We start from the raw sequence: 72089 nt of genomic DNA, 5'->3' as shown, positions 1-72089 counted from the left end.
GCTCGAAACATCCATTTCCATGAGTCATTCATTATACGACGTGAAAAAATGTCAATTTTAGCTGCGTTTAGCTCTTACTCGAACTCATTCACCTCTATAAAATATTTGGAATATACCACAATGTCACATGTTCAACAGGAAGTTAGATCATCCACATTTCCTGACGATCATGAGAAGAAGAAAAGCAAGTCCTCTCATTTTTATTTGTCTTTTTCATTTTCAAAGATATTGCAACATCGACTGATGAGATCACTTTGAATGTACATCCCTGTTAACCAAATTATAGATTTATTCATTACAGAAACAATTTGAAGTAAATCATGACATTCTTGCTGCTTTAAGAAAAGCTCGTGTCATCGCTTTTGTGTGTGTTTAGTATTATGAACAGTGATATTTTTGACTATTGTACATAAAACGTCAGATATCTTGTTTGTAAAAACTGTTACAGAGCAGCTCAGCCCCTGCAGCACGTTGGCACGGTTAACCGGTCCTCTTTTTATTTTTTATAGGCTATTACTTTTGTTCTATTTAGTCTTATTTATCTTAATTTATGGATTTGTTTAGCAAGAAATGGTTGAGTTCCGCAAAAATTCACAGTTCTCAGAAGACCAAGAAAACGTGACGGATTACACAAGGGGTCGCGACCCTACATGGGTTCGCTTGATTTACACATGGTGTCGTGAGAGAAACTCACAATCTCCTCTTTTGTTTCATTTATTTATTTTGCAAATTCATCTTAGAAATGTCAAAGTCGGAATTTGCGTACTGATATTTTGAAATTCAGACAAGCCACATTTAAATGAATATAGTGCAGGTTATTTTAGTCTTTTTCAGGTTCCTGACACGCTGCAGTTCAGCGATAAAAACGGACAAATTTCCCTTCCGCTAAACAATCTAGTGTTGTGTCTCAAATCACATATTTATATACAATTTTAGACTAATATTGAATTTTAAAAACTTGCCATATCACCTTCAAACGTACCAAAAACCTCCATTTTGTGTGCCAGTCTTCCAGATTTTATAGCTAAAGTAAATACTTCTAAATGTAAGGTCCGAGTTTTCAATTGCAGGCCATGACAACAATCACGATGACAGCGGAAAGTTTTAAAAGAGACAGACATTTTACAGTTCTAGTGAATGTCACTTTTTTAAAATCTTCCAGATGTGCTTAAATCTTCCAGATGTGATACATATGATACGCAGACAGTGTGTGAACAATGGCTCTGCTGCTTAAATTATGCAATTTTATCATTTCTAAATGTCCAGTATGGACGAGTTTACAGTTACTAGATCACTAATTACGCTCATTGAGCTGTCAATGTATCTATCTCCTGCTCTCCACGGCGTCTGTGCTAATCCAGATAAAATGTGTGTTTTAGTTTAATACAGCCGCCGCCACAAAGCTCTAATACATTAATACACCCACACGAAGCCTCCAGTCGAGCTGCCGTCTCAGGAGATTAACAATGAGCACTGCTGCTAATTCCACATTCATTTACAACTGACTCCGTCCGTGCCAACTGACGGATCTGCCCACCTTTAAAAAGACCAGTATGAACCTGCTCTTTCAGACAGCGCTCCTTTTCACGGCATTGTATTCATGTCTGCTCATTAATGCATCAGCAACCCGACGTTACATTCAGCTTTTTATCCGCCTCATAGCGTCGGGTTTATATCAGCTCTATAGCTGTATAGCTCTGCAGGTCTTATAGGGGACACAGAGATATAAATAAGACACCCAGTTGTAGGAAAAAAGTATTTTCAGTACTTTTTCTTTTTTAGAGAAGGTAACGTAGGATGCTATACATAATACAGTAATGCACTTTGAAGGCTGGTAGGCATGAGCCAGTCTTAAAATGTTCTCCATGCTAGAATCGCATCAGTATATTCACTTGGTTGTGCTCTTCTGCTCTGTATCTGCCCACACCATTCCCTGTGTGTAGTCTTGTTTTATTTACGCTACCTCGCTAGCCTGTTTTTGTGATTATGCGCAGCTTTGTTAACATAAATATGCTTTAAAAGTGCTTGGTTTATGTACATCTGTAACACTGACGGACATCACATTTTACTTCTAACATGCTAACATGCTGCGTTTCTTCCTGCCATGTTGGAGAGCAAGCTGAATGTCTAGCTAGCTAGCTATTTTTCATGTTAGCGTATTAACCAGAGGGGTAAACTTTAGTCACAGAAGTTGGACTTGAGTTAGTCTTGAGCTAAAATCCGTGTATGTCGGTATTCAGTGCGTAACTACAGACTTGAGCGCTATTCAGAAGTCGTGCAAGAGTTGCACATGTGGGCGGAGTTTGCCAAAAACAGAGCTATGTCTCAGTTAAGCATGATTCTGACCTTGGACTTAAAGCCATTTTTTCTTACATGAATGATAAGTTCAGCACCATTTTCTGACATTTTGATGTAACCACAATCTCTCTCACTGAACTTGATGTTTTTGGGCTGTAAATACACTCCAAAACCTCCGTTTGAGGCATATCAGATGAAAAAGATTCACACAAAGGACAGCATCTTCATTAGAGACACTGCTTATCTCAAAGCCTAGATAAAATTATGAATTAATTTAAAGTGAGCCAATAGCGTAGCAGATAAGCGCTCGGTCAGATTATCCTTTAAACTGTTGCCACTTTTCTTGGTTATGATTATTTTCTTAATTCGACAAATCAAAATTAAAAGCGAATTAAAAGCGTGATTAAACAAGCAATATCCTGTGCATAATCACATTATGATTTCATAACCAAAATTTGTTTTCATTACATTGAGTGCGTGAGTAAATGTGGATAAAAAAGATAAACCACAACAAAAAAAGGATGTGCTGGATCAAGTGCTATTTTATAATCTGCTGAATAATGAAGGTGGAAGTTATGTTGGTAAATTTCCTGCGAGTGTGATTACAGCTAGGATTATTCATGCAGCAGTATATTAGAATCCAATTAGATGTTTATTTCAGTGTCTGCCATCTTCTCGTTCATACAGAATATCATTTTTAATTGTCGCTTGTTACGTTATTGTTACATCGTATTATAAGTATTTGCTAGAAAAAAGCTATTTTCTTCTTCACTTTGCATTTTCTATTTTTTTAGGTTTCAGAAATTCGAGTTAAGCAGGTGCTTAGAAGAAGTCTGAATACGAACTTTTACCGTGTAAATATTTACGTAACTTTTGCACGTAAATCTCGAACTCCAACGTAAGAGTACAGCTCTAGTATACACTTCTACTAAACAGGCTTTCAGCACATTTTCTGACTTCTACACCTGTATACTTTAGAATCCCACTATCCAGTGTCACTCAGAAGAGACTCAAGGTTTCTTCCTCATGCTGTCTAAGGAAGTTTTTCCTCTCCACCTCTTCCTTCACCTCTGGCTTGCTCATTAGGGATCGAAATCTACATCTGGATTTCTGTGAAGCAGTTTAGCGATCATAAAACTATACAAATAAACTTGTACTGGATTTTAACTGAATGGAAAGTGGATCGTATAACCAGATGTATATTACGCTTATTCAGTTTTTAAACACGGACACCTTTCTTGCAAAACTACGGCTGTTTATTAAAAGTTGTGACCAGTCCCCAAAGGCACGGCGGTGTTCATGCTGTGCTGGATCGTGCTATCTATCATGTCACACTTCCTGCTTTACGATATTGGGTTGCTTTCGATTTGTCTGCAGCAGCGTCCTTGGAAAGCACAACGTGGAACCGGGCTATGATTACAAAGCACTATATGAATAATTTGAATTGACTTTTGGAGTCTTTCTCTATTATGGGGGATGAGCACTGAGTCATTTTTTTAAGCCCTAGTGCAGAGGAGTGTGTGTGTGTGTATGTGTGTGTGTGTGTGTGTGTGTGTGTGTGTTATGGGTTGAGATTGGATGTAGGAACAATGGTATGCGTGGTCCTTAAAATGAACTTCTCTGATCAACAGTGCAGAGAAATTAATTAGGCTTAATGAAAGTCAGGCAGCAGAGCGTCCTGGATGAACGTCTCCTTCCCTCTCTCCATCACTTTCTCATTATACGTCTCTCTCTCTCTCTCTCTCTCTTTCTCTCTCATATCTCTGGAATACAATTACAGTGCATTCAGTGATGGCCAGTAGGCCTAATCGCTATCCAAAGTCACTCAGAAATCTGTAAACAAAGAGCTACTGTGACGTGTGGACAAAAGACAATCTACAAACAGCTCACACACCTGATCTTATTACCTCCGAGAGTTTTCTTTGGAGCTTCTATCCCTGCCAAATGGACAGCATCTATATGCTAAGCACCTCAAGCAATCAAAGCTGTTTTTAATTCTCTTTGCTTGTTTCTTTTTCTTTCTCTGTATCCGTGTCTTTATAACACACACACACACACACACACACACAGAAGTGTAATCATGGACAGCAATAAACAGAAGGTTTAAACTCAACAGTATATTCCAGATAGAAAAGTGCAGTAATCCATGCAAATAATATGATTTGAAGTCGATCAAGTCGAGGTTTATATTAGTTAGTGTTCTTCGGTGTAAATTTACACACACTCAGGAGCACGAGTAGGTTACGAACGTTTCTTCTGAAATTACGGGATTTCGTGTAAATTTCTTGTGTAAACACGCGTACGAACGATCTACGCGCAAATCTGTTTGTATCCAGCTTGATAAATGAGGCCAAAAGCCTGTGTGTGTGTGTGTGTGTGTGTGTGTGTGTGTGTGTGTGGGCATACAAAGAAAGGACTGAAGTTACACTGCAGTAAGTGTCCTTGTCCTGAGTAATCCAGATTTCTGATGCATGATAAGTGACACTCCATAAACACACACACACACACACACACACACACACACACACACACACACACCTGTTTCCATTGCTGGTTCACTGAATTTTAGGGCGTGCACTTTCTGCTCTTGCAGATTATAACAATGAATCCTGCTGCTGTTGTTTTTGTTGTTGTTTTTGTTGTTGTTGTTTTAAATAAATGACTATCTTAGATGCTTCATTGCGAAGTTCAGCGTAGTTTAGAATTCAAATTAAATATTGAAAGAAGCAAACATTCTGATCTAAATTCTGACTTTATTCCAGCTAACATGATATTAATTACTTTTTTTCTTTGATTTCTAGGATGGTACTTTATCTCATGCAAACAAAAGTCGAGGGGAAAAAAAAGAAACTTCACTATGATAAGAAATTCAGAATTTTTTATATGATCTTGCTAATGCAAAATGTTTAAAATTAGCAATCGTGGTTCAGTAATATTTTGTTGTAAATATGTGCACTTAGGGGGATTTTTTTCCCCTATATAAATAAATTAGTTATTATTATTATTATTATTATCATTTATTGCTTGCACTGGTTACCCACCACTTATTATTTCTTAATTTAATGTTATATTTCTGTATTATTTTTCCCCATTTTTATATTTCGTACTGTAGTATTTTGTCTTTACAACATATTTTACTTTTCATACTCTGTGGTCGATGGTTCAATGGATCTTAATATTACTACTTGATAATTTTGTATATTTATTTATTTTAATTGAAATTTTATAAAGTTTGTTATATCTCTACAAAATATTGATTAAATTTTACTGTCATTTTTTTTGTTAAACTTTCTATTTCTGTTTTTCTTTTTTTTATTTATTGCTTATTACTATTACTGTATTTAATTTATATATATAAAATACTTTTTAATGTATTGTTTTAAGAAAGGGCTTCCTTTTATAAGTAAGAGAATGAATTAATCAAGCCATCTGCAGCACAGTTGTTTGATATAACACCTTATTAATTGGTTTTCTTCAGGAATCGATGCTAATCTTTACCAAAACCTCTCAAATGAAAACTTCTGGATGTTATAAATAGTAAAGAATTGTGTTAATTGCATTTCTTTGTTGCATGCTGCTGCTTTGCGATTATCTTGTCCAGCGTTCTTGTAAATAAATAACAGAGGAATTCCATCCAGGATGCATTTATGCATCACTTCCAGTATTCCCAGGACAGACTCCGGAATAACGCAGGATGTCGGACATTTTGCTCTGAATCCTTGACCAGACTTTCAACAAAGAGCTTTCATTTCTCCATCCACAGTGAAGAGGTCAAAGTTCATGGGTCGCATAATTACCTTTGTGTACTTGCACAAAGCAAGGCTTTTTGCACCAAAGATAGGCTTGATTATTGCTTTGACCTTTTTTTTTTTTAATGTGCTTTTGTCCACATCCCGGCCACAGAACAGGTCAAAGTGGTGTATTGTGACGAGAGCAGTGTAGCTCGCCAGGTTTATCTCCTCAGGTAGCTTGTTTCAGTGACCCGTGACCTCCTGAGGCCACACACGCTCGCACACTGTCAATGACTCCTCAGTGCCATCAATCTGTCAATCCCTGGTCAGGAAGAGGCATTCAGCTATCTTTTGGCAAGATACACGATACAGTCTCTCACACACTATCCCTCCCCTAGATGGACAAGAGGATGTTCCAGGTGATTGGGTTTCCTAATCTGGGTCCATTCCTTTGTGCACTGAAGCTTATTTCAAGTGTCATATTGTTCAGACGCAACCAAATGGCAAAGTTCTTCGAAGAATTACAAGTTTCCTTCCGCAAAGGCTGCTCGAGCATAAAGGGTGTCCTACGACGCTCATGAAGTCGTAATCCAGCAGCTCAGAGGAAGCTCAATCGAGTTGATGGGTTCATTTAGCGTCTACCATCTCTCTCTCTCTCGATGTGTGTGTGTGTGTGTGTGGACTAAGAGGCTCAAGCTGGGCAAATGTGAAAGAGCAGCCCCAGGGTTCAGCTCTGTCACAATCCCATATTTAGGGCCTGCTTAAGGATCTCTCATATGAAGAGGATCCAGCTGTCAGTGCTTTTCAGAGCTATTCACTGCATCCATGTAGACAAGAGCAAATGTGTGCTTTTGTGTGTTAGTATCTTAGGTAACTTGTGCAGAAATAACAGTGGGGGCTATTTCTATAAAACATAAAAAAAACCCCAACCATTTCAACCAATTGCTACGAGCGCACTGAGACACAATATTATGGATAGTTTTGAAAACAAAAGTTCCTGTTCACATGAACAGCTTCTTCGAAAATATCTTCGTGCAAACGAATACGCAAAAACGTATGTGCATGCCATATCAAACTGTTTAACACCACAACACTGCTGAACTCTTGAATAAGAACATTCATTTTCTATAATCCAGCTCTGATAGTAGTTCCAGCTGCAACATAAATGACAGGTTTATATTAATGCACTCGCTTAAATACGTTATTGTTTCTATAGTAACAGATCATTCACAGGGACTTGTATGAGAGATGCTCCACATACACTAGGGCTGATAATAAACAAAAAAAGTGTTGTTATTTAATAAAGTAAAAAAAAATGATATATATATATATATATATATATATATATATATAAAAATTGTATGTTTATATGGTGAAGCTCAATGTTAAGAGATGTGTAGGTAACATTTATGTAAGGAGTCTCCAGTGTCAGGGATTTGGAAATGTTGGTAAGTTTCCAATAATGAGTCTTTAGGACACAGGACTTTGCTCTTTCCAGGTTTGTTGTGTTTTTTGGCTATACAAAAAAAATTGCAGGAAGGAATGTCCATAACATTAAATGTAACTATAAACGGTTAAAAAGTGTGACAGTTAAAAAGAGTTAAGAGCATGTGTATTGAGCAGAAGAGAAAACAAAATGCAGAAAAACACCAACATGGCCAAGAGTTTTCAGAGCAAAATTGACAAACACAAGGATTCATGTGTGTACACTGACAATGAGGTACAGCTACTGCTTGTGGTTCCACTTGAATACAAAATGTATACCTGGGTCTTATTCAAAATCTCCCCAAACATGTTATCAAATAAGAAATTACAGAGCACAAAGTAACAACCTGGTCAGCAGCCATGATAAACAGAGTCTTCGCACATTCATGACACACAAATAATGCAATAGGCATACAAAGGTTGATGCTGTGACTTTTCCAAAACGTACAATTTTTCTGTCCACAGTGAAAACAAGTCTGAAAACTCCTCCACCTTGGACAACATTTTTGAAAAGCTTCGGGTTCAGTGACCCAAAATGCCATTTTTGAAAATATCCGTCTATATGTGGACGGTGCCAAGGAAGAGAGTTGTGAAGCTCTTGTAAAACCTCTACTTTCAAACTCCTGTCAGGTCCGAAAGCTTTTCATATGTTATGGGTGAATGACTTTCTGTGAGTTATGAGTACTTCCACGAGGGAGTGCAAATGTGTGCTTCCACATGTGCCTTAGAGTGTGTGTGTCTAGATATCCTTGGCAGTCCTTGAGGAAATAACCATGTGTGACAGTAGGGTTAACCTTGCGAAACCTCCTCTACTTCCCTTTTATCCTCGATTGCAGGCAAAGAAATAGGTAATCTAATCCTGCTATGAGCTCATTGAGTTGTCAAAATCTCAAAAGAACCCCCCGAAAATATCTAAACCTTACGTCCGAAAGCCCCTCGCCTTTTGTGTCCACCCGTGGCCGGGGTTGCTGTGGGAACACCTAAAGATATCCGTGAGAGGTATTTAAATGAGAATGGCATCCTCAAAAGTGGATGAGGGGATCTTTTTTCCCCTTCAATCCCTCACTTCTTGCTCTGATTTAGCTGGTCAGCACGCATTTGGGTACGGATGACTGCGTGAAAAAAGGCACCCCACCGTCACCCCATGTATCAGTGCCTCAGAAGATTAGCAGATTCTTTTGCTAGGACTAATCTGGGGATGGAAAAGGGACAATGCCTTCCCAGAGACAGAAAGAAAAAAAATAGGAAGGGAGGAGAAGAACAGCTTCAGTTCTAGCTTTCCTATTCATCAGGAGCAGTTCCATCTCGTTTTGCCCAGCCCGCAAAATTGTACGAGAATAAATTCGGATCACAAACAAGAAAAATGGACTAAAAATCGCATACTCGTATAAAGTTGAGCGTGGTATGAAAATGGTTAAGGGGAAAGTAAGGGCAAGGCAATGGCTTTGGAGAATCGTAGCTTTTCTTACTTCATTTGCATGAAATCTAATGATGCTCTTGCTTGTTACAAATTTCATGTATGACTGGGTTCAAGGGGAGGTTGTAAGTAAAAGATTTCAGATTTCATAGAGAATTCAGGCAAAATGTAAATTCTGAAACCAAAATAACACCACAAGAAAAGAATTTTTATTACACACCTTTGTGAACACCCTGGGTGGAAGAGCTAGCCCAAAGAAAAGAATACTTTGCACAAGGAATTGCTTGTATACCACAACGAGTGGAATGTGGAAATGCATCCTTTTGGACTATGGTCATAGCTCAGTTGTGTTTGTTTACCATTCACATTACATTTTTTATGCTTAGTATATAGGAACAGCAGTTGTTTTAAGAAAACATTTTAGGTTTCTAAATGCATGACGATCCAGAATTGGATGGATCCCACCTCTCTTTTCTGGAATAAGTAAATATCTTAAAAAGAACCTGGCCCTTGTTCTATCTCTATTGGCTGTTTCTTTAGCACCAGCTGGAAGTCTGCAGTCAGTATAGCCAGTTGATGTGGGTCTTACACCTTTAACCACTGTTTGGTGGTCAATGGAAAAATACTAACGGTAAGTGACTTCCTATTTTCAAATACAGTCCTGATATGCTTCAGCAGTTTTGATGAATCGCTGTGCATCATGGTGACACCCTGATCCGGCATGAAGCTGTTTTAGTGTTTGCATAGCTGCATCAATGAAACAGATGCTATAATCTGCATAACTGTATCCAACTGCTGTTGCGGTCTTATGAATTTCTTATGAATATTGTGATGGCTAAATATGTTTACAAGTGACTCAGTCTAATTGAGTGAGTCACTAAGGTAAATAGATCACTGCCATGCAATGAGTTCAACAAGTCCTGTTCATTCAGTCTTGCAGAGCACCAAAGACGTGTCCAGGTACTAGTGGCAGGTGGCACAGTAGGTCCTTACAATGGTGTTCGAGGAGCAACTGTGCCACCATGCTTGAAATAAAGCCTACATATACCACATTCACTACCACTGCAGCCAGCATGCCTGTTCTTTTATCAGGTCATACCTTCAAAGTGCTTTCGAACACACCTAAGGATCCTTAAATCAAACTGTAACTTGTGGAATAACTCAATCATGTTCTTTGGCAACTGTACTAGAAAATAGTTGAGACATTTTGGAAGTTCGAAACCTACAGCACATTCACTGCCCTCCTGCATTATGTTCTGATCATCCACAGGCGAACTGAGAATACATCAGGCTCTGTCTCCTTATGCAAGCCAGCTGTACTAAGATTCTCCATGTTCTGCACGCCATGTTCTTGCTGTTAACCATTCTATTTTATGTTTCCAATGCAGTACAGGCACTCATCCTTCCCTTGGCATAGACTGAGCAGCCGAGCTATCTGCCTTTTTCTGCTCCTGCTGCAACCTTACAGCAAAGGAGCTTACCTTTTATTTCCTAGACGCTCAGCAATATTTCCATAATCTGCAAGCTTCACATGTTGCTATCAGCATTATGTTGCATTATCCGAATTAGGGCAATAGCTTTAATTGCTTTTTAAAAAATGCTCTAAAACAATTTAGCCAATGATCACGTTCATCATCGGGTTCCATCAGGACCTGGCAGAGCAAACAGCTTGCCACTGTGCCCTTAAATACAAGAAGTTGGGAAGTATGATTCGCAAGAATTTATGAAATAGTAATATTATGAAATTAGTCAGACCATGTGTCTTTTAACAACAAAAATTCAAATTACTCATTTGACAGTGCAGATTTAACAAAATTAGCCAGAAACAAAGGATTAAAAAGGATATATTTAGCGTCTTTATATCCTCAATTCCTTGGCAAGATGAGAACTGGAAAGAGGATGAATGTGACATAGCGGGGTACTTTTACAGGCTACCCACATGGGGTCACGGTCACGAGGTGATGACTTTGCTATTTGTACTTGGCAAGTAAATAACTACACAAGAATACTCCAGTAGCTCTGGAAACCACCCTGAGAGGTTGGAACATAAGATAGTACAGCTGAGGTATAAGAAAATGACAATAAGTCATAAGAAAATGACAATAAGAAAAGAATGAAATAGAAAACTTTCTATAAAATAACAGTTTGTTCATCTGTGAGACTTACAGTATTAACTAGGTCCAGGCTTTCAATAATATGCAACAACTGTATTAAAAAAAAAGGTCTGAACTTTTTCTGTCACATTTGCAGCAGTTCTTCTCAAATGGTGGGTGAAATTTCACTACATTTATAATTTTGCTCTATTTCAGAATGACTCTGCTGTGGATAATGGTAGTTCTAACCACTTTGATATCTTTTTATTCCCTCTGCCAGCACTGAGGAAAGTCAATATTTTCTGTTTTAGGTCTTGACTGCTCGAGACTGTTTGAGCCTGTTTGAACCTGCCTTGAAAAAGATTTGCGATTTCTTTTTTTAGTCATTAGATACCATAATGAGGCACAAAAATAAATAAGACTGCTAATCTGAACTCAATTGCTATAATTAAGGCCACGTTGTAACTGGTTTTCAATGGGAAGACAGTTACATGAATATGGAACAAGTTAACAAGTTAGAATGTTCATGCATGTGCTTGGCCATCCTCCTGTGTGGAATACCTCAATAAAAATACTCTTAAAAATTTGGAACACTTGAGTTGATTAAACACTGGCCTTCCAATGTTTCTCTGTGTCCTGTTCCATCAGCATCAAACTATGAGTCTGGACAGAGAGAGAGAGGGAGAAAGAAAGACAGAATTGGTGCCAGGACGTCATAACAAAGCAGGCAGAGTGAATGCACACTGTGTCTAACGTGGTTAAAGGGATCAGATCTTCAAAGCTGCCGTCCTCACACCCAGAAGGCAGTGTTTCAGCCTCACAGTGGTCAAACCCAGCGTCATATGGTGCAGCTGTCTTTGTGTGTACGTTTCGCTGCCACTTTGTGTGTGTGTGTTTTGGATGGCATGCAAAGGAGCCACTTCTCAGTGGGTATCAAGTTCGTTTTGGCTATGGAGCTTGGAGACTCATTTGCTTTTGTTCATGGCTCATTGGCAAATGGGGTGGATTTGAATACTTGACCATGCATTATTTGGGTCATCTTTACAGCATGGCTGCACCATTTTTTTTGTATTTGTTCCTGCCTTCTTGAGACAAAAAAATAAGAAACCATCTCGTTCATGATAATTACAATGCTGTCTCAGCCTTATCGCAAACCATATGGCCGCATTAGGTATCCAACAATCTGTTCAGACTTCCACTGATGTTTTGATCATCTGTCATCCTTCCCAGGCCTCTGCTTCACTTATTTGTATAAAGAAGAGGAAGGTGAGAAACTACTCTTTCACATGGCCTGTAACATTGGTTCCAAGGGGGCCAAGCACTCAAAGTTGCACTATTTGGCACTGATCATCAACTTGCATTCCAGTGGCTACTGAGAATTTTGTAATATGAACAGGAAGGTGACAGTCTATTCTCTTTCTCAGGTATAAATCATCAGTTCCAAGGGGCCCAAGCACTCAAAGTTCTACTCTTTGGCACACATCATCAACTTGCACTCCAGAAGCTATGAAGAATTGTCAAGTCAGTTTTTATAGTCATAAGCTTTCAAGCCATTACTCCTCAGCATGATGCTGGGATTGTGTTCTCCCTCATTTCTTTATTGTTTATCTTGTAGGGCCTGAGGTAGAACCCACCTCAGCTGCTTTGCATGAAAGCATCTGCCACATGACTATCACATGCTTCATGTAAATGAACATGGATGTATGCAGATGAGGATTGTCTCCAGGACTATCCTGAAAAAATGCAGAAACTGCATAAGCAGGGCAACATAAAGTGTAAATCATCCAGAAAAGATTTAAAAAAGTCAGCATGTGAAATATTAGGCATTAGTAAAAAGTTATGGCAGATATGGCTACTACTTTTCCCACTGCTATAAATTCCCCCTCTCAGCATGAATGGCGGTACACAGCGTGATGGATTTTTCTTCCATATTATGTGCTTTTGTTTACGTTGCCATGTGTCTTCTGTTCTGTTTTCACCCTATTTCTGCCCCATCCTGTAACTGGCTTGTTGCCTTATTGTGTTCACCTGTTCTGTGTTTAATGCTTGTTTATTTTGCCTATTTAGACCCTGTTGTGTCATAATAATTGTGTCATGTTCTGTTTATGGATTATCCTTGTTTAATGTTGCTTGATTATGATCCTGGATTGTTCTAAATAAAGCACATGTTGCCCCTGATTTGTTTAAGAGCTGTTATTCTGTTTAAAATCTGTTATAATATACAATGGAGACATCAGAAAAATTTCAACCCAATCTTAATTAGCAAAAGGTACAATCTGTTTTACTTGTTAGCAATATGTATTTTATCTTTTTTTTAATAAGAATATGTGTGTACATTTCTTATGACTCTCACCACACTCTCTTTTACTTTTATGTTTTTTTTTTATATTTTGTATTAGCCATACTTGATAGAAGTGCTGTTCTAAATACAATGGATTTTGCAAAGGTGCTGATATTGCTAACAAGAAAATCCTAGCAGGGAAAAAGGGGAAAAAACAGAAATTCACTACAAAATCCCTAGCGTATATTGATGAATCAGAAAGCTAATTTTTTTTTTTTTTGTGCGCCAAGCAATAGTAACAAAACAGCAAGGCAAAGATTAGAAATCTCCCATGCCGAATTTATCAGAGATGCTGTTATTACAATTTCCTGAGAATGAAACTTCAAAACTTGGCTGTTTATTCACTTCAAATCTGCATTCATATAGTGCATTAGGTTAGACGCTGTGTTGCTTTTAACTGAGACTGTCCTGACCATGTCATTCCATTAGTCACCACTTACACACACTTAAACACACAACTGATTAGAGCCAGGGCCTTGAGGATTAATGAATACCTTCACAATGAATGCAAATAAGGTTCCAGACAAAGTAAACATGAACAAACAGGCTGCTTAGCACCAAGATGGTAAAGCAATTAAAATTGTTCAGTCATGAAAATATGATCTTAAGTACAAAGTTTGCACTTAAACTCTTGTGGGTTTGGTGACAAGCTCAGTTTCTAGACAGCCAGACCCCGGTGTGTGTCAGGTCGGCTAAATGTCTACACACAATCATACTGATGAACACACACACACACGCTCACGCCACACATTTACGCTCACACCAAACTGTTATGAAGGACTTAAAACTGAACATCCTCCCTCCCCCAAAAAAAACCTTTCCCTCAGAGAGTTATAACCTACCAGCTGTCAAATGATCTGCGATGAACGTGTCATTGCTGACTCCGTTTGATAACGATTCCACTCCACACCACTAGAGGTCCCCATCAATTTAATACTAACCCACTCCCAGGTTAATTAGCTCACCCGATTCCCATCACTTCCTCATTCAGGGACACTACTGCTGCATCTCAAGTCGCCTACTATCCATCCTAAATAGTATCCGAGATCAGAATTAACGTGTCCCAAGTCGTAGCATGTTGAAATGAGGATCTCGAAGGTACCCGAATGGTCTACTATTTCCAGTAGATTTTCAAAGTGTGGCTCGACGTATACCTTTTCAGCTAATATTACCCATAACTCCTTGTGCGATTGAGGAGGAGTTTTGTGACGGTTTACTTCGCCAAATTCCAGGACGCATTTTAGAGAGATGTAAATGAAATGTGGAAAAATAAATCAAGAGAATGGTAAAATAAATGATACAGTATACATTATATAAGGAATAATACATGAATAAAAGCTGAAATGCAACGAGGAGTTTGTTTATGGTGATGGTGTGCGTAACTAGGCGACAACGTTCTCTTCCTTTACATGACGTGTTAGTTAGTATGTCCCAGTACTTGCATATTCTTTTGCTACACACTCAATAGTATGTACTTTTTCTTCATAAAAAGAGTACACACTTTTAGTGCATAGTATAAGGAGGTGAATTGAGAAGGAGGGTTAATAAACACTTTTCAGTTACTATTTCGCGAAGTCTTGCCATCACTACCATCTGCAAATCTGGGATTTTTTTATTTCTGGTATTTCAAATCCCAGACTGTTTATCATGCTTGCCAAAAATTAGTTCAATGGTTGTGTTTTGACCTGGATTACAATTTGTTTTATGCTTAATTCAATAACCCCATGTAATAGCAAATAGTGATCATGGTGCTCACTCATTTTCCATTGTAAATGGTAACATTTATTATTATTGTTGCCATCTTTTATTGGAATTGGAATGAAATTTTTCACTTTTCAGGGTAACCAGATTTAAAAATGCTAGACCTTTACTCAAGGTTGAGATACAGTACATGCAAAATAGAAGTTCAGTTTAGGAAAATTTTGTTTTTACCACGCATGATGTATAAAATAAATAAAGGCCATGGACATAATTCGTTACACTTTGCAGTTAAAGTTCAAACAAAGTCACTCTTTTTACAATTCCTATGAATTTTACATGAGATCGGGTTGCAGCTTTTTAAAATTCACACAAGAAAACTGATACAAAAGGTTATAAGCAGTTAAGTTGAGCCCGAGGGCTGGAGTTAGCAGTTTTATGAAAGCTTTATTTGTCATTAAACCAACACTTAAATATCACTTTTGCATGAGATTAGATTGGGAGTTTAGAAAAATAAAAACAGACCATACCTCTTCTAGGTTTTATCTGTTAGAAATTTCCATTTACATTAAATCATATACCATATGGTCTCAATTGACGATTTGGTAAAGATTTAGATAGACACCGAAATCTTTCCAACTGCATACCAGTGATTGCTCTATAAACAGGGACTTTGGGTAGTCCAAAAAAAAAAAAAAAATTAAAAAATAGTAGTCTGAGTCTTCTGCTAGCTCTTTTTTTGGTCTGCTTCCTTCTCTGTTTCTGCATCTCTTTCCTCTCTGCATTCTGTCACCCTCCTCGTTTTACATTTCCCAGTCTGTTTTTCGTCACCTCCCTTTCTTTTCCCCCCATACGTTGCTCTGGTTTGTGTCACCGTGTGCCGGTTCGTGTCGTCAGAAGGTATGATTTTACCTCAGCGAGAATGAGTGGAGTAATTGAGCTGGACAGAGAGGGAGACAGAGAGAGAAGGGGAAACAGAAACGCCTGTAATCTATTAGCTTTGGCTGTAGTTGGTGGATTCTGGCTTTTGTGAGCTTAAACAAATAGTACATGTACTTGCTGTTGTTCCTTCATCCATCTTTCTTTTTATTTTCAGTACTCAACAAATAAGAAGGGTGGAAAAAAAAAAAAAAAAAAAAAAAAAAGAGAGAGAGAATCTAGCTACTTAACTAGCTCGCTAGTCTGGTAGCTGAGTAGCTGTAGCAAACTAGAAGGACAACATGCAATTTTTTTTCAACAATCTTCTGTATTTTTTAATAAATAATTGAGTAATTAAGTAATAAACCACAAGGGGACATGCTTTTATAGGACAGTAATCAACGACATGAAGTGGAGTTACTGTTACCACTCCAAAGTTGATTATTTTTCCTACAACCGCGCACCCCAATGTGTTTTATTCATCTTAAACTACAGAAATTAGTGCATGATTACACAATTTTTAATCTATTAATGAATAAAACATCATACTTATAAACACATTTAACCTTTTATAGTTACGTTTAATGTTGTGGTGCGTCTGCAAAAAGTTCGTTCCTATTATCACTTACGTTATAGCAGCTAAAACAGTCGTTCTCTCACCAACCTCTTTTTTTTCCCTCAGCTTGTCATGTTACCAAGAAACCAGAAAGTGTAAAGTTTTCTCCTCTGAAGACTTTCTATTGGTGGAAAACGTACCATTACAAAGCACTGACACCGGAGACTCCTTCTGTAAATGTTAAATAAACGTCTCCTTATAGAAAGCTTCACTATATGAACAATTCCACATTTTCCTTTGATTCCTTTCCTCCAACACATTTTTTAAAAATATATTTTTTATTATTAGGCTTGAAGGAGTTGTACAGTAAAGAAATGATAATGCATTAGAACGAGTGCATTAAAAGAAACCTGTGATTTCAGTTACAGCCAGCATGACTGTAAGAGTTGCAGTTATAGACAATTAATCAACACCATCTGAGTAACCTCGAGATTCGACAATTCAACAATGCTTTGGTTATACACGTAACCTCTGATATCATTAGTCACCTCAACATGCCTTTTTTTTTTTTTTTAAGGTATTACGGTAATGTTTTTAGCATCAACCTTTCAGTAGACCTTCGATTTAGTACCACTTACTGACTGTAGTCATGTGGATGGAATGCACTTTGTAGGCGCACGTCTAAATCCTGTCATTCACACAGATTATAAGGCAGTAGTTCATTCCTCCATTTTGTATTCGGACATTGTAGATATATTACGTTAATAAAGTGAGCTTCGATGTTTGGAAATATACTTTCGTCGTCTTCTCTTTGCTTGAAATCAGATCTACAAAGCTTTCCAGTCATCCAGATCATTTTGAAATGTTTAGTAGTAGTAAGTCATGGCAACTGGAACCGTGTTATATTGGAGTGGACTTGCTGAAACCGCCACACACTAACTTGTGCTGATTGGCCTCAGCATGTTAAGAATGCGAGGTCGCGTGTGTGAGTACGGCTTCTTGTTCCTCACGCACCCACAGATGGTGGCAATTAGATGGTGGAGCGAGAGATGAATCAGAGGACGGAGAGAGAGATGGATAAGCCAGAGAGAGAGAGAGAGAGACACAGATGAAGACCAGACTAACTAAGCAAATTTCATCCTAGTCTTTTTATTTCAGTGTATTATACAGCAGTGGTGTCAAATTCTCAAATCTGATTGGTCGGCTGATTGGGTGTTGCTGCTATAACATAAGTGATAACAGGAGCTAACGTTTTTTTTTTCCCCAAAGCATCAAACGTAACTATAAACAGATAAAAAAGTATGATACGTCATTCATTAATAAATAAACAACACTTAGTTTCGACAAATTGTTCTGGGATAAGAAGAATAAAAAAAAATTAAGACATAGTTATTGGAAAATAATCAACTTCACTGTGGTTGTTGATTATTTTCCTATTGTTTTATTCCTTGCTTATTAAAGATATCAGTATATAGGAGCCTTGGCCTATCGATTTATGTATGCACCTGTGTGTGTGTTTAAAATGGATGTATATTTGTATGTTTTAATTATTTCCACGTTGTATCGTACATGCTCATTATTGTTCCACTGTAGTTGTGGTCTGTTAAATTGATTAATGTTTTGCCGTTTCTGCCGTTTGATGATGCTGATAATCGATATCCCCAGCGATCAATTGGCTCCCTGCGATTTAATACAGTTCACTCGGTTTAATTTATTACAGAACCATAAGTACAGAAAGACACCTCAGGCTATTGAGAGCCCTCGGATTGAGCAGAGGTTGAAAACTCCTGTAGATATTTATAGATTGTTTCAGTGTTAGATCAGAGAATCGTGAAGAAAAAAACAGAAAAAAATGAACAAGCAGTAAACAGGAAGGGTCTGGAGAGACTAGAGTAAGCTGTTGGTCGGAGAATGGAAACTCAAACGGTCGATAGTCATTTGGTGTGCAAGATGTGCTCTTAATGTTAAACGAAGGTCAGCACTTTTAGTTTCTTTTCTTTTTTTTTTTTTTTAAACTTATGAACAGTAGAAGCCTGCAATTCAACAAGCTACTCATCCTTTATCTATAAAAATATCTGCCTCTAACCTCAATGGACAGATCACTTGCCAGAGCACCTGACAAGCAAATTTTTGTAGTTGTCTAGTGGATAAGCACTACACAAAATAGTGGAAAAATACACAAAACTACTGCTTATTGTCTTTTTTTGTGAAATAAAAATGTTCATCTGAGATGCAGCAATCTTTAAAAATTAACATGCTTCACAACGGCGTGGCGAAGATTGGGACTGGATTCTGAAAACATTTATTTTTGGGATGGGAAATGTTTGCATTTAAAGAGACTTCATGCAGTCACTATCATGATTAAACATGTCAGTCATTATAAAATGAAAATGCTAGCCAAACTCAAACAATATCTTTTACGTGAGCTGAAAGAACACAACACCGCAGCTCAGCTTAAGTGATGACTTTTTTGTCCAGGGTGCAAGCACAATGTCCTACATTAAACACTTTGTTATGCTCATTTGTTTCTCTTAGTCTGTATTAATGTGATTATCTAGCAAAACTAGCAATAATTACTACAGCATATTATGTAGCTACCACTTTTTTTTTTTTTTTTTTTTTAGCAAAATCAATCAGGTTTGGTGTATATTTATGCTAGGTTTTAGCATGCTAAATGAAAATGAGGGAGTTAAATGTGTCTTTATAAATATAAAGCCTTGGACATCTCACCCATGCGGTGTGTAAACTTAGCTGACAACAATGAACTTTCAGTGACTGTAGTTTAAAAAAAAAAAAAGTTTGAGTGGTTCATGATGACACATGAGCTAAACATCCAGCTTGCAAGACTACCGTAAACACAAGCTGCTTCTTCCAGTGAAATTAGGCAGTTCTTGGCCACGAGAAATGAAAATTACCAGACTCTCTGGTTTACTCAAAGTCTGAAATGTAAGCCTAACTACTACCTTAATTACCTGTGCACTTTGCCTTACTCTTGCTCAGGGCTGATTATTCTTATTTGAACCAATTTGTAGACAGATTGTTTACTTACACAAAAGAAGGGGTTTATTCTGGAGTAGAGCTGGCTGAAGATACACCACACACTTTCTAGCTCTTTGTATTTTCAGATGGCAATTGTATTGGATTATATACTCCCCAGATACCTGCTCATTCATGCAATTAACCAATCAACCAATCATGTAGCAGCAGCACAAGGCAAAAAAAAAAATCATGCAAAGACAGAAGAGCTTCAGTTAATATTCACATCATTAGAATGGAGAAAAGAATGTGATCTCAGTGACTTTGTGGCCACAGAGGCTGAATTGAGTACTGCTAATCTACTGGAATTTTCACACACAACAGTCTCTGGAGTTTATAGAGAATGGTGCGAAAAACAAAAAACAGCCAGTTGGAAACACCTTGTTGATGAGAGAGTTAAGAAGAGAATGGCCAGACTGGTTCGATCTGGTTCGACAGGAAGGCTAACTCAAATAACCACTCTTTACAACCGTGGTGAGCAGAAAAGCATCTCAGAATACATCATTTTGAGGTGAATGGGTTCCAGGAGCAGAAGATCACATCGAGTTCTACTTCTGTCAGCGAAGATCAGGAATCTGAGGCTACAGTGGGAGGCGTAAAGGAGCGTACCATAACATAACGTATGCATTAGTGAGGAAGGATGAAAGCTTTCGATAAATAAAACCGTTTCTTAGTAGTGCTGTACGCTAGGTTAAAGTGGGTCTTCAGCCTGTAAAGAGCCCTGAGGTATTGTGTATGTCTTGGCTTAAACATGTAGTTCTGCACCATGCCGGATTTATTTGCAGACCTGCGTACATTAAAGTGTGTGTTGGACTGATTCTCCTAGCGTTTGCCCCACAGGGTGGTACAGATGGCACTGCTTCAGCGGTAAACATTTCGACAGAACGTCTCCCAGCATCCTCTCTACCTGTCCCGCTTCCCATCCCTCTCTCACTATCTCTCCTTTCCTCCATTACACTCCACCTGCCTCCCTGAACTCTATCTATCGACAGTTGTATGCAAAAATTTTGGCACCCCTCACCAAATGGATCAACTTTTTCCCACAAACTATTTTTGTTTTTTAAATACATTTTCTATAAATATAAAGAGTTACTTTATATTTAAGGAACTTATAGGAAAAAATGGAAGCTGTGGCATATACAAACGTTTGGACACCCTACTAAGTCGGTACTTTTAGTATCCAGCTAGACTTCCTGTTCTTGTTTTAGTCATTTTCAACTCTCTTCCTTGCAGAATGCTTCTAGTTCTGAGATATTCTTGCATACCCAACATGGTTAAGATCTACCTAGGGATTTTCAATCATGTTCAAGTCAGGGGATAGTGAAGGCCATTCTAAAAGCTTCAGCTTGTGTTTCTTGAAGTAGTTCTTGAGGTATGGTTTGGATCACTGTTATATTTTAGAAACTCCTGGGATTTTCACACGCAACAGTCTTTAGAGTTTACACAGAATAGTGTGAAAAACAAAAAAAAAAAAAAACATGAGGTCACAGGTAAGGTTTCCTGCTGATGACTCTTCCATGCAGATCATGTATGTGCAAGGAATGCTGTACAGTACAACAGTGCACTGCCACCACTTCTGTGACAACTAAACCTTCCTGCAGGTCGTTATTGTCGTATAAGGCATATGGGGCTATCTGAAAGGCATATAGGGCTATCTTTCTATCTGAAAGTTTTCTTGGTCTTCCAGATCTTGCCATAACTTCCACAGCTTAATCTTAATGACATTTTGGACAGAGGAAATTGTGAGCTGGAAGCACTATACATCTATCTATCTATCTACATATCTGAGAAAGAAAGTAAAAAAGAAAGAACGAAAGAGAAATGAAGAGAAAGAACACTGCTGTAGTATGATGGATGTTGCTGACCTGGCGTTCGATATTTTTGTGTTAGTAACATAACCCTCTTGTTGGGACTGTCATCTCAGTCGTATGGGAAAATATATTTCCTCCATTTCCCACATTACTGCTGGATTCCTCCTTGGTTCCTCCTCGCTGTGTGTGATTTATACAGCCTTATCCTGAGTATCTCGTCCTCGTGGTGAGAAATGATAGCGCATTGTCTGCTGTAATTTAAATGTTTGGTGTTTGACAGAGATGAAGTGTCCTATAAGCGGACTAAAGCTCCTTCCACTATTGATCTTGGACTGTAGCCGGCTCAAAGGCTTTGTGTGTGTGTGTGTGTGTGTGTGTGAGGGAGTTTAGCATAGCGGCGTGTGTGTATATATAAGCCTTTGCTGTGCTTGTAAACTCATGAACCAATTTGTAGATCTATTCCAAATATTTCTGTCCTCTTTTTTACTGTATATTTTCTCTCTAGCTCTCGCTTTCTCAATTATTTATCTCCTTCCCTTTTTCTTATCCTAATGAGGACCGTGTGCTCTTATCCTGTTGTAAACATTTTTGTGGGGTTTTTTTGGCAATTAGCTTAGCCTCTCTGACATCTCCATATTATTTTGACTTATTCACTTTATTAGAAAAGAAAGAAAGAAAGAAAGAAAGAAAGAAAGAAAATGGCAGGGGAGAAAAAGCAAACACATTAAAACAAACAACAGCAAAATAAAGAAAGAAAGAATGCAAGAAATTCATTTAGGAAATGCATTCAGGAAACAAGCAAACGTACGAACGAACAAACGAAAGAAAGTAAGAAAGAAAGAAAGATGGCAGGGGAGAAAAAATGTATCCCTGGAAACAAACAAGCCATGAAAACAGTCAGGAAACAAACAAACACAATAAATAGAAAATGAGAAGGAAAGAAAGAAAGCAAGAAAGAAAGAAAGAAAGAAATGCTAGGGGAGAAAAAAAACAAATAAAGGGACATTGAGGTAACAAAAAATAAGCAAAGAAAGAAAGAAAGAAAGAAAGAAAGCAGATGCAGACAAAAGTGAAGAATGGCAGAACCGAGGAAGGAAAGAAAGAAAGAAAGAAAGAAAGCAGTAGAGTTAGAATTTAAGTGGAATTTAAGAAAGAGATAGAAAGAGCAGAAGAAGTGTTTAGAGGAATGATAAAATAAATTAAAGATGTTAACTGTATTGAACCCCTGCCTCTGTCTCTCCATTCTCTCTCTCTCTCTCTCTCTCTCTCTCTCTCTCTGTGCTGGTGAGAGGCAGTGTGTGAGTGTGGCACTGTTGAGTGAACCTCATTATCTTTGCCATCTCTCAGTCATTAATCATAGAGCAGCGCTCAGTGTGTGTCCGCCACCCACACCAATCACACACACTTACACACTTCACATATTAAATACCACCGCAACACTAACACAATAAACACACAATAAAAACACACAGGGGGCAGGAATGGAGTTTGGATTGGAGTGCTGATGCCTTTATGCTATTAATACTGACACACTGAACGCCTGATTAAAGATCGACACGTCATGCTTTTTATCCCTTTATAGTTACATTTAATTTTGGATCATTACATTGGTACATACATACAAGTACTACAAGTACCTGTGTACGTCTTCTCACTTTTTTTGTCGATTACGTTGATTACGTTGGTTTCATCTGTGCTAGTCGTTCAACTAGCTAGGGCTAGATCGACTTTGGATTCCAAGATTACGGAAATTCTGGAAATACCGATCCAAAAAAAACGACTAAAACCTAAACCCGTTCCAACTTTAAGCGTAAACATTTGTAACTATTTGCTATTCAAAACAAAACAAATAAAAAAACATTTCTCTGTTTATTGTGTTATATAGTATTCACATGGAAATATTTCTAGTGCAACCGTTTTTTTCAAACTTTAAACAAACAGGAAGATGAAACCCCCCGTATACGGAGACCACAGAGATGGAATAGTCCATCTGATCTGCTGAAATCTGCCTTCACAGAGCTGAAAAGAGCGGGATTAGAGGTTAAAGCTGAAGTTTTAGCGCCTGGCTTTATGACTGCAGTTTTGGGCCTGAATTCTGAAAGAAATCCCACACTGTAGGAACTGAGTTTTGTGTCGGAGAAAGAATGTAATCCGAGAGGGAAAAAAGATTTCTCAGTACTTCTTTAGATAGCTGAGGGTTCTTAATCCAGATCGAGGAACCCTCTAGACCTTTATCCATCTCTGAGTGGCTGAGTTAAACAGAAGAGAAGTGAATATATTTTTTTTATTTATTTTGTAATTGAATTCATAAAAGAATTTATTAGTATGTAATCATTTTCTGAGATTTTACTTTTGGCAAAATTCTAAATATTGAAAAAAGGGAAGATTGTCACAGAACGTTTTATGACTTTATCAAGAGGAATGAACTTGTTTCGTCTAATAATTATTAATGGATACAACAACGTATGACATTTCATTCTTTAATTAATAAAACAATGTGTAATTGTTGTGGTATAAGAGGAATAAAACACTTCATATCCTGCCGTCATTGGAAACTAATCAACATTAAAAAGATTTCGTCTCCTGTCTTTTCTTTCAGTTGCTCTGTTATCCTACTGTGATCACCTGTTCTGTGTTTGGCTTGCTTTCTTCTATCCTTCTAGCTCTCGTTTCTTTCGACCCGTGTATGAGGTTTTTGACTTATGAATCTGGATTATGAGTATGATTACTCTGTCTGACTCCTGCTGTGAAGTTTGGCTGTGATTCTTGGATTTGCTTTACAGATTGAGTTTATACACTTGCATCCTGCTTGAGTTGTTATCATAAGCAATATTATTAGAACAAGTGCATTAATATAAATCTGTGATTTGAAATACAGCCAGAACGTTCAAAGCTGCTGTCATAAAAAAATTAATCAACACATTCTGACCAATCAGAATCAAGAATTCAATAGCGCTATGGTGTAAGTTATATAACAATATAATATAATGGAATATATGTGTACGTCTCTGGACATTTCACAGCTCTTTTTTTTTTTTAACCAAGTGTTATATTGCAATCTCACCCACACACACACACACACTTCTATAGATTATATCAACCCTTCTCTCTCTCTCTCTCTCTCTCTCTCTCTCTCTCTAGCTCTCTTTCTCTCAGCTCATCCCTGCCTCATTAACTACCAGCTAATTTCAAGCGTATTTCCTGAGTTAAACTTTTAAGTTCTTCTCACTTATTTTTTTTTCATTCTCTCCTCACTTCCTCTCAGCGTAGTGCCCAAACACATGCATAATGCATGCATCTCTCATTAGGGTGATTGTGGCAGGGAAAAAAAAAAAATTGCCAGGATCGCGCTGGGGTCTTTCTCCTATTCCGAAAATTGCGTTTTCTAGGGCTTTTTTTCTCGTTTATTTATCAAAGGCCTCTCACACAATCAGCCATCATGGCAGGCTGTGGGGAAACAGATGTTTACTGATTAAACGTGCCAGGATGGCTGTATTACGGCCCATTCAGCGTGGAGAAAGCACAGGAAAAGCTGAGGGGGAGGCAAAAAGAGCTGGAATGAAAGAAAAAAGCTGACGAAAGGCAGACCAGTAATGTTGTTTGATTGTTGCAATTGTTCTTCAGGGGAGAATCGGCCCTCTTCATCCTTTTTTTTTTCTTTCAAATTTAATGTAGTACTTATCCTTGCCAAACTGCTTCATACAAGCACTTTCATATAGTGGGGTTGGAAAGGAAGGAATCTAAGAGGATGTCTTGAAAAGCGCTGGGAAATTCGGTATTATATATTATAACCGTACGAGCCGATATAATATAGAATTCGTTTTGATATATAATGGTGTCTGCTTGCTTCACACTTTCACACAATAGAAATTAATTTATTTAAACAGATCATAAGATCACTCATGTCAAGATTTCACAAACTAATTAAAATGTACTTTACAAGACGTTCAAAGTTCTCGTAAAGTCCAAATCTCGAAGGTCTCTACTTTCGTTAATTTGCTAACATTAGCTGGATATATTTAACTAAACTAGCTTGTTTTCTTTGCTAATGCCAAGGTTAGATTAGCATAAATTCTAGTAGCTTACATTAATTAGCTAGGCAGCAGGTCAAATTCTAGCTAATGGTAAATATCCGTTATTTACATGATACTTTACTTCGGATTAATTCGTTAGCTAACTATGTAGCGTCAGTCATGCATATGAGCAGCAAACGTACAGAGATCATACAGATGATGTGTTCAGGCAGAAACAGTTGGCGTAGTTGCTTTAAATCTTCTAACACTTTTAGATGAACAGTAAAAGTTACTTTTCATATGAAAATATTACATTAACTAGGCTACATTTTTATACTTTTTTACTCATTGAAGCTTTTGACATTATTTATACTTTCAATTAAACATATTTTCTTAGTAAATCAGACTCAAATACGTAAATTCAACCATGAAAAAAGTCACACTTGGCAATCAGTCATTTATTTCTCATATTTCTATTTTACAATTTACAAACTAGATAAAAAAAGGACCATAAATAAATGAAATGTACCTAAATTCATTTTTTAAAAAAAAAGAAAGAAAGAAAACAAACAATGGCATTATATAGATAGTTGCAAATACGCACATTGTTAATCTACACAACTAGATTAACCGAGCAAAAAAAACCAACAACAACAAAAAAAAAAAAAACATGATTTGTTAGTTTGATTCCCCAGAATTAAACTACAATTAAGAAACTTGGCACAATACATTCTATCGCTCTCCAACTCCTCCACATTCCTTGCATATTTCCAATCAGGTGCTCAAACTGAAAAACGGGAGGAAGAAAACGGTCTCGGGTTCGGAATGGAAATGCGTGTTAAACAGACAAACAAGATCGTTGGCGTTCATGAAATGTGAATTGTCAAGTTTTCCCTCTTTTTTTTTTTAAACATTCCTGCAGTAAGTTTAAAGTTCACGTGTCCATATTCCAGTTCCCAGAGCCACAAGTGAAGTGTTAGCGCTAGCTGCTAATCCTCCGAGTCTGAATTTAGCTTAGCATCTTCTGAATTCATGACAGCTTATGACTCCAGAAGCGTTTAACAAAAGACTCCAGTGACTTCCTCGTGAATAAAGAAATCAAAAACAGCGTGGCTCCCCCCCTATAAAATAAAAACACAGCTAGCAAATGGTTCTGTTTTATCTTAGCGTACTCTTTATGTCTTCTTTAAGTGTGTGTTTTTGTGTGTTCCTCAGAGCAAGAGTCATCCTTCACAGAAAAACACACACACACACACACACACACACACACACACACACACATACACACAAAGCTGTAGAGCGCATCCAGCTAAGCAGCTAGCACGTGTTCTGTTGCTAGCATACATTCAGTTGCTAGCATATGTAGAAATGCAGACAAAACAAAGCTCTTGGGAGGTGTGCAAATTATCCATAACCTCTTTTCAACTTGTTATTATTTGTTTCTGGAAGATTTTCTGCGTCGAGATGAATCTTGGGAAGAGTTGTAAATAATTTACGCTTTAGCTAAGGTGGTGAAGGATGTCGCTACGATGCAGAAACGCAGATGTGACCCTACAGAGAAAACAAAAGGACAGAGAAAGTAAGCGAAATGAACGTTTGAGGCATTTTCAATACACAACGGCTTCAGGTTCAGTGCTTGCAAGTAACTCAGAGCTGAAATAGCTGCTTTGTGTTGTTGCTCAAGAGAAAGATGCTTCTCCTTTATTCCTTCTTTTTTTTTCTATCTTATTGAATAACAGAAATATAACTTTGTCATCATTTCTCCGTCTCTAAATCCCACCTTGAGGACTGTATAAATAACTCCAGAGGAAATAGAGCAGATCTCATAAACAATGGAATAGTGCTTACCTTAATTCCATCCAGCCTCCAGCGAGTGGGAATTTCACAGCCTGCCGGGGTTGAGAGAGAAAAATAAAAACCCATAGAGACCAAGCTGGAGAGAAAAAGAGGCAAGAGAGGTCTCAACTCGGAGCAGTGTTCTCTAATCCATCGGTGCGCATGAGTTGCCAGCCAAGTGGAGACAGATATTCCATTTCAAAGGGGCGGAGAAGCCTTCAGATGGAGCCAGAAATCCCAGAATGAAAAAAAAATAATAAAGAGCTTCAGAATGTCTTTTTTTATCTTAAAGCCACAGTTTGTAACTCGCCAGGTGGACTGAACGATGAAATGGCAAAGTGGAACGAATCCAAAAAGTTCTACTTATTTACATTTACATACATACGAAAAAAAACAAGGTGAAGGGGAAAAAGAGCATGCCCTCAAAGTTCCATCGTGTAGCAAAATGCACGAGTGAAGAACGTAGTTTCACAACACCACGGAAGGGAACGAATCCTCCGATCGAAAGGCGATCCAGGGAAAAAAAAAGTGCCGTTAGCCGTTCGTCCTTGTTCTTGTTTTTATTTTTTGTCTTCGATTCGAATTTTTTTAAAGTGCGTAAATGAGGATGAGGTAAAAATGGAGTTGTTTTTTTTTTTTCTGTCTAAAATCAAAACAAAAACAAGAGGAGGGGGAAAAAAGTGTGTTGTAAGAGTTTCCGATCAGACTGGAACCATCCTGTCCTGTATCTGCTGCATCTGGGACAGCATTCCCTGCGCGCTGCTGAGGATCTTGTCCTGGTGCGCGGCTGACGAGATGCCTATCCTTGTCATGTCTCTGATGGAGGGGAAAAATAAAGAAGGAGTGATGAGAACATAACCAAAAACACATTTTTGAAAATGGTTCTAAAGGTTTCTGCGAAGCGTCAAGAAAACCTCAAACCAGCGGTTTAAACTGTGTGTGTTCCACAAGAAGCTCCACAGGCCGTTCGAGCTAAATGGAAAAACTAGCATTTGGCACTTAAGCGAAAAAAAATCACTATGTATAAAGGTCTTTACATAGAAGCGTAATGTTTTTAGACCATATGTCAAGGCAATTCTTCCCCCTCTGCGCTGCTTTAAGAGCAAGCTTCCATTAATTCCATTCAATTTATTTGTATAGGCTGTTTAACAATAGACATTGTCACAATGCAGCTTTACAGAAATCCGGCTGGAGGTTTATATTTAGATCCCTAATGAGAAAGCCAGAGGCGAAGGGAGCGAGGAAAAGCTCCCTGAGACGACATCCATGAGAGGAGACTCAAAACTGAGAACACATCGATACCGTTTTTTTAAAGACAAGTACAAGTCTGCGTACGAGTTTTTTTGGTGGTTGATAATGTTACCGAAATGCGTAAATCAATCAGTGACGTCACTGAACATTTTATTTAACGCTGCTTACGTTTGTCGCTTTACACAGTGGCCATGAAAAGCGGCTGTGCGTGTTCACGCACCTCTTTCTAACGTTAGCTAGCCGATTTTAAATTAGCTAGCTACGTTATATTACATTATCTTAGATCGAGTAGGGTTGCACTGGAGCTGAGCAGGTTTTGTTTCACTTCGGAAAAGCGCTTCTGTATTTAACGTAGGTTTTATTGTTTTCATTACGTCGGAATCCCTCGATGTGAACGACTCATAACCGCTGATCGTCAAGAACAACATACTGGCTAAGAGCTGCTATTTTTTCACATTTTTTCTCGCCTAGCCTGTGTTTGTTGACGAGTGCTGCGAGTAGTGAACTCTTCTTTCTGAGTTTTATGTTTACGAACTTTTCTCAGGTTACTTGTCTTGTAGGAAGAGGCTGTAGTTCCTCCTCTTGACGGTTTCGCAATTCCGCGTCCAAAGTATGGAATAGCGGAGTCATTAATTACTCTAACACACCAACAGAAACATATCGAGCATGCTCTCAGCTTAGACGTGGGCCTCGGTGCAAAATTTTCATGACTTACTCTTGCGTCATGTGCACTACCGCCTCTGGGGTGGTGTAGCCGGCGGCGGTGAAGTTGTCACGGTAACGCTCCATGTTGATGGCCGTTAGCCAGTCAGACACGGTGCCCAGGGGAGAGGAGAATTCTGGACTGCTAGGCTCTAGAAGGGTGGTGTTGGGTCTGGAAAAGAGAGAGAACGTCTAAAGTGTCATTTTGCTGCTTGGGAACTTTCCATTTTTTTTTTTTTTTATTATTTCTTGAGTCTTGCAGCTAAGTATTTTACAAAGTTACAGGTTCGCTGGGGAACATAAAAGTTTATAACTGCACGCAAGAGCCTTTAGTTACCAAGACAGAGCTATTATAATAAAAACCACCAAGTCATAGCCAAAATCTGTGTATTATATTTATTATAACGTACAGTAATATAAATATAAAATAACGATCCAGGGATTTATTTAATGTTTCTCGATGAGCCAATGCAAGCCCTTATACTAACAGTCTTAAGAGGAATATTATTCAGTAAAAAGATACTCTATTTGTTCGCGTTATGCAACAAGCCCCCATTTTATAGTAGTTTAAAAAAATAAAACCTAAAGTAGCCTTGATCTTTTAGGACAACTATTAACTTTAATGTGGTAACACTAACTCCGCTTCTCGTCCTATTTTCCAGACGCATTCTGATCAGAGCGTAACAGTGGATTCCATAGTATACCTTGCTATTTCTCCTCCAGTCCTCTTTAGCGTATTGGGATTACGGATTAATTTGTCCAACATATTGACGATCTGGCTAAATTTGGGTCTCTCAGCTCGTTCTTTTTGCCAGCAGTCCAGCATCAGCTGGTGTAGAGAAATGGGACAATCCATTGGCGGGGGAAGCCTGTATCCCTCTTCAATGGCTTTTATGACCTGAAAAAGAAAGAGGACGAAGACAAAAAAAAAATGAGAGAGGAGGAGTGAGAAAGCTGAAAGAGCTGAGAAAGCTGAGAAAGCTGAGAAAGCGGAGAAAGCGAAAGGTCACAAACTGGCCTCCTTTCGCATCACTGAATCAGCATGTTCTCGAAAAAGTCTCGTCACTCACATCCTGGTTGCTCATGTCCCAATATGGCCGCTCGCCGTACGACATCACCTCCCACATGACGATCCCGTAGCTCCACACGTCACTGGCTGAAGTGAACTTCCTGTACGCGATGGCCTCTGGTGCTGTCCAGCGAATGGGGATTTTCCCACCCTGTGATTGATAGGTTCCCATTATTTCCTTTCGAGAGACACAACAAACACGTGCGACGAGGTTAATCACACACACACACACACACACACACACACACACACACACATTGACATGCAAAGCACTACGGCACCATGGGTTAGTAACATAGAAAGCAACAGCTTGGCGCAGGCAGACTTGCTAAAATCTGTGTTATCCACACAGAACATGGCCGCATGAGCGTTTTGCGGCACGAACGGTAATTTTACACGGTTACTTTCAGCTTAGTAACACTTTAAAAACTTACTCGTGTTGTATAAGCTGCATCTGGATCTTCCTCCAGGACCCGAGACATGCCGAAATCAGACACTTTACACACCAGGTTGCTGTTGACTAGAATGTTCCTGGCGGCTAAGTCACGGTGGACGTAGCTCATATCCGAGAGATACTTCATTCCCGACGCAATTCCTCGTAGGATACCGACCAGCTGGATGACCGTGAAGCGGCCGTCATTCTTCTGCGTGGAAAGTGGTGGAAATAGTAAACATTTTTTTCCATGTAAAAAAGATTGATATAGAATCTATAAGTCCTTTTTGCATTGTCAGTGTTAATAATGTTCCAGACTTTCTCAGATTTAATGTTTGTCTCACCCTCAGGAAGGCATCCAGGGAGCCGTTTTCCATGTACTCGGTGATGATCATTACAGGTTTGCCTGTGAAGAAAAAAATTACTTACAGTTAAGGAACTAAAAACAAAACTGCCTTTTTTTGTACACGATTCAAAAGCCAATTTAATACAATTTAATGTAATTTTAGCACAAGCTAATCCAAAATCTAATGATAAAACCAAAATCTAATGTTACATCTAATTAATTAATGCTACTAGCCTTGAGAAAACAACATGCTAACTTCTAAGCATGCTAACTTCTAAGACTATCGTGCATTGTTAGATATGCAAATTGACTTCAGTTGAAAATGGAAATAATTAAAAATTGTTAAAAATAGTTTTTTTTAAAAAAAATCATTACTCCATCAAAATGCTAATGTTCCATCTTTTAGTTCAGTAAGCATTAATTAGCAATTAGGCTCCACTAGCCTTCAGCAAAATGCTAATGTTTGAAGCTTTCACTGTTAGCAATGGTATATAGCTTAGGTATAGCTAAAAGTGCTACATCGTGCTATATATGCTACATAGCGAAGTGACTTTATTTAAACGTATCCTTTAAAATGCTAATGAAATGCTAATGTTACATCCTGTGAAGAAAATCTAGTAGGGTTCAGTTTGCAGTTTGTCTCCACCAGCCTTAAGCAATATGCTAACGTTGGAAGCCAGTGTTTGAAATAAACATAAACTCCATTTTGAAATTATAAAGCTGCTGCAGCTGTAATACATCTTTCTCCCCCGCTTCTGACCTCTCTTTCTATTCTCTTCCTTCTACTCGAGCTTCTTTGCTAGCACTACTTCATAACTAGCAATCAACGAACCCATCTGCTCAACAAACACTATGTTGTCTCAGCCAAAGGCTCCACAGAGGCTGCCTCATGAATGGTAATCATCTCTGCCACACAAGAGAAAAACTAATCAAAACCCTTGAGAAAAAAAAAAACACCCCATGCACAATAAGCAGTTTTTCATTGTTTCGTTAGCCGTCTGGTTGCGTAACCGTCTCTACTGGAAATAGAGAGAAAATGGGGTTTTGAATGAAGAAGAAGTACTCAGAAAGTTTGTTGTGCGTTGTTTAGTGCGCTTTGAGTGACACTTCCCAATCAAGAGCCTTCTTTTCTCACACTTGCCCTGTCTTATTTGCATAGGTGTTATTTTCCAGCTTGTCTCTCTGTGTGTTTGTTTATCGAATGCATCCATTGCCGAGGGGCGACTGGACCTCCGTTTGCAGAATTACGAGCCCCCTCTTAGACGGAGAACAGCGACGTTGATGGCTTTACAATGGATGACAATCACGCACACACATGGGCTCTCCACCTATGAGAAATCATTATGGTGTAAAAGCTGTGGCTTCATTATGCAAATGCAATCTAGCGCTGTTGCATTTAGCGCCAACGTGTTGCCGAGCCGTCTCTGAATGCCTCCTTTAGGGACGGCTGGCATCTTTCACTATCCCTCTCTCGCTTTCTGTCTCTCTGAGGCTTGGGGGCATTTGGTGCTTATTTATTCAGGACACTTGCAGTATCATTAGTGATTTAACACATTTAATTGGCCCTGTTGGAGATGGAAGGACCACCATTATTCGCCGGCAATAACAATCAGCTTGAGCCCTCTTTAGTCAGGCCACGGTTTTTACAAGGCCTCGTACCTCCATTAATAAAACCAACAGCTCTCACCAGGCCAACTAGCCTGGAGTTAAAAGGGCCACTTTTAAGACAAAATGGAAGCTAAGCTAAACAACTCCTCTTCTTCTCTCTTGGCAGAGTCTTCTCTAATGCATTACTTAAAGGCAGAGTATCTACCAGGCATCTCCACAAATAAGGTTAAAGCCAACAAGTCAAACCTAACCCTTGTTTCTCCTATAAAACATCCTTATACACTCACCAGCCATTTTAAATAGGAACACCTGCACCCCTATCCAATTAGCCAATCACGTGGCAGGAGCACAATCCATAAAATGATGCAGATACAGGTCAAGAACTTCAGTTAATGTTCACATCTCAGGGTGGTCTTCTGCTGTAAAATCCCAGCTTCCTTCACGTTTGATGCATTCTGAGTTGCTTTTCTGCTCACCATGGTTGTATAGAGTAGTTCATTGAGTTACCATGGCCCTTCTGTTAGTTCAAACCTGCCAGGTCATTCTCCTCTGAGATCTGAGATCTGAGGAACGTATTGCAGGTAGGAGCTACCGTTGTGCGTGGCGAACTGAAGAACTGTCAGACCACATGCGCCATAGGATTGGTCCACGGAATCGAAAGCAATCGCCAGTCTTTGTCGCTCCATGGCATCCTACCTAATTTGCCTAGAATTGAGAATATCTCAATCTCAGTGTGGTCTTCTGCTGTTGTAGCCCGTCTTCTTCCAGGTTCGACGCATTCTGAGATGCTTTTCTGCTCACCATGTTTGTAAAGGGTGGTTATTTGAGAATTGAGAATGTCACTTGTCGCACTTTCGCTGGAATCAGGTTTCCATGTCATGCATTTGCATTAAAAAAACGCAAAGATCAAAAGATTTCTGAATGCTGTGTGATTGAACACTTAGATGCTTTTTGCAGTTTTGAAAAGTGCCTTTTGACTTGTATCTCAGTTATATCTTTGGGTAATTTTGTATGTCCTGGGGGGAAAAAATTACTGTTTAGCTTTATGAAGGCTATTAGGTCATCCGGAAATCAATCAATATCAGGATCTAATGAAATTTAACAAATCTCCTAGATGCAATAATGCTTCCAAATCTCTGTTTTGTTTTTTACAGCCTTAGTAGTGTGAACACAGGGTAATGAGCAAACCAGAGGTGACAGTGGTGTGGAAATCTCCCTCAGACGACATGAGCAAGAAACCTCGAACTCAATAAGGAGCCCATCTTCTTCCACAAAGAGTACCAAGTGTGTTGAAAGGATGTTCAGTATGAGCAGAATGTGAATTAAGAGTCCTGGGATGATTTTTATGATTACAGCAGCAGCAGTTCATTTCAGCAATATACTTTCTCCTCAGTATGTGTACTGTAAGTGTGCTGGTAAAAATGTTAGTCAAATGTATAACAAGCATCTATTTTTGGTACAAATATAACCAGCTAAGTATGAGTTATGACCGAGAACAGACGTCAAAACGTTCTTGCTTAATTCACAAATACAGGCAGATACTTTCAATCAGCACGGCGATACTAAACTTTGTGATGTGATACCTGCCAGTCTGCCAAGATTCCGGGGCTGGCAAAGAAGCAGCCACTGGAAAAGACGAGCTTGATTTTCATCAAGGTTTAAAAAAACGGAGTATGTAATGGAGTATGTAGTTTTAGATTTTTAGATATATATTTTTTTATTTAAGCTGGGCGCCAAATGGCGATTACGATGCACTGGGTAATTTAGAACGTGGAGCAGAAGAACAGCACTCAAGTGGGCTTTCGATGCCAAGCACCAAGCCAAACCCTAAACTTGTGAAACTTTAGGGAATGGGGGGAAAAATGAATTTTCGACTGAGCACAGGAGAATCAGATCTGGGCTGAGTTTTAGGACGCTTCATCCAACTGTACTCACATTTAGTGACTACTCCCTCGAGGCGGATGATGTTGGGGTGATCAAACTGGCCCATGATGCTGGCCTCGCTCAGGAAATCGCGTCTTTGCTTCTCCGTGTATCCGGCTTTGAGGGTTTTGATGGCCACGCAGATCTCTCGTTTCCCCGGCATCTTCAAGCGCCCGCTACACACTTCGCCGAACTCACCTGCGATACACGCCACACTGAGTTATATAACTGTTGCACAATACGCTGGTTTTTCAAAGACTGTGGTGTATTTAGAGGACGCTTTTTTTTTTTTTTTTTTTTTGCAGGAACTGTTTTGCAGCAAATAAAGCAATCGGAACATTGTGAACTCTGAATGGGACGCAGCCGGAGGGCTTCTTACCGATGCCGATGACCTTTTCGATCTTAATGCAGGAGGCGTCGATCTCTTTGGCGAATTCGCGCACGGCCTGGTTGGGGTCCTCGTACGTGAAAGGGTCCACATAGATCCGCACCCCTGTGGATGGATGGATGGATGGATAGAGCGAGTGAGTAAGAGAGAGAGAGAGAGGTAGAGATGAATGTAAGAAATAACAGTAGTGCAGGCTAAAACACAACAAATGGGAGACATCTGTTTTCTATTTGCGCCACACGTTTTTGCTAGCTCCTGTCAACACTCGTTTCTGCATCTCCTTTGTTCTTTTTTACTCATCTTCTCCAACAAACTCAGCGTGTGTGTGTGTGTGTGTATGGATATGTTTATTCAGTGCTCGCTTTATTACCTGGGTGTAGGTGTTTCTCTTCATCTGAATCCTGCTTGGCTTTGCTGTATTTACTCCTCCTAGATAAAACAAATGACCTGAACATTATTTTTCTGATAAAAATGTCCAATTTATCACACAGACCATTTGTCAGTTCAGCCAAGCAGATGCTTAAGGAGTCAATAATGCCAGAGTTTACAAAGCTGAGAAACAAAAGGTGAGTGACAGAGATAGAGAGAGAGAGAGAGTGAGTGAGTGAGAGAGAGATGCAGGAAGTGGCTGAAATGGTCAACCCTATCCAAACACACTCTCCCTCCTCGCAACACACACACAAACAAGACCAATTCCCCTCTCTCCGTCAAAGCTGCAGGGTCACCTGGTCTAAGCAGCAGGAGTTCTAATATACACACACACACACACACACACATACACACCCCGCTGTGCGCAGGGTCACCTGGGCGAGTCAAATCAACCTTTTCAGGAATGCGACTGTGTTGTTATTGTTTCTTCGCTGCAGCCCGGCGTTGACAAAAGCCCCCCTGAGGTGGGCGGTTGAGACAGAGAGAAAGAGGAAGGGTGTGTGTGTGTGTGTGTGTGTGTGTGTGTGTGTGTGTGTGTGTGTGTGTGAAAAAGAGAGAGAGAGAAAGAGTGAGGAGAGGGAGGAGGGGAAGATCCACAGGTAGAACAGGAGAAAGAGGAGGCCAGGCTTTAACGCCTCAACGCTCTGGTGTGGCCTGAAATAGCCTCACTTCTGTGTGTGTGTGTGTGTGTGTGTGTGTGTGTGAACGATCCAAGAAACATGTTGTTCTTTGTTGTTGTTTAATTAATTTAAAAACTGTATGCATTGGCAAATTGCTGTGCTATAAGAGGACTGAAACACTTCAGGAGATGCTGTTATAGGAAAATAATCAACGTCAGGGTGCTAACAGTACTAACTCCGCTTACACCACCTCGCGATTGATTATTTTCCTATAACAGCGCAACCCAGAGTGCGTTATTCCTTACTTAATATATATCAAGATTCTTCTTATTTCCTGAAATAGTGATTATACTAATAAAGTCAATATCAGGTCCTGGTTGCCAAGCAACAGCTGTAGATTTTTTTTTTTTTTTCTTGGTGGTGTGCTCAGGCTTTTTGGACCCTGTCATGTCGATCCTCCCAAAAGAAAGGGTGAGAAAAGGAAAGATAGTGAAGGTGTTATCTTTTTTTGAAAAGGGACAATGTCAGGAAGTGTCTAGAGGCAGCTTTTTGGAAAACAAAGAGCCCATTCATTAGGGATGTGATTGGAATTTAGGACACAGGTGATTATCACAGCTGATAACGCTACAGTGTCGATCTTGGAAAAGAAAAGAAGTGCTCACTTAAAGGGTACTCGGGAAAGCAAGCTTTTAGTCGAGACACTTTGCATTTTTTTTTTAAAAAAAGAAAATGGACTGTTGGTAAGGGGTAAAGGTGGCTGATGGTGTGGAATCGAACACACCTACACAAACAGAGATGCGTTTAACAAGTAAGATGGAAAAAATACGTTCTAGGATGCAGCGCCGGTGACATTTTGCCCGTGGGAGTTCTGACAGAAAGATGATGTCAGTAACGACGGTGAAGAGATACGTCCTGACAGACAGAGACGACAGAAAGGTGACCAGCGGGAATAAAAACGAGAGGAAGAGTGACGGTGTTATTTACAGAGTAACGTACCTGCGTCCGATGACGAAGACGGCGATGAAGATGAGCAGCAGAACCACGCTGCCGATAACGGAGACCAGAAGAACCGTGGAGTTCGCACCATCGCCGATAATAGGAGAAGGAACTGGGGGGTGAGAACAAAATAAAACAAGCTTTTAATGATCAATACTTGTGCGAGATCTCGAAGCTTTAGCGATAAGTAAATTCTCATTATAAACAAACAAACAAATAACGTTTTGTCGATATTTTTTTTTTTTTACTCTCTCAGGCATTTTCTTTGTCCTTTCAAAAAGCCCTGAGCTAACAAAGCCTTGTCTGTTCAGTCTGTAGTTATAGACACATCAGACACATCATTAAAAAAAAAAAAAAAACACACACCTGAGTTGGTCATGAATTCGAAAGGAGTGCTGAATTCTCCGTAGCCGGCTGCGGTGCGGGCTCGTACGTGGAAAACGTAAGAGGTGAGCGGACTCAGGCCTTTAATGTCAGCGCTGCGGGACGACGTCTTCATGATGCGATAGCTGCGCTCGTTCTGGTCCTGATTGCGAAAAAAAAAATGAAATTGACATTCAAAAAAAAAACCCAACAAAAACTACTGGAAAAACATCAAACACAATCTTCATCTCAATTCTTAGTGTAATGAACATTATTTACATGAACATGTGATAAGAGATAAGTTCCTTTTCCTTATTTACAAGTCAACACATTATTATTATTATTATTATTATTATTATTATTATTATTATTATTATTTATTCCACCTTGTTGCTTATACATCCTGAATCTGTAATGACTTTATACTGAGTTTTACATGTTAATTCATTTTTCTTCATGAAAAATAATTTAAAACTCAAGAGAAAGAATTTTACAGAAAAGTTTGTTGGGAATATCTTTTTTTTTATAGTTCAATCAAGAAAATAATATTTTTCAGTATAAAATCTGACATAAATCCAACTATAATTAACATTCCTCTGTAATATCCTTCTAACTAGGGATAGGAATGAGCATTCATGATTCATGAATGAAGGTTGTGTAGATGCTGAGATTTTATGTTCTGAATATAGAAATATAGAAAAATATAGAAAAATACAATGTTTTGATGGGATTCCTCTAGCTAGTGCATTTATAAGGTTTATAAAAGAATTGACTTACATCAAAATGACTTAAATTGACATCAGAAAATTACATTTCAGGAATATACTATGACGTGAAGTGGTCGCCGAGTGGGCGGAGCTTAAAGTCTTTTTCAAAGCTTAAAGTTGTGGTGTTGCGAGGTGACAAAAAAACATAAACCTTATGCTGCTGAGTTTGGATATTTTTATTACTACAGTGTAAAAGAAGCCGCAATTTTATCCCCCAAAAAAAAAATTCTGGAAAATGTTTTCAATTGACGTCACCAAAATTGTCTACCTGTAGCGTCTTGTCTAAAATATCTCTGAACGGAACGAACCCACGTGATCAGCTGCTTTGTTTGCTCTGGAAAAGAAAGCACACAGACCGGGATTCTATGCAGGTCTGATATGAAAAAAAAGGGGGAGGCTTTCTGTAGAGGAAACCACAAACCACATTTTTGAAAAAAAAACAAACAAAAAAAAAAAGCGCCTGTCTATTGTTTGCGTTCCCTCCCATGGGTGTAACCGGAATTTGCTGGAGTAGAAATCCCTGGAGCTTTCCTCTGCATTCATACCACTTTGGTACTTCCAAATCTGCACCAATGCAAGCAAAGCCAGTGAGATTTTTCCTTCATGTCCCCTAATGCTTGGTTTGTACCTTCTGGAGCCTAACGTAAGCCTCTGTGTTTGTGTTTATGTGGATTTTTTTTTGGCTTAATCTCTCAATCACTCTCTCTTCCCTGCTCTCGATTACCCATCACCGTCACGTTTTCCACAACCTTTTTTCAAAAAAAAAAATTATAAAGAAGTTCAACGATACGTCCCAGATTGCCTGAATCGCTTTGTGTAGTTCTTGGCCCCCCTGCTATGAAAGTGAAGGTGGTGGTGATGATGATGATGATGATGATGGGTTATGATCCTAGGCTGCGGTTCCCATTCCTGCGGTTCTACTCACCTTCTCGTAGTACTTGACCTCGTACTCCAGGATGACGCCGTTGGGCCTCTCGGGCTGCTGCCATGCCAGCGACACGCCGTGCCGGGTGATGTCCTTGGCCTGGATGGACGTAACTGGAGAGGGAGCTGGAGAAGATGAAAAGAATAATAAAAGAGTAAAATAACATGGAGAGGAAAGTCTAGAAAGATAGGAGCACTAACCAAAGAATTTGAAGTGTGACTATTTTAATATTGGTTCTGTTCCCAAGAACTAGGATGAAAATAATCCTATGATCTTAGTTTTGGAGACCCCAGGAAGCTAGAGATTCAAATTTTGGGCTGAAGGTATATTGCGCCAAAGATGCCAAAGATGCCAAAGATGCCGATGGTGCCGATGGCGAGGGAATAATGGGCCAAAAATGGTGCAAATGCCACCAACCATATCTATGAATTTAAGCCTAATCACCATCCCCATCATCACTAAGTCACCATTATTACCCTCTAGATTGGATGGTAAGAATAGACCATCACTGATTTGCTATTTGAACCGGACGCTGAGTTTTGAAAAAAAAAAAAAAAAACTGCTGTTAAACATTGTTTAAAAGACAAACATATTAGCCCCATGAAGCTATAAACCATTACAGCGACCGAGATATGTTTACGTTATCGTGCCGAGACGGGGATGAAAAACCCTTTGGAGTGTCGCTTAACGGCAGCAGCTGATCGATGTGGGTTTCGTGTTCCCTGTATGAAGGCTGCTCTCGCCAAGGCGGCCGTTATAACAGCACGACGGCTCGGTTTTCTCGGAGATAAAGGCGGCGACCTGCGAGCTTTTTATTTTCTTTCGTAGCCAGACTTTATTATTGGAAGCAAGTCTGCTGTAATCTATATAGCTTTAAATCCACATTCCAGTGACCATGCAAGATCAAGCTGAGGCTTACAGCCTTTCATTTGTCTGAATGGCTGCACAGAGAGGAATGGAAGCTGATTTGGAAGTGAGGCTCATAAAAAATCCAGTTGTGTGTGTTGTAAATGGCAGACCGAGACAGGCAAATTGGTCAAGCGCACATGGACAGGTGTGTCTACCATTAATGAGACACAAACATACACCACGGCTTCACCAAGCTATAATTAAACACCTTGTAAAAATCACCACTCAACACTAACAAACTAGGCATCCCATGCACATGCTTGGAAATGCAGGAATGCTAACACACACACACACACTCAGGTTATTGTCAGAGTAATTGCTTCTGACGCTCACATGGCAAGCTGTGATGAGAAATTTGTACGCAGTGACCACAAAAAAAACCCAAAAAAACTACGTAGACTGGTTTTCCATATTTGGGTAGCAACTCCAGCTGTCTGCGCTACGCATGCTACGCATCAGCCTCGCACCTACTCATATGAAGACATCATACTGGTATTTAGTGATGTCATACAGCTGTGTATCCACACAAATCTCACTATTTCATTATACGATGTGTGAGGAGATTTAAAGCGCTCTTATTATCGTATATAAACATGCACACACTGAGCTTCTAGCTATTAAATTGGGCTAGCTAATAAACTGGCAACTCCTAGGTGTGAACATGCGTTACTTTATGAATAGTAGAGTAGCTAGAGTAGTACTTGATTGCGTGTGTAGATTAGGCGACACAAAAACAAAACACAAAACATTTCCAATACGAGTACGCGTTGTTTACGTAATGAATAAATCTCGAAGTGTTTTATTCCTCTTATATCACAGCGATGTTTATTACAATTTTGTAGTTGTTAAAGAATGACAACTTTTTATCTGTTTATAGTTACACTTTAACGTGGATCATCCATGAAACTAGTTTTCACTTACGTTATAGCAGCTACAAATACACTTTCCCTCACCAGCCTCTCATAATTATATATATACATATATATATATAAACACAGCGTGTCGTGTTACCGAGAAAACGGCGAAATCGTCTGTCCTATAGCGGCAAACTTAAAGTACTGACACTGGAGACTCCTTCCAAAAATGCTAAATAAACATCTCTTCACTATGTATAATCAACAGTTAAATAACGGTTTTTTTTTTTCATTTCCTTTTAGTCGTAGATTATATGGAGCAGTTAAAAGTGAGTTAACTGTTACTATAGAAACGATAATGCTAAGCACTAAAGTCTGAGCTGCTGTTATAGAAAATTAATCAGCACCTTCTGACCAATCCGAATCGAGGATCCTTACTGTATTGCAAAGAACATATCGTAATATATATCTCGACATTTCCTGAAGCAATAAAGTAAAATGGTGGATTTGTGTCACTCACCGGCCTGGTTGGTGGTGACGGTGACCGAGGCGGCCTGGTCAGGCCCGGGGCTCTGCGGCGACACGCCGTTGACAGCCCACACCTGGAAGGTGTAGTTCGTGTGCGCCTGCAGCTCGTTGATGGAGACGCGTGTGGTCCGCAAGCTGAGCTGCTGCGGCGTGTAATGGACGCCGACGCCGCACGGCTCGCATCGCTGTCCATCCGGCCCGCACCGTTTACACACGACGTTGTAAGTGAGATCCTGTCTTCCGCCTGAAAACGCCGGCGCCGACCACTCCAGGTTCACCGACGTCTCGTTGACGTTGGAGATGAGGTGCTGCGGGGCGGACGGTGGCTCTGGTGGAGCAAAGCGAGCAGGCGATTAGATCATGATGTGATTGTGAGATGAATAGAGAGAAATGGAGCATGCTACAAAAACATGACACAAAATCTTCATCCACTTCCCCCATCATAGTTACTGGCTCATTACGAGTCGCCATAATGGCTCTAAAGGATTCAAAGCATGCAGGGGATCAGTAACTTTATCATTTTTTAATGTGCGTCGTTTAGCCCTTATTTTTTTCCATCATCTAACCCAAAGCGAGGATTCGCTTCATTATAAAATGCATAATTAGATTAGGAAATGTTATAATATTATAGTACATATCCTGTATGTCAGCATTTCTAGTGTCATCACCATAAATTATCCAGAATCTATTAAATTAAAAAAAAATCATTTTTTGGACATGGAACAATAAGTGGTGATCAAAGTCATTCCATATTTGCACATGTAGGTCAGTGTTTATTTAGCACTGGGAAATGAGAGAGAGGAAGAAACGAGCGCACAAACCCACACAATCCCATGCCCTTTTATTGCGTGTGTGTGTTTCTGTAAACCGGGCGCTGCTGAATTTAGGCATAATTACGTTTATGACAAACCGTCGCCGCAGGCATTCCCCTCTGTTTGCTCTGTGTGTGTGTGTGTTTGTGTTTGAGAGCGAGATCATGAGATGTTCATCTCTATAACCGAGTGGGTGGCTGATAGGAATCTTATTAATACTAATTGCTTTGCCCTTGCGTGCTTTTTTTGCCCTGTTTAGACCACACACACACACACACACACACACACATATGCATACACACACGCACACTGCTGAAACGAAGCTCTCGCACAAATAAATGTCACAGGCCTGAAACACGCTCTGAACCCTAGCCAAATCTCGACAAACTCTCCACAAACAGATATTATTGCAAAGGGCAGATTTTCTCAGTCTTTTTTTTTTCTCCTAGCATGAAAAGCCATTTCCCTAAACATCCTACGGATGTTACGACATGCTAACTGAGCTTACAGAAAACACAGCTACGCTTTGTAAATAAAGTTAGCTGTTGTACCAGAGCGCTCGTTCTGTCAGCAGAATTATATTACTGCCTGCAAAAGTTGTCTAAAATGAGAACGACGACTCTCTTCAAACTGCCTTCTAAAGGAAAGAACTGATACTTGGCCAGTTACCTAGTTAGCACTGTAAATGCTAATCAGTGCAACACACTTATTTTCTTTTCCAAAGCTCTCGACCAGTGAGCTCCGAGACCTAGGAATGGCGTGATACATAGCTATCCCAGCTAAACTTAGCGATAAAATAGTTTTCACACTTTATATAAATGGCTCAGATTTCAATTTCAATATTGCTAGTTTGCTAGAAGCTAGCTAGCTAGCTAGTATGCTAATCAGAAGACCAGCTAACTAATTTATTTATATAACCTATAGTGTATTTTGACTGATAGCTTTGTTTACTAAGGTAGCGAAATCTCCTGTGGAAAAAGTGGGCTAGTTTACTAGCTGCTCAGCTAGCTAACTGCTTTGTCAGCTAATGTTAGTGATAAAATCACTTCAATTTGAATAGCAGCCTACGTTTTGAAGGTTTCTGGGCTACTGTTAAATAAATAATTGAGAATATTTCAACAGAACTCAGATTTTGAAATCCCCTGTGACACACATGTGCTAGTTTGCAAGCAGTTAGCTAGTTGAGTAGCTAAGTCAGCTCATTTCAGTGCTAGGTTTGCTAATTTTAGTGACAAAATAGCTTTAATTTGAGTAGAAGCCTACATTTTGACAGTTTTAGGCTACTGTTAAATAAATAATTTGAGAATAGTTCAATATAAGACTCAGATACTGAAATCCGCTGAGACACACAGGAGCTAGTTTGCTAGCAGTTAGCTAGCTGGGCAGCTAAGTTAGCGAATTTTAGGAGGTGGGAACATTCTTAAATAACATCATATGTAGATTTAAACGGTTGTTAATTTTAAGTGGTAAAGTTGTGGTGCTTTCAGGGGAATCCAAGTTACAGGACAGCTAGCTTGCTAGCTCAGCAGCTAGATCGGCTAATATTAGTGCTAAATTAGCTAATGTTAGTGATACAGTAGTTTTAATTTTAATAGTAGCCTACAATTTGAAAGGCTCCTGTTATATAAATGACTCCGAATTAAACCTAATGTGTATCTGTGACAAAACATTTCATTTATTAGAAGCTACCTAGCTAAATAATGTGTGTATTTTGACAGATTACGCAAAGGTGTGTGAAAGTTACACTACCATTCTTGCTAATATGAATCTGTTTTCTTGCTAATTTAACAAAAAAACAAAGGCGGATGATACAAATTTGAGGTAAAGTACATGACGGTAACAAAATTTCGATTTAAAACTTGGTTTATTTGACTCCTACAAAATCTCTGGTGTTTTTGTTCCGTTACTAGAATATTAGTGTATAAATCTACGTATATATGTATTCCTGACATGCACTGCAGTTACTGCATGATTTCTTCTTTCTTGAAACTATTTATGCTGTATTATTAGCTAGTCTGACAGAGCGAGGGTCGAACCGAGCGCTTCAATGGTGATGGACAGCAGCTGATTAAGCTACATTTCAATACAATAAGGTGTGAGAAAGGTTTAGCGTAATGGGGTCAGTCGTCTTTATCAGTCTCTCTCTCTCTCTCTCTCTCTATGACTCACGATTTCTGTTTTTCAAGTCGTGATTTTTAAAAGGCGTGATTACAAAACGCTCTTTCAGAGGACAGCCTAGCAAAGTTTATATGTTTACATTCATTTCTTTCAGCTCACACACACACACACACACACACACACACCGATAACATCTGTCTCTCCTCCAGAGATTACTGCATCTTTCGACACGCTACGGCTGTTTAGCGTCTGTTTATCATGTATGTGTGTGTGTTTTTGTGTGTTACGAAGCCATAGCAAGCGAGCTGCAGGCGCTCTGCTTTAATGCGCCTCAGATACTAAGGTACATATTATCATGGGACTTCCTTCACACACACACACACACACACACTTAAACACCTTGTTTCTACTATAATGTAATGTATATATAACGTATATATAATGTAAACAATCTAATATAATGTTTCTTGCATTATTTCACAAGGGTCATGGGATTTGAGGTTGAGTGCCAGGTGTGTGTGTGTGTGTGTGTGTGTGTGTGTATGTGTGTGGGAAGTGAGCAGAAGGCTATCGACAGGTTGCACACACACTAAACAAGCGCAGGGTTCAAAAGTCAGAGTTCGTTACTAAAGATTGTTTCAATTAAAAAAGAAAAAAAGGGTTTTTTTGCTAATACAATGCAAATCAAAAGCCCTTAAGATAACACTGCAGTAAAAAGCGCTATTCATCAGTTAATGAGATAATTAGCCACATTGAAGATCCAAAAAATGAGATAGGATCATGTAATGAATATTTAATAAGTAAGGAACAAAAAAAAAAAAGCGGCACAACGTGTTATCAGCGTTATTTTCCTCAAAATGGTGTCAATTCTAGCTAATACTCCTCCAGTTTCTTTTTTTTTGCAAGTTAGGACAGATTAAATGAAACAGAGTTTGACAGGAGGATAAGAAGAAAGATGACATTCATACAAGGATTTGTTTAAAAATCCTTTTTAAATAATGTATTAGAAAAATCCATAGTACAAACAGAAGTGTGTAGTGATTGATGCAAGCTTTTAAACCCTGCTGCACCTTCATGCTCGTGTGATATATTCGCGTAAGAGGATATGGATATGTATACGTACGGGTACAGGGCATGGATGCGGGGTCCGTCTCGGATCGGAAGTATCCTTTGTCACATGCGCATGACGTGGAGCCTTCGCGCACCGAGTAGCTGTGAGGAGGACATTTGGAGCAACCGGCGTCACTGGCCAAAGCTCTGTAGTAGCCAATCTTACAGGCTGGAGTGAAAAAAAAAGAGCGAAAGAGAGATTAGCATAAATTATTCTGCACTGATCCAACTCCATTAACAGGAAATTTTATTATATTACAACTTCATAGGAGAAATTTTCAGACAAAAAACCTCTCAAAAAGTCATCAGACTTTTGGACCCTATTGTAACGCAATACTACTGCAATTCTGTTTCATGTATTGTAAATGTGTGTGTGTGTGTGTGTGTGTGTGTGTGTGTGTGTGTTTATGTGGTTGCCAGGTCAGCCTCACGGAATGGGGCTGTATTGGAGCGCTATGGAATGTGTTTCAATGAGAGAGAACTTCATGGTTTTATGACACTCTAATTAACAGAGGAAGCGATAGTGCAGGAATGCGCTGTGTCATTCATCCTAACACACATGCCGCACACTCACACACACACACACACACACACACACACCAAATGAGAGTGCAACAGAATCCTCTCGTGTTATTCATATTTACTTTATCTTCTGTTTTTTTTTTTGTTTTTTTTTTTACAACACTACATGCTTCTTCATCAAGCTACAAAGAATTTACCAATAAATCCTTCGCAGTAGCATTTACACAAGACATGTGGTGTTCACAAAAAATCAAGTGGTTCAATTCGTTAAAACGTTCGTATCCAATGAGAGCTCTTGAGTTTGTGCAAAATTAACATATCGGCTTTGAATTGTAATAGTTGATGATGACTTTGCCTACTGCAATTGTATATACAGATTATAGTGTAAATTAAAATAGCTTATTTATTTACACAAAGGCAAATAAGATTAGCCGTTCAATTAGGATAAAAGAAATGGCACCCTATCAAAGAGTTAGTGTGTGTCTATGGTAGCTGACTCGCTGCAGTGGCCGAGCTGCATTACTGGAATGTTTTCCATTCACCATTTAGTAGCCATTTTGTTGATTTGAGCTCTATAGGATCTTTGCCTTTTATGGCAAAAATCAGCGTTCTGCACAATCAGCAGAAAATCAGCATTTCAAAAAACAAACAAAAATTAAGCCTCTGAAAATGTTTACCAGCATTTTACTAAAAAAAAAGATAAATCAGGTCCAGTAAATGTAGTTATTATTTGGTGATTCTTTAAGGCATTTTCATAATGTCCTTTTCAGCCTCATCATTATTGATTCAGACATAAATTTACACACACACACACACACACACACTTTGCCTTTGCTTTGGACACTTTGCTTTGGACACTTCACTAACAACCTGTTAATTCTTCAGCTTTTTTTTTTTTTATGTCGGAATCCCTCCAGAAGACAACCGCTTCAAACAACTCTCTATTAATCTCTCTTTCTTCCCTGTCCAACTGTCTCCTTTTAATCGTGCGAAAGTGACGGCGCCCCAGGGAACCGGATTAACACCTCTCCACCTTTCCCTGTCTTCTATCTCTACAGCGCAATCCATCCATCACTGTCTGCCCGGGGGCCAATCAGCCGCTACATCGGGTGCGATCGGGGACGAAAAGAGATTAACAAGTTTTTCTGTCATCCTCTGAAACGAACATGGCAAAAGAACAGCAGGGGATGGAGGGAGAAATAGAGATAGGAAGCTCAGGGTCACGACCTTTAAAGGACGGCGTGCTTTGTGGCTGTGCGTTGTTCAGGAATTTAAAAAAAAAGGGGGAGACGGAGAGTCCATCTGATGAGCTTGAGATCTTTTTAACAGAAACTGAAGGAAAGAGTTAATTGGAGGAGCTGCTAAGGAAGATTAGGTGGTGGTATGGTGTGTTAAGCGAGGATCAGGGTGTGTGTGTGTGTGTGTGTGTGTGTGTGTGTTAAACAAGCACAACACATTATGTTAGGAATTTCCAGAGTGTCAAGCCACTGAAGTCCACAACCACCAAAAAATGTTGTATTCGTATCAGTTCTGAAAGTTTATCCAGCGAGCACCAGCTCTCCAGAGACGTCTATGGAATTTCAGCATGGCTTGACTTCAAACTGAACCAATAAAATCCCTTTTTGGTTTGATTTGAAGTCAAACCACACTGAAATTAGTCTTAGTCTTAGAATACACCTCAAAATATGACGTCTAGATATATAATTAACGTAGACAAATTATATTATTCTCTTTGGCTTCTCTTTATGGCGGCTCTTTATGGCTCTCTCCCCTGTTCCCATCCCTACACCTTCATCCATTCACACGTCCCCCCCACCATGTTCTCCTAAAATCTCCATCCTCGAGCCTTGGGAAGTGCTGCTCTCTCCATTCATGTCCTAATGGAGGTGTAATTAACAGGCACTGGCTCGTTACTCAGGGGTCAGCAGTCCTCTTCTCCTCGCTCGTAAGAGAGAGAGAGTTCAGCAGAAAAGAAAAGACAGAAAGAACACGACTTTTACGGGGTGTAAGGCTTCACCCGATCGCATGCTAGTCCTCCATCGGAGCATGAGATAAGAGTGTTGGGGGAACAAATGTAGACCAGGATAGTATGAAGATCTACCTTAAAATTCTTTAAAAGTAAGAAAAAAATTCAAATCATTGAAAATACACCATTCCAGCACTAAAGGTGCAGCACTAAACTGCTAGACAAATCAGAAAGTCATTAGCTAGCTCATTTGGCAAGAAAAAGCACCAGTGTGCTGCCCAGTCCTATGTTTAATTTAGCGGAAAGCTAACTAATGTAATGCAAAAAAAAAAAAAAAACATATGGCGAGACAGTTAGCTAGTTAACATAAATACTTACTGAAGTAAAAATAAACACATATATGACCATGTTTGTGCCACGAACAAAAATTCAGCAACGTTTCAGCTATGAGATGTGATGTTTGGTCCTCGCATTTCACGTAAAAAAATGTTTTTAAAGTCTAGCTAGCTAGCATGTTACGCAAATTAATCCGTAAAAAATCGTTTTACAAACAGCCGATCACCTCGACCGATGTGTGTAGTGCAGCGGGACGTGGAGTTCATAGCAAGCTATAGTTACTGCATCGAAGTGTGTCACATGACCATGAAGGTTAACGATAGCTACATACCAAATGAAAACGTTTTGTTTTGCGAAAGTCAATAAAGATGGAGAATGTACCTTTAGATATGTAACCTTTAGAATCTGGCATTACAGTAATTTGAAAAATTTAACACAATGATGTGGAGATGAGAGATTCTGATGTACGAATTTTTAAAAAAATACATTTAAATTCTTTTAAATATTGTATTCTTGAATAACATTGAATAATGTTTTTTTTTTTTTCTTTAATAGTTGAGTCAGATGTTTGGACGTGGCTTAAAAGCAGCTGAAAAGCAATATCACAAATATAATAAAAAAAAATCATTATTCATCCCCAAAAAATCTAAAGATTCGTGCAAGAAGACAAGACAGGGTGAGAGAAAAAAAAAAACGAGGAAAAAAAACATGGGCCAGAGAAGCGAGAGACCAGTGTTGGGTGGTCTTCAGAGTGTGTGTGTGTGTGTGTGTGTGTGTTCTCTTAGACACTTTGCACTGCTATACCAGTGCCAGATTGCGTTTCATGTTCTCACACACACACACACACACACACACACACACTCACACTAGACGCTAGAGTGAGATGATGCCACATGTTTCAGTTTTCCTCCAGGCCTGGAGCCACTCGCTTTTCCAATCAGCCAAGCTATAATCAAAATGCATCTAATAAACTCTCTTTTTATAACACTCAAAAAATGTGGCTGAGGGAAAAAAAAAATTAAATATTATGAAATATTATGATTTGAAATATTAGAACTACTTGGCCGCTCTCCCAGAAACGAACTACAAAGATGTGAAGAAGGATCTGGGCTTTGTTTTGCCACAACACTTGTTTTATTCCCTTTTTGAGAGTGAAATAACACAAAACACACACTACTACAGGTCTACTGACTCTCTCACACACACACACACACACACACACACACAGGTAAGTTTGTTCTCTGCAGAGGAAGTGTGTGTTCGGGGTTAGCACTTTTACCTCTGTTAATGGCTAACACACTTGTGGCAGTTTTATGACTTTGGCTTATCCGTTATCCTTCTTTAGCCACGATACAGGAGGGTTAAGGCACCATACCACACACACACACTCACACACACATTCTCTCTCTCTCTCTCTCTCTCCCACACACACACACACACACATTCTCTCTCTCTCTCTCTCTCTCTCTCTCTCCCACACACACACACACACACTCACACACGTTCTCTCTCTCTCTCTCTCTCTCTCTCTCTCTCTCTCTCTCTCTCTCTCTCTCTCTGTCTCACCCACACACACACACATGAATTCTCTCTCTCTCCCACACACACACACACACACACACACACACAGTGTTCTCTTCACCTGTTAGTGTAATCTGATCAGTCCAGGCTCAGAAACATATACAGAGACTTTTCACTTCATTGCTAAAGAGTCTATAGATACAATATTTAGCACATAGCTAATTAAAAAAATGCTAGCTGGCTAATTAGCGATAAGCAACTAAATCTACACACACAGCTAAAACACAAATATGATCACTGGCTTAATGTTTGAGATTTATTTCATTATACTGTATATAATCTGTCCTAAAGTTGTAAAGTTGTAGCCTGTAGGCTCTGGTAGATGTAAATATGATTCGGTACGAATAGGCTAAATACAGAACTATGCTAGCTATGCTAGCTGTTTCACAAGGAGTTTTTTTCCCCACGTAGCATCCCCTTGTATTAACCCAGGCTCGATTACTTTAATAGTAACAGTAACTAGCTAATTCCACCTCAGTTTGCTAATACACCCAAACACAGCACAGAAAAGACGGAAAGAGAGAAAGATAATTATCATCCCTTCTGTCTAGTCTGTGAACTGATTAGCTCATTGATCGACTCACTCTCAATTTTTGCTTATTAATTACGTTTCCAGGGACTGATTGAAATGAGACGAGGCCCTGTGCCGTGCCGCATGCTAACTCAGCTAACTGTCTGTGTGGGTGGGTGTGTGTGTGTGTGTGTGTGTGGGGTTGATGTTGATTGATCTGGCTTTAGCCCCGGTGAGACTCATCCGTCACCGGTGAGCCATCCCTGCTGTCAAAGGTTCTAAAGCTTTAATCCACAGGTATTCACTTATTCATTCATTCGTCTCCTCCCAACCGCTCTTCCTCCCTTTCTTTCTCTCTCCCTCCTTCTCTTCCTCCCTCTCTTTCTCTCTCCCGTCCTCCCTCTCCGTCTCTCTCTTCCTCCCTCTCTTCCTCCTTCTCTTTCTTTCTCCCTCTCTTTCTCCCTTTCCTTCTCTCTTCCTCCTTCTCTTCCTCCCTCTCTTCCTCCTTCTCTTTCTCTCTCCCGTCCTCCCTCTCTGTCTCTCTCTTCCTCCCTCTCTTCCTCCTTCTTTTTCTCTCTCTCTTCCTCCCTCTCTTCCTCCCTCTCTTTCTCCCTGTCTTCTTTCTTCTCTTCCTCCCTCTCTTCTTCCTTCTCTTTCTCCCTCTCTTCTTCCTTCTCTTTCCTCCTCTGTTTCTCTTCTGACCAGAAAATGTCCAACATCTCACAAGAGTAAGGACGTAACCAAAGATGAATCCATTATTCTTGTTCTAAACAGCTATAAATATAGATTATGAATGAAAAGTGAATTATTTGTTTTTGTTGTAAAAGCATGGCCACGCCCACTTCAGGTTTAACAGATACTGATAGCAGCACTGAGCTTATCGGGTAAAGTTTAGAGGTAAAGCTAGGAAAATCTAGAAAAAAGGACAAAGCAATAACCTTCACGCGCCACACACAGAAGCACATCGTTGGCCATCTGTGCCGCGTGTCCTGATGAGTTTGTACGTTATGAAAGTCCCAGAGGAGAAGAAGAGGACAGAGGAGTGTATAAAACAACCCCAACGGCTATGGACTTCATATGGAATCACAAACACTTCCCAGCCTGGGGTCCAGAGCTGATGGACAAGAGGCCCTCCTCCACACACACACACACACACACACACACACACACACACACACACACACAGAGTGATTGACTGAAAGCTGGAGGAATGTCTCGACCCAGCAGGGGGTTGGACTACAGCAGGTGACAGGAGAAAAAGGAGGTAAGCGGCTTCGACTCATTGTCTTTCCCTCCATGAGTGATCGACGCAGCTGTGGCGGCGCATGCATTTCACCAGAGACGGCCATCTCACATTCCTCCCAACTCATTCGCAGCTCTCCGACGTGTTTGCGTCCACAGTATCAAAGAACCAACAGCCTAATTTCCACTCATTTTCTCACACTCTCTCCATCTCCCTCCTCCCTTCGAGTGTCTCTCTCTGCTGCTCGCTTGTTCGTGTTGGTAATTGCTTTGTTGCCTTGGATAGTGTGTTTTTATTTCCCCAACTAATGCACAGCTAATGTTGGTTTTTTTTTCGCAAAAAGACAAAACAAAATGGCTGCCACTGTATTTCTTCAGAAAATGAGCAACGCAACTCTCAGTCTTCAAAGAAGCATATTAATATTTATAATGATGCTGCATTCGCCTTAACTCAGAACTTTGACCTCCACGCGATCACGCTCCCGAAAAAACATGGACGCCTCTCTGTTCGTCTTTTGTTAGCAACAATCTAGCTAGCTATCTGCACATTTATGCTATAGCTTTAACAAACTAATATGTCCGTATGTTGATTGATCTAAATCAAACACTAGTACATACAGTATAACTGATTTAAAATGAAAGAGGTGCTACTTTTTTTAACTGTTGATTCAGTGAGCGGCCATGTTGATTTGATTTGTCACTTGCTGAACTCAGGGTTGAGGAGACCTTTCTGAATTTCCGAGCTGAGGCGAGGTTTTCTTTGTTTTGTTTTTTTTTCTAGTCAGAGGTCAGAGCTAGGAGTTCATTGGTCTATTTTCACTTTGGTTAATGGTTTCCTTCATTCCCCTCAATGCTGTTCAACCTGCTGAACATGGTGTCTAAAGTGAGCGATGCAGCGGTGCTATAGTCCTTTAGTTTGCCTAGCTCTTTCACGTCCTCATCTGTACACTCTGCTAAAGCTTTCATGCTCATACCTCTGCCAGTAGGATCGTATGCTTCATCTTGTAGATCTTGCCATGTTTCTACATCGTCGTTCTATCTTCGTTATCCTTAATTTGTGAGAATGTTGATTTTTTTTGGCCTATTAAACACCATTGTAACTGCACCAACAATAACAATATCCCACAATAACATAATACAGGACCAACCGACAAATCTGACCCACAAAGTAAACATATTAAACGTGTTTCAGGATGCACTTTTCCTTTAACAACCCACCATATGCACAATCTAAAATATCCACTTCATATCTACTGGTACAATATAAATAGTTCTCTCTCGAACCCCCCCATTTCTCTCCCCTGCAGCGCACGTATTAGTAGAGCACCTTTCCTACAGTAGGTCGCGCTGAGTGCCATTGAATGGAGAGGCCTGTGTGTGTTAGCGCCAGGCAGAGAGAGAGAAATCGAGGCAGAGAGAAGGGCCCTATTGATTCAGCGGGCTTTTGACATGCTAATGTTCTCACTGTCAGCTTCAGTCCCCCTCTAGCTAAGGGCCTTCAAAGAGCGCCAGCTTCACAAAGCAAAGTGTGCGTGAGTGTGTGTGTGTGTGTGTGTGTGTGTGTGTGTGTATGTGTAGTGAGCTAGGCACTGAATAGACACCCTCGCTTTGCAACTAGCTCCTGCCTCCGCAGCAGGGCGAGCTAGATGCGGAGAAATGGAGCGATCTAGTAGCACCCAGCGAAGAACGCACGCTTTTAATGATATGATTTTTGAGTCTCGCTCCAGCACACACGGAAGTGACCTAATATTGCCTAATATTTACACAACGTTCCTCTGAGATGTTACTAGCATGTGTGTGTGTGTTTTTGTACTAGGTGTTGAGCGAGGTCCGGTGCCGCCGTGCTCTCTGATTAATGTCTGTCTCCAAATTCAAAGCACTAAAGCGTCAACGCCACGGCCACGGCGTCTGAGTTACAATCCGCCAGCTCTTAGTTTCAGACTTTATTTTGGGAGTACGCGTTTAAATCAAACATGATGTGTACACTCAGACAAAGCGTGCGTTACGTCTGCATGCAAGTCGATTGCTATACTATAAGTGGGTGGTCATTCATTCCGTTCCTCTGTTGCACGTCTGGAACAATCCATGGAAAGCTTGTTAACGACCGTTCACACTAATGTGCTAATTATACAAGACACCACACTGGATCCCATGGTGGCTAACACAGCTTATTACTGTAGCACATCCACTCATTGGCGATGCCACTCGCTAACTGACCCGAGAGCACACCTTTGTGGAGATATTTTCATGCCAGGAGTGTTGCACTACTAATACCGAAAGCTAAAATGAAACCACATGGAAGAAGGCAGAATTTATGTATTATCTACTTTTTACCAATGAAAGTCCTGCCTTCTTTGTTTCTACTGGCTCACAAGACCACGGATCATGGATTCACCTAGATAAGGTTGTTGCTACGCGAAGCAGATGTGTCTTTCACTTCCCGCTTTTTCACAGGGCTAACTTTTATTCAAATATAGTCTGACCACTGGTTTAGCTATAAAACTTTTCCCGTATCGCCATAGCAAGGGCTGAAAAATCCTAAACCATCCGTGGACCACTAGGATCTGTATTACCAAGACGTCCACAAATGTTGTCTGTTCATCCTAACAAAGCTGTAAAAAAGTCAAAACTAATTGCTTCGAATGCTAAACCAAGTGGTTGAGTCCAAGCAGCTGGTTTGAAAGGGTTCAAATCCACTCCAATATCTTAAGGTAAAGGAACAAATCCATTCAGTTCAGCTGGGAGACTTCAAGCCCACCATACCTCAGCCTCTCCAAATAATTACAAGTATTAATGCCTATTGTTCAGTCAGCATGGTGAGCCCTCGGGCATAATTACCGCGATTACGCCGCATTGTGGAAACAAGGCTGCCGGTCCTTAAATAATCTCATTACTCAATCCATCTTTTCATCCGGCCGCCGCTTTTACGCACGCACTCTGAGCTAATTGACATCTGTTAACTGACGTCCTATCAGATCTCGGATAAACAGACTTGGAGGGAGCCTTCCCCAGGCCACTTCTGTCAAGAATCGCCCCCCAGTGAGGAAAATATGAGCCCAGGTCTCGCATAGTTTTCCCACAGGACGGTGAGTTAAAGGAATAGTTCTCTCTAAAGAAAATGAATGAAAGCTAGCAGCGATCGTATGGCATGAGAGTAGAATGCACATTTTTATATCCTGATATAATCTTAAGCCAATACGTAAGTATACTCTGCATATGGCTCAGGATTGCAAGTAGAGCTTCGTGTCAAGGTAGAGAAATAAATAAACGGAGAACACAGAAATAAATCTTGGAATGAGAGGAAAAAAACAAAGAAACACCATGTTTAAATATACACATAGTCGCTAAACATACTGACAATTTAACGTAAACATGTATATATGTACTGCAGCTATAAATAGCTATTCCCTCATCAGCCGCTCGTTTTTCTTTTTCGTCATGTGTGAGACAAAAAGGCGCAGCTCGTCACGTTATCAAGAAACCAGAAAACGCAAATACCTCCATCCTGACTGTTAAAAAAGCGTTGACACTGGAGACTCCTTCCATAAATGTTAAATAAACAGAAAACTTCACCAAGTCCGTAGTTATAGATTTATCGTTGTTAAATAACAACAAATCTGTTTATTATTAGCCTTAGATTATGCTGCTGTCACTGGAGACTCCTTCCATAAATGTTAAATAAACGTCTCTGAGTAAGTAACCACGTCCACCACAAGAACTATAGAAATAATAACATATTAAAATATAAAACGATCAGAGCTGCTGTTATGGAAAATGAACCTACACCTTTCAGACCAATCAGAATCCTGAATTCAATGGCACTGTATATCTTTATGGAAAAACAGATAAAGTATCAGTTCTGCGCCTCAGCACTGTACTAGCTGACCTTCACGTTTAGCAGTGTTAGCATTTCCGAAGCACATCTTTGTAAGAATATTCATTAGCTCACTTTCACTGTTTATGGGCTCAAGTGTTTATGTTGAAACAGAACTTGAGGGAATTTGACAAAGAGTCTCCTTCAAATCCAGCCATTTTTCCCCCCCGCCATGAAACAGTCTAGTGTTTATACAGAGTAGATTTACCAAATGGTACTTGGATTTCATTTGTGTCATTTGTCATCATAAATCAAGCTATGACGCCTTTCCAAATGCTTCATTAGCGGAACAAAACAAGCGCATTCACTGAGTCCCACAATCCATCTGGTGCGTTTGTCTGAAGAAATGTTGGCACCGTCCTAATCAAAACCAAAGACAAAGGCACTCAGTGGTGATGGTGACTGTCAAGTTTAATCTGTCCTACATTTAAATCAATGGGGCAGCAACTTAACGAAGAAAAGGATGGTTCTAGTCTTTCTCCGGATCACCCGCTGTCGTTCCCTGCCCGGTGCTAACTCAGATGACCTCTGACCCTCCTGGACGGAAGCCAGCTTCATAGACAGCGGCAAAGCGCTAACTGCTCAGTGCTAACTGATGGGGAGTGTTGTCTGGTGGTGATGGTGGTGGTGATGGACACCTCGTCAAATGAACATCAGTGTGTTCTGGTTTAAAAAGATCCGGAGTCAACAAGCAAGGACGAGGAGAGAGTTATTCAAGCCGTGAGTCAATACGCCTCACGCACACAAGCAGCAAGACTCTGAAACACAAAGACGCAAATATGAGGCTACTCTGCAGGAGTGAGTTAGCGGAATTAGAGAATTGTGCTTTCTCAACACCTACACAAATATTACAGAGGTGGAAGTGGAAGTTTGTCATTGCCTGTACACTGTTAGTATTGTTAGCATGGTAGTACGAGATGTCAAGACTTTAGCAAGGTGTTTTGTGTTAATGTAGCTAAGGTTTTAGCAGGCTAACAGTAACAAGGGTAAGAAGGGAACCTAGCAAAAAGAGATAGCTGGAAAAAAATGTAGTGATTCGGGCAAACGGTGTTAAGTCTGTTTCTATTTCTGTCTCAGTAACCGTGGACACTTGGTAACCCATCATCCATCAGCCCCTTGACAAGTGAAGGGCTGGGAGTTGTCAGGGGCATTTCCGAGCATGAGCAGCCAACCAAGATCAACAGCATGGGGTCAAGGAGAATGCACACACATGTGCCAGCAAACACACACACACACATATATATACACTGTCGCTCACAGCAAACAACAGGACTTTGACAGTGACAAGCACTCAAATTGAAGCATTGGTAGGAAGGAGGCTAAATTCCTTGTGTCACATTCAGAAATCAGACGAATCCTATTCAGATGTGAGCATGTAATGCGAGACAGTTAGCTATCTCATTTAAATTTAAATGTCACAATGATTCCAGACTGCCTGCTGCATTGAAAAAAAAAAAAAAGAAAGCAGTTGAACGCCTCCTCTTCTGCCTCTCTCTATAGAAAGCGAAGGGAACGCTATTGTGCGGAACAGACGCAAGTTTGCTGCCTTTGCATTTCACCTACAAAAATATGCAAATGGTGTATCTGTTTGATATCAAAGAGCACCCCCTTTTCCTTCCCTCTTTCTCTTTCTCTTTCTCTCATTTCTACCCAAGACAGCTGACGGCCCATTCACTGTCCTGCGCAGAAGCCCTGGATGCACAACTGAAGGGGATCGTGACAGGAATCAACATATGCACTTGCCATCAAAAGCGCAGGAAAAAAGGACGGAAGTAATGAATATTCATAATGGGAAGCATTTTCGGTGGATGAAGGCTATTGTTTGCTGGAAAAAAAAACAATAACAACAAGACCCAGCTGAGGCCGATGATGAACCCCACACACCTGCTCATAATTATGACAGGATTGAGATAAACACGATAGCTTTGTGTAATTAGATGGACATGCAGCGCACACACACACATACACACTGCTCAGCTTTTTCTTGTTTATTAAGTACACTTGTTTGGTCAAGGTGTGATTAAAACCTCAGTTCCGCCACCGTTGGTCGACACAGTTCACACTTCCTTATACAATGTTTTAAATTTTGCCCTGCTTTTTCAGTCTGTCTCAAAAAAAGTAGTTTTGAAACAATCTCAATGTCCATTTTCCATAAGAAAAAAAAAATCAGCCTCAGCTTTCCAATATCAAGCACACAAAGGGCAGTTTTCTCATTACACCAAAGCCTAAAACTCCATTTTGTCCAAAATGTCAAGTGTATACCGCCTCAGACAATTTCAGTGCTTTTTTTTTTTTGGAATGTTCTTCCCTACCTAAGTCTGCAGACGGATAAAAATGTGTCATGGTTCTTATCATATTGCTAGCTGGAATATATTTGCTGTAAGAGTTCGAGAACTCGCACCAATGGGTTGAAAGAACTGATTTCCACTTTCTTTATTTCACGCCTTCTGGCAGATGAGTGATGCAAAAGCATGAAAAACTCTCACAAACAAAAGATGGATGCATATCCCATGTCCTTCTTCTGCTTCCATTCATACTTAAGGTCTTCGTGGCTCCTGTCCTCCCTCTCTATCGTCCCAGCTCAGACGTAGCTGTCAAAACTTTGATGTCTTAATCAATCTCGCCCGTGACCCCGGTCTCTGCGTGGGTGTGAAGGGAAAAACCGGGATGACCCCCCCGACCCCATCTAGTGTTCCTCTCTTCTCGCTCCCAGCCACCCCCCTAATATCCCGAGCATCCCCAACAATCAGGCAAAGGGTGCAACTCACGCCTTCTGCACTATGAGCCTCATATGCCTTATTCTCAATAGATGCCCCATTGAGATCATCCTCTCCCCCTTGTAACACCCCTCACATTGAAAGTGAACCCATAAGTCCCTTCCTTATCCATATGGGCTTATTAAGGAGACACTGACACTCATCCTCGCCCTGGGAGAGTGGGCCACCTTTTGAACTTTCCTCAATGAGGATGCGGTCAATTGTTGGCTTGCGGAGGACAACATCTGATGGGTTAATCCACCATGGACGCCATGGACCATGCTAAAGAACTAATGAAAATAGCATGCATACCTTTCCTTTGGAACCTACTGAATTATAGATGTTCTCCTCTTCTATGTGATGCTTTTGAAGTTTTGAGTTTGGTGAGACTTACCACCAAATATGATAACTAAAAGGGACAAAACTCAAACTGCAACATGATTTTGGATTTTCCACCAAGTCTCCATGTGGCCTTTGGCTTTGACTGAATTATGGCAGCTTTTCATTTTAAATCATAACAGCTGAACAAAGAGAAGAGAGTGTGCGAGAGAGGAAGAGCGAGAAAGAACCCAAAGGAGCAGGAGAGTAGAATGCCGCCTAGCACCGCCAACAAAAGAGTCAACAAGAAAAACTGCCCATTTTCTTAAAAGTGAACCCGTTCAAGCAACCACCCGGACACATTCACCGAGAGACCGCCTGCAGAGACAGTACAACCCCCCCGGCCCAAAGCAGCCCTAAATTACGTTGTGTATTTGTCATGTAATTAGCCTGCTGAGATTGCCTTCATAAATAACCAACAGTGGACTGGCCAGCATGCCATTTATCAACTGTGCACAAGCTCTGACCCTCTCCTGGACCAGATGTCTTTTACAAGCGAGTAAAAAAAAAAAAAAAAAAAAGGCAGAGGGGCATTCTCAACTGTCCACCTATCTCGAGGTTTGCTGTTCATTTGCACTGACCTCAGCTTCACCCAGATGCTGGGAAGCCCTTCTGAACCCTTTAGCCAAGCCACAGACAGTGAGAAGTGAGAGAGGGGAAAGCAGAACAAGGAAAGAGAAACAACTACTCATCCTTTCTTTCTCTACCCACAAGCCTTTTCTTGTTCCCTTAAACAGGAATCTCTCACCGTCACAGACAGCAAGAGGAAGACAGCAAGACGGTGTAAGAGAAATCAAACCTACAATCTAATATAAAGTGCATTTCTCAGGCATACGCCGAGCGGCTGGTGCCTGAACAAAAACGATTAGCGCCAACGCTTCTTGCTAAGACATTCTGATATGGAACAGAAAGATCCAGCAGTGGCCTCCTAATCCACTGAGCTCTGCTATGTGTCCAGCTGTCTGTAGTGGAGCAAACTTCTAACATTGTCCAGCTGAGAAAACACAACACAGTCACGTTCTAAGCGTGACATCTTGCTTTTTAGTTCTTGTCTGGAAACGGAAAACCTAGTGTGTGCTGTATAATAATATTTGGAATGCTACCAAATGCTATCTCCAATGACTGGCCTATGGAGCTCCTGAAAAAGAAACCTGTGTAGCTATTCCAGGAGAGGTACACATGGCTCAGGAACCTCAGAAGAACCCACAAGTCAGAAAGAATAGGTGAACGTTCACGAGACAAACGATGATGGACTATATCAAAGGACGCAAATAGAGCTAACAGAGACCCTACCTTGGCATGCTCCTGCTCGCTCCTCGAATCCTGGGTTACACAGACAGCTTCCGATTGGCACCAGCCATTCTCCATCAGCACCGCAATACATCTTGGGTACTTCACGCTCCTCTGAGTTGTCCACGCAAGAGCCACGGACCTCCACCAGCGACGATGTATCCGCACCCGTGGTCGTGTCCGGAAACTGAGCAAGGTTGCGTACTGTAAGAGGGCACTTCTTGTAAAAAATCCGCACAGACACCAAGGCGATGCACGCCCCCACATCCTGGAAGGCCAAGTAGAAGCCTTTGCGTGTCAAGACGCCCACATCCCGCACCTCGGTGTTGAGCTTCATGATGCGGTCTCCAATGTCCACCTGCGTAAAGCTCTCATCAGCGGCGATTGTGTCAATCTTGATGAACTGGTTCTCGCGGATGTAACGCTCTTTGTCATTGTTGGATTCGTAGTAGTAGAGGTTGAACGTCTCCTTGCATGTGCCCATAACGCCCGGCAAGCTGTTGCAGTCACGCAGAGTGAACTTGATCTCAACGTAAATGCGCTGGGCCGCTCCACGTGCGATCCAGTCTGTCCGAAGCCAGTTGTTCTGGTTAGGTTCCATCACATTGCACACTTGGTACGTCCGGATGGGCGTGTTCTTCTCATCCATGATGCTTACTTCTTCCCACTGACAGAAAGACAGCCAGAAAGACATATTTAGTTATGGATACCCTTGTCTCAGCAGGTGCACCACATCCCACGCCGCACACTCAGATTGCACTGCATCGATCACTTGCTGATGAGAATTTAATCACGCATCTGCCATCCCATCACCTCCCATCAGAATAAAAGCATTTTCAAAGTAAACTTTCAAAGTAGGATTTTCTCAAACAGTGAAATCTGGCAGGTTCTGTTGTTTGGAAACATTATGGCCTCTCTGGGCTTTTTTGGAGAAGCAGATTGTTTCAAAAGATTTGGCCTCAACTGCACTTGAAATCTGGAAGCACTCAAGGCTATGTCAAATTGTCAAGTATCCATTAGAGCTTTACACAGCTGAAGCCAAATTTGTATTAGCAAAGACGTGAGCCTTTATCTGAACATCAATATTTAATCCTCTGGTTTTTTTTTTAAATCAAATTACATTTTTAAGTTTAGAGATCATTTGACACTCCAGTCTATATTTCAGTATGCGCTTGAAAAAAGTGTGATTTTTTTTTTTTTTTTTTTTTAGATTTATCACAGCTAATAATACAAAATGTAAGAAAATGTTCAAGTATGTTTCTGGGAGAAGTTAAGACTAAAAAGTGCCGAATGAACAGAGAAGTCCCTAAAGGCCTGTCATGATTTATGACGCTTTTTTTCCTTCGGAGGTCCAACTGTCGCAGCAATAAAGCCATTCTTGATGTAGTATAGCTACTTGAAGCCACAGAAAGAACTTTTTTTTCCTCGTAGACAAAGCTGGAATTTTACTTATAAGCCTTCATCTGGGCAACATTGTTTTGAAAAGAGCAAGCTGGTTGTTTTTGGCTTTACATGCAGTATACATCTGCTATCCGTCCAAATAATCCTTTACAATAAGCAGCAACTTATTAACTGTTTAAGTACTTTTACGTCTTGTTCCACTGAGGCCCTGTGCTGTAATAACTTAATACCTGATTCACAAATTCCTCATAAGGCACTACATAATATAAACCATCATCCCATGCTCAATGTAATGGACTTTGATTGAGTCTTCTTGAGTTAGAAACAGTTAAGTTGACACCAGTTGTTTTTTTTTTTTTTTGGTTTGGTTTTGTTTTTTAATGACTTACCCCTCCTTCTGTTGGACTGGAAACCCATTTCAGCTCACCCTGCACTGTTCTCGAGTCCAGTAAAGTCACTGCAAAAAGAAACGAGAAATACGACAACCATGATGGGAAAGTGTTTATTTCTTCCTTTTTTTACGATTTGGAATAATAAGAAGAAAAATTTGTCTTTTTTTGCTGTGGATTTCCTCCAAGTGCTCACATCCAACCTTGATTTTATCTTAAAATGACTGAACGTCACTGTTAACACATTTTCTGCTTACTTGCAAGTCTAGTGTTGTGTATAATACATGGGCCTGACTATAGACAGTTCTCTACTAACTACAGAAGGATCACAAATTCTCTGGTTTTGTTTTGCTGCCCTGCATGAAATGTTCTCCTGTTATACTGACCCCTCTTTCTCTCAACCATTTGCTGTGCTGTAATGTACGTTTGAAGTCCAAGAGCTGATTTGAAACATTCATGAGGTTAAAACATTCAAACAAAACGCTGAGATTTGTTCGTTTTGTTTTTTTTTTTTTTTTTTTAGATTTCTATTCTTAGAGATATCACATTTCAGCCTGTATTTCAGATCAGACTGAATAAAAGATTCCATAAAATGCTTAATAAGGCAAAAAATATATATAGATAAGATGGGATTACAAGAATTCTAGTGTGCAACTTAACCAAAAAATAAATAAATGAATAAATAAATAAGGATTTTGGAAATCTCAAAACTCTGGATATCACTGTGACTGTATTTATTTATTTATTTGTCTGACATATTAGAGTGCTGGTTTGAACATCATCTGTTTTTTTATTTGTGCAAAATTCAACACTAATTAGGCGACATTAACAAGAAAATGATTTCTTTTTTTGTTTGTTTTTGTTTTTTTACAAAGTATCAAAGCAGCTTTGCAAATGTATAAATAAATAAATAAATAAATAAATAAATTGTTTTATACAGGTCTGCATATATATTTTGCATTCCTCTAATAACACACACAGTCAGCTCGAGCTCATTTAGCACAATCCTGGTCCGATGCGTAAAAGCTGAAAGGACTTTGGAGCTGCGATATAAAAATCTGCGCGCAGGATTAATAAAGTTAATAAATAAATAAGTCTGGTGTGATTAGTAAACTTGTGTAGTCTCGCTGCGCCTTAAGAGCGCACGAGTAGCTTAATATTGCACAGCAATCATTAAAAAAAACAATCCCGACTCTGCGTTAAATCTCCATTGCGCACAGCACGAGCCTAATAATAATAATAATAATAATAATAATAATAATAATGATAATAAAGGTTCATTCCCGTGCTGCTTACCTTCATTTGGAGGATAAACCCGCGCGCTCGAGGCTGTGTGTGATATCCATAATAAGAGAGCCCAAGCGGCTGAGAACGCGGTCGTTGCCATTTGCGCCGTTTCTCGAGCGCCGCCGAAGTCGCGCAAGCAGCGAGTGAAGAGCCGAAAGCGCCGCGCGCGCGCTCCTCGACAACACGAAGGGGCGTGGCCTACGGGGCTGTCCGTCACCCTGAGGCAGCCAATCACCTCGCGCCAAAGTCTCACCGCGTCCTGGAATACCTAAACAGTGTACCAGAGGGGGGGGAAAAAAAGAAGGAGAGAAGGGAAGAAAGAAAAAAAAGAGAAATAGCAGCAAAACTGGTGTGTTTTAATGCAAACAATGTAAAGTGAGTGAGGAAATGTAAGCAGTGCTTTATTCATATGGACATGTGTGTGTGTGTGTGTGTGTGTGTGTGTGTGTCACTCTGAGACGGAGACTCCAGCAAAAAAATAAGAATAATGATAAAATTTAAAGAAAAATGCACACACACACACACACACACACACACACACACACTGCAGTTCGGCAGGTTAGATGATGGAAAGAGCCTCAGAGCAGATTGCAGTGTTTTTTACCCTGCGCGCGTGAGAAGTCCAAGCGCGCCGTCTAGTGCTCGCGCAGAGAACATGTCCAATGCGCCCGAGTCGGACATGTGCACAAGCTCCAGTGCGCACGTGTTTCCTGCGCGCGGTGCGTTTGTCCTGCGTTGGGGATTTCAGCTGCTGCGTATGTGTGACTGTCGGTCACGCGCCTCCGGGACGCCCACGCGACGCGCGCGCCTTGTTTCGTCAATAGCTCGCGCATCCGTGCGTCCTGGCCCGCGATGGAGCGGTGACCGGATGCTGTCCACCTCAAAGGCACGTGAAGGCGTCTTACAGACAGCTAGTACTGACTATTAATTAATTAATTAATTAATTATCAACCAATCAATTAATTAATTAATTAGTAAATATCAGGATGGTTCCAAAAACATCATACCCCAAAGTGTTTTATTCCTCTTCCACCACAGCTTTTATATTCTCCAATGATTACATTTAAATAATAATAATAATAATAATAATAATAATAATAATAATGTTTAACATGCTCTAGTTTTTTTTATCCATTTCTAGTTACATTTAACGTTGCGGAAGACAAGATGTCTGCAAGACAAGTTAATTCCTGGGAACGCTTACACGTATCAGTGTAATAATCTCTCTCTCTCTCTCTCTGTCTCTCTGTCTCTCTCTCTCTCTGTCTCTCTCTCTCTCTCTCTCTCTCTCTCTCTCTCTGTCTCTCTCTTTCTCTCTGTCTGTCTCTCTTTCTCTCTCTCTGTCTCTCTCTTTCTCTCTGTACAGGTCTTGTGTTTTGGTTTTTAGCAAAAAGGTTTTAAATGGGAAAGTTGATACTCCCTGGCGTGATGTTTTTAAACTGGATCAAAACACAAGACCTGAGTGGAGATCCTTGTATAAACCACCGTTGACCAAGAGAACAGGTGATTTGCAATGGAGAATTCTTCATGGTGCTGTCGCGGTCAATGCTTTTATCTCAGTTCTAAACCCTGAGGTTACTTCTACATGTCCTTTCTGTTCTGACAGAGAAACCATCTTTCATGCTTTTATGAATTGTTGTAGATTGCAACCTCTATTTCTAGTTGTAGGTAATGTTTTCAGGAGTTGTAATGAGACCTTTTCTCTGGAGACTTTTATTTTGGGGTACAAATATGTGAGGAAGAAAAGATTTGTCTGTCAACTACTGAATTTTGTCTTAGGCCAAGCAAAACTGGCCATTTATACAAGTAGGAAAAAGAAAATAGAACAAAACTTAAATCAGAACATAGTAGCCTTGTTTTTTAACTTGGTGAAGTCAAGAGTTTTGATTGATTTTCTTTATTATAAATCTATTGATGATTTTGTCACTTTTGAATGTATTTGGTGTTGTAATGAGGCTCTGTTTTTGAGGGTGAACTGATTTTTATGCATACTTTGTGATTTTTTTTTTTTTTTTTTTTTTTTTTTTCCTCCCCCCTCCCCCCCACCTAAACTTACTGTGTTGTAGGAGTGTATTGTGAATAGGAGAGGTTTTTTTTGTAATAAAAGTCTTGTTAAAATTCAAATTCTCTCTGTCTCTCTCTTTCTCTCTGTCTCTCTCTCTCTCTCTCTCTGTCTCTCTCTCTCTCTGTCTCTCTCTTTCTCTCTGTCTGTCTCTCTTTCTCTCTCTCTGTCTCTCTCTTTCTCTCTGTCTCTCTCTCTCTCTCTGTCTCTCTGTCTCTCTTTCTCTCTCTCTCTCTGTCTCTCTCTCTCTGGACGTTATGAAAACCGAGAAACCGGAAAGTCTAAACTCCTCCGTCCTTCCGGAAAACTTCCTGACACTGGAGACTCCTTCTATACGAGTTAAACAGACGTCTCGTCGCAGAAAAGCGTCACACACTTTGTCAGCACGTTCATACGTAAATTTATTTATACGCATATCCAGAAAAAATTGAGAGCGATCACCGTCTCTGTGCTCCACTGGCCGAACTGTGGAGCTTCTTCTCCGCTGGATTACAGCAACTTCACTGTAACAAGGAAAGGAACAAGAAGCTGCAGCTGTCCGACTCTACAGTGAGACAGTGAGACGATGGACACGTCTACTCATTCCGCATACCCAACTACTACACTGCATATTGCACAACAAATTTTACATAGGGTCACTGCCCCTTCTTACACACACACACACACACACACACACACACACACACACACACATACTGCCACTTTACTTATGACTACTGTACATTTTTATACACACACTACCACAGCTGCTCATCACACACGTCTGTACAGGTTTAAACCTGCCAACCTGCAATATTTCATACAGTTCATCTGTACAGAGTCTGTAAATAACTTTAGAGCTGTTTATATCTATATTTTTATTCCCTCTTCTTTATTTGTGGTGTATTGTGAGTTTATTGTGCATCTTAGTCGTCCCTGCTGCTCTTGTTTTGTGGCTGTGAGTTTAAAAAAAGGAGGCTGAAACAGTATTTCTAAAATAATAATAATCGTAATAAAAATAAATCAATCTTCCCATATCCAAAATTTTAACATTCAGGTCTAAAATATGTAATAAAAATAAAAGATTTTGGAAAATATCATTTCTGAACATGCAAAATTTACATGAGATAAACAAACTAACTAACTAATTAATTAATTAAAACTATTTTAATCATCTAAGATGTTCAGTGGAATCTGACACTAAAACATTTTTTACTTTCAGATTTTTTTTTATTTTATGTGGAAAGTTAGTAAAGGTGAATTACATCTTATATTTTCCTAAAATATATTAAAAATAATCTTAAATTGACTCCTTATGAGTGTGGACACTATGAACGAAAGGGTTAAATAACAACATGTTTTTTAACCTGGTTATTATTAGCCTTAGATTACGTAGAGCGTTCGCTGTACAAGTCGTTACTATAGAAACGTAGTTACTATAGAAACGATAACGTATTAGGACGAGCGAATTGATATAAACCTGAATACTCTGCTGCTATATTGCTGTTTTATATATTTAAAAAGCACCATCTGACCAATCAGATGTGAGAGTTGAGAGTCGCTGTAGGGGCAAAGCAAGTATTTCTGAATAAAAATCGTATTCAGTATGCAAAAAAAAAAAAAGAAAAGAAAAGAAAAAGGCTAGACTGCTGCGTAAACAGATTGTTAGGTCATCAGAATGACAAGTGACAGACTGACATCCTTACGCTTTACTGGTGTTTCTGGGAAAGATGAAGATGGAAAAAACGTGTCAAGATACGTACATGTCATACGTACCTGTTACAATTAAACAAAATTTTTGTGAAAAGACGTTTTATTGAAAAATCCAAGAATTAGCTGAGTTCGCCGAACTAGAAGGTTTTGAGATAGCGAAATATTATAGATATGAGCAAAGCCTTGTACAAGCAAGGTGCAGTGTCCCTTTAAGCTAACTGCTGTACGATTTAACATAAGTCTTACGTAAACACCAGCTTGCGGTTCTCTCAGACTTTTAGCATGCTACGTTTTTGTGTGAACGCAGCGGGTACTTCCTGGCAGCCTATTGGCCAGAACAGCGGATGAATTGTTGTCAGTTTGGGGCCCGTTGGGATCTTTTTCGTATAATGGCATTAGCCTGAGGAGCAGGTGACGTTTGGACTTCGGTCTCCAAGGGCCACATTCGTGACGCTTTGTGGCGCCACCGTTGCTCCGCCGAAACCATTTCAGCGGGCATAATGAAGCCGGGAGGAGCATCTGGCGTTCAGAGATGGGCGTCCGACATCGATTGTCACTCAAAGCGTCGAAGAGAATGGCGTTTTATTTTCCCGATCTGCACGAGACGCTGCGCAACCATAAAGGCCCAATTAGCCCTGAGGAGGCAGTGGTTTGGCTTCACCAATCACGTTGGGTCCGTATTGATCGCCAGCACCAGTGGGCGGGGGGCACCGCTTTCACCTCGCACCCGTTGTCTTCGGTCATTTGTGTCACTGTTCTTTTTGATTGATTACGCTCGGATCATTTTCCATTCTCCTCCTGGATTCTCAGGTCACCTGATTGAATTCCCCAATGCAGCGCCCCCACACCCGGTTTTGTTCTCCGAACCCCAGATGGCATCTGCCCACACATCTGTATTGTCCGGACAGAGCGCCCAAACAACCCCCGAGGGATGTTCCGGCATCCTGGCAAATCTGACTAAAAAACCCCGCCCATTTCTCTTTACCAGCTCATTTCAGACTTTTATGTACATTATATACAGTCTAACAACTCGCGCAAAGCGAATGCTCCTCGACTGTGTGATGGAAGCTCTCGAAAAACGGAGTGGAGGAGTGCAGGAGAGGGGGATGAATGCAGGCAGGGCGCATTGAAAGAATCCGCTCAGCAGTCTGGAGTTGTGTAGGTGGATCGGATGAAGGAACAAAGAACATGATGGAGAGGTTTACACATTGAGCGACTGCTCGGAGGGGGGCTAAAAACCTCTCCTAAAAAAACCCCGACAAGCTCAGAAAGCAGCTAGGTCTTATCTACAGGACGGATTGCGATAGGACTGCTTTTTTATATATACTTCTTGACAAGTATGCCAAAGAAATGTTCTAGATCAGGGGTCATCAAGTGGCTGTCCGTGGTCCAGATGCGAAGTATTTCATTGGACCCAACCCAGTATATGAAAAAATGCTATAACAGAGCCAGTGTACGAAACAACCTAAAAATAAACCATCATGGCTTCTGGCGCAGAACCAATGGTGAAGCTACAATTATTTAGCTGTAAGAAAGGAGAGAGTGTCCTTTCCTTGCTAATGACTAAAGACACGAGCAAGGAAAGGACACTATCTCCTTTCTGATTAGCGAAGTAGTGATATGGCTTTTTGAAAACAGAATAGACTGAAAAGTATGCGCTTATTCTCCATGGCGCTAGTCAAAAGTGGTAACATGACGCGCAAGGAAACAAAACATACAACTGTCTTATTCCTAGCCTCAAACTAATCACTAATGGACAAGCATTAAAAGGTAATTGCTGTCGCCATCCAATCATCTCAGTTGTTCTCAGACGTTTCAAATCAAGGAATTTTATGTAACTGGACCCTGACAGTTTATGCTAACGTTTGCCCAAGTGTTGTCATTGTGAAGACCTTTACATCTAGATCTAGAGCTTGGCTTTCTCTCAGGAGCATATCAACAGATTCAGGACTCAGCTAATCAAGCGCTAGCTTATTTTATCCGTGATCATGTTCAGCTCCCTGGGAAAAAGAGGAATCAATCCACAGCGAAGGCACTCCTAATCACCATCAACAAAGAGTCTCTGATGGGCTTTCCTTCGTTCCGATGTAATTAACAAAAGAGGGCTAATATGGATATTCATTAGAAAGGTTATGCTAGGCTGCAGTGTTATTTTCCTTACTTTTCATCATACTAATTTCTCCTCAGACAGCTCAGAACTGTCATATTTTGGAATTTGAATCTATTTCACTACAAAATGTGAATGTTGCTAATAACACATGAGGATTTAGCATGAGCGAAATTTGCAGACTGGCCCAGTCAGGCTTCTTGCAAAAAAAAAAAAAAGAAATCCCGCACTGGTGTCGACTCAGACCAGACCAGCACCTCAAGGGGTTTGCAACTCACCTATCTTCTCCTCGCTAATTCCTCCACTCTTTAAAGTCTATGTAGTGTGTAAATAACAGCCCGGCGCTAGCTAGGGCGTCTCGGTTAAAGCTGGCCTCAGATGTTTGACGCTGTAGTGGATTTTTAATGGTCTAGGCCGTCCCACAATGCTGCGAAAAAAACAAGTGGAGTCATTAGCATGGGGAAGACATCGCGAGGCTGTCTCACAGCACCTCAGCAGCTGTCACAACTCCACTCTACTTAACACTGTGAGCGAAGCAGGGGAGGAAGAAAAAAATGGCAGAAAGCGATGATCTCAGCCGAAAAGAGTCACCACGAAACATGTTATGAAACATCATTTCAGCACCTTGCCATGACCGCTAGCACCGTAGACCTCTTACATTTTTAGCTTGTATTTTTAAAAGCAGTATATTTCTCAGCAGACATTTTTCCTGGAATTATTATTTAATATAATACCACGATTCTTACACCACATTCTCAAATCCGATTGGCCACAAGGTGTTAATTAATTAATTTTCTATAATGAATGTAATTCAAATGTTTACAGTATATTAATAATCTCATCCTAATACATTATCGTTTCTATAGTGACAGTGAAATCACTCGGACGCTCTACATAACCTAAGACTAATAATTAAAAAGCGATTAAAAATATAGTGATGTTTTCTGTAAGAAAATGTTTATTTAACATTTATGGAAGGAGTCTCCAGTGTCAGCGCTTTGTAACAGTCGGAGAAGGACAGAGCACGCTCCAGTAAGTGAAATAACTTCTCACAAATGGATAAAAAGGCATGACAAGCCATTAATTGATACATTTTTGGGGCCTTCTTTGATCAAATTTGTCGCTTCCCCTCACTGAATATTTTCCCTGTTGTGTTTTATTCCTTGCTTATTCTCAAGAAGAAGAAGAAGAAGAAGAAGAAGAAGAAGAAGACAGCCTTTATTGTCATTCCACATACATCTGTAGGTCTCCGAGTTGCGAGTTCTGGCGGAGACGTGAGGTTTGACGTGTAAACAGAAGCTGTAAACAGCGGCAGGTGCTGGCAATAAGGCAGGAAAGACAGGAGGCCATTTTGTTTTTTCATTTGCTCAAACACTCTTTTGCCAATTGAGGACACACACACACACACACATGTGCAAAGCAAATAATGCCATATGCAGCACTAAGGACAGACGTATGCCCTTACGCACATGCACGTAGAAACTACAACGATGGTAGCGCTTGAGCAAAAACAGCCAGGTAGCTGACACAGGAGCTTCAAAACACTAACATGACATCTTGATTGGATTTCAGAGCATCAGACCTCTACTTATATGTAAATATCAGGAATTCCATACACGTCGTCTTGCTTCCATCTGTTCCTCTTGGCATATTGATTTCTGAGGCGCTGCTTGGGATGTTGAAACCATGCGGCTTTCCAAAGTGCAGCCGTAAAATTGCAATTCACAGGACCTTTCGTTTTCTGCTCTGTCAGCTCGGATCGTTTTAATAGCACAGCCTCGACATCTCAAAAAATGATATCACGTGTGATTACAGATAGGGGAAAAAAAGAGAGTCGATCCTTATAGTAAGAAAATGTGGATTGAGTGGCTTTGGATCCTGAAGATGCTGAATAAGCAATTCACAAGACAGCTGGCTCCTTTAATTAAGAAGTACAGAAGCTGCAGCAGTGGTTCCAGATGCTAGACGATTGATAAGCCGCTTAGAAACGCGTGCTCTCGGAGACTTTAATTACCGGAGGTGTAAATTGAGCTGTGTTTGAAGTAATAACAGGAAGATGACATCAATATTACAGCAAAACAGGAGTCAGCTCACACACATTAAGCTGTCCTTGCTGGAATGAGCACGCCAATTAGCGATAATTGTGTTGCCGTCTTTCAGACAAATTGTTTCAGCTTGATATTCTTTGGATGGCAAAACAAGGCGATGTTCGAGTGAATTCTCGCTTCTGATTGGTCGGAAGGTGTAGTATTGCCAATCATGTTGTCATTTACGCCGCACACACATGAATTACAGATGCTATACGTAATCAAACACTCATAATAAAACGTTTTGTTATTTAACGAAGAAAACGAATAATGTTTATTTATCATTTCGGAGTCTACAATGTCAGAGCTGTTTTCCACCATGGGAAAGTCTTCAGGACAGATGATGACCTGAGAAAGAGAAAGAAGAAAAAGCTGAAGGATGAGTAGGTTTTATAAGTTTCTTGGAGGGCTTTTCTATACTGTAGGGAATGTTTCTCCTGGGCATGTGAGAATGTGTGATAGTGTGGCGCTAACAGACTCACTGGTGGTCTTGATCTTGTCTGACTTGTCATCTTGTGACCTCTCTGGCTCCAGTTCTTTTGCTGTCAGGGCCCCACAATGCCCAGTGCTTCTCCTTTGGCATTTTGACGGTGTCAAAATTCAAGAAACTCGTCGGGGTCTGATAAGAACCGTCTCCAAAAATACCACTCAGCAGCCTCGAGAGCCCAACACGTCTGGAGAAAAGCCATCCACCAAACCTGTCAAAGCTAACAGGGCTGAACTTTATATATATATATATATATATATATATATATATATATATACACACACACACACACACACACACACACATACACACACTACTGTGCAAAAGTCTTAGGCACCCTAATTTTTTAAATACAAATTTTGCCTATTTTATGACTTTTTTGTTTTGTAAAATTTTGTCGTATTTTCTTTTGTAATATTGTATGACTTCTGCATTATTGAGTCAATAAAAATTTTCTTTAGATTTCCAAACATATATACACACACACGCACACACACACACATTACTGTGCAAAAGTCTTAGACACTCTAATTTGTTTTTATTGTTTTTATTGTTTATTTTATGACTTCTAAATTTTCTTTAGATTTGCAAACATTACTTTTCCAACAAAAAATTTAAAATGTTACAGGAAAATGTTTGTATGCCAATAAAGAAAGCAACATATTACAGAATCCACCACATTTCAAACAATCTGCGAAAACAGAAACAGGTATGTTTCAGTCAGAGTCTCCAGAAGA

At 40.0% G+C, this 72089-nt stretch overlaps 1 protein-coding gene across 2 annotated transcripts; it reads right to left on the bottom strand.

Moving 5' to 3' along the window:
• Positions 1-25834: 25834 nt before the first annotated feature.
• On the bottom strand, positions 25835-63138 carry epha4a (eph receptor A4a). Of its 2 annotated transcripts, none has more exons than XM_026936553.3 (18): positions 62927-63138; positions 61631-61698; positions 59844-60507; positions 45398-45553; positions 41337-41672; positions 39054-39178; positions 37365-37524; positions 36999-37110; positions 35324-35382; positions 34945-35058; positions 34578-34763; positions 31033-31094; positions 30690-30899; positions 30257-30433; positions 29891-30084; positions 29200-29358; positions 27246-28049; positions 25835-26948 (listed from the first exon to the last, which is right to left on the bottom strand). In XM_026936553.3, the coding sequence occupies exons 1-17, from the start codon at positions 63015-63017 to the stop codon at positions 27935-27937; spliced, it is 2988 nt and encodes a 995-aa protein (XP_026792354.3). In that variant the 5' UTR covers positions 63018-63138; the 3' UTR covers positions 25835-26948; positions 27246-27934. The 2 variants fall into 2 exon arrangements, with proteins under 2 accessions (XP_026792354.3, XP_026792355.3); XM_026936554.3 differs by having other exon boundaries at positions 30257-30406; positions 62927-63136.
• Positions 63139-72089: the final 8951 nt, after the last annotated feature.

Source organism: Pangasianodon hypophthalmus, chromosome 4 (assembly GCF_027358585.1).
Source record: "Pangasianodon hypophthalmus isolate fPanHyp1 chromosome 4, fPanHyp1.pri, whole genome shotgun sequence".
Taxonomy (NCBI): Eukaryota; Metazoa; Chordata; class Actinopteri; order Siluriformes; family Pangasiidae; genus Pangasianodon; species Pangasianodon hypophthalmus.
This window is presented reverse-complemented; position numbering and strand designations above follow the sequence as displayed.

What these genes read in the sequence shown, in the direction of transcription:
- epha4a (XM_026936553.3), bottom strand. Translation starts at nt 63,017, where the DNA reads ATGGCAACGACCGCGTTCTCAGCCGCTTGGGCTCTCTTATTATGGATA. An exon ending in CCAGTCCAACAGAAGGAGGG is followed by an intron (nt 60,508 to 61,630) that starts GTAAGTCATTAA and finishes TCTTTCTGTCAG; the next exon opens with TGGGAAGAAGTAAGCATCAT. An exon ending in ACTGGAGGAGAAATAGCAAG is followed by an intron (nt 29,359 to 29,890) that starts GTATACTATGGA and finishes TCTCTTTTCCAG; the next exon opens with ACCCAACACCACCCTTCTAG.